The sequence below is a fragment of the Gopherus flavomarginatus genome, chromosome 12 (genome assembly GCF_025201925.1).
Source record: "Gopherus flavomarginatus isolate rGopFla2 chromosome 12, rGopFla2.mat.asm, whole genome shotgun sequence".
NCBI lineage: Eukaryota > Metazoa > Chordata > Testudines > Testudinidae > Gopherus > Gopherus flavomarginatus.
This window is the reverse complement of record NC_066628.1, coordinates 16,135,554-16,207,642: the sequence shown is the minus strand read 5'-3', so window position 1 is coordinate 16,207,642 and position 72,089 is coordinate 16,135,554. Positions and strand designations below refer to the sequence as shown.

The window sequence follows — 72,089 nt, the reverse complement described above, 5'->3', positions numbered from 1 at the left end:
AGGGAAAAAGGATTATTTCCCTTTGTTGTGAGACTCAAGGGATTTGGATCTTGGGGTCCCCAGGGAAGGTTTTTCAGGGGGACCAGAGTGCCCCAAAACACTCTAATTTTTTGGGTGGTGGCATCAAGTACCAGGTCCAAGCGGTAACTAAGCTTGGAGGTTTTCATGCTAACCCCCATATTTTGGACGCTAAGGTCCAAATCTGGGATAAGGTTTATGATAGACACACCTTTCCCAAATGGAGGCACCATGCAGAAGTAACAATTGCTGGTATGATCTCTTGGCTCTCTCCAAATCATTGGCACTGCAAAAGGCATAGATTTCCTTTTCCTGTTCAACCACTGGTGAAGATTTGTTGCACAAGTGTTGCAGCATATGTGTGGGGCTCACCTCTTCTCCTGATAGACTCATAGACTCATAGACTCATAGGTCAGAAGGGACCAATCTGATCATCTAGTCTGACCTCCTGCACAAGGCAGGCCACAGAACCCCACCCATCCAATTTTATACAACCCCTATCCCAGGACCGAGTTATTGAAATCCTCAAAAATGGTTTGAAGACCTCAAGCTGCAGAGACACCACCAGCAAGCGACCTGTGCCCCACGCTGCAGGGGAAGGCGAAAAACCTCCAGGGCACCTGCCAATCTGCCCTGGAGGAAAATTCCTTCCCGACCCCAAATATGGCGATCAGCTAAACCCTGAGCATGAGGGCAAGAGTCACCAGCCAGCACCCAAGAAGGAGTTCTCCGCAGCAACTCAGTACCCATCGCATGCAACATCTCCCCGCAGACCATTGAGCAGACCTGTCTGGTGGTAATTCAAGATCAATTGCCCAAATTAACGATCCTATCATAACATCCCCTCCATATACTTATCAAGCTTTGTCTTAAAGCCAGGAAAGTCTTTTGCCCCTACTACTTCCCTCGGAAGGCTATTCCAGAACTTCACTCCCCTAAAGGTCAGAAACCTTCGTCTAATTTCAAGTCTAAACTTCCTAGTATCCAGTTTATACCCATTCGTCCTTGTGGCTACATTAGTACTAAACTTAAATAATTCCTCTCCCTCCCTAACGTTAACCCCCTTGATATATTTATATAGGGCGAGCATATCCCCCCTCAGCCTTCTTTTGGCCAGGCTAAACAAGCCAAGCTCTTTGAGTCTCCTTTCATAAGGCAGTTTTTCCATTCCTCGGATCATCCTCGTAGCCTGTCTCTGAACCTGTTCCAGTTTGAATTCATCCTTCTTGAACATGGGACACCAGAACTGCACACAGTATTCCAGATGGGGTCTCACCAAAGCCGTATACAACGGTACTAACACCTCCTTATCCTTGCAGGAAATACCCCGCCTGATGCATCCCAAAATCGCATTTGCTTTTTTAACAGCCGTATCACATTGGCGACTCATAGTCATCCTGCTATCAACCAGTACCCCAAGGTCCTTCTCTTCCTCCGTCGCTTCCAACTGATGCGCCCCCAACGTATATCCAAAATTCTTATTATTAATTCCTAAATGCATGACCTTGCACTTTTCACTATTGTATTTCATCCTATTCCTATTACTCCAGTTTACAAGGTGGTTCAGATCTTCTTGAATAGTATCCCTGTCCTTCTCCGTGTTAGCAATACCCCCCAGCTTCGTGTCATCCGCGAACTTTATTAGTACATTCCCGCTCTTTGTGCCAAGGTCAGTAATAAAAAGGTTGAATAAGATCGGTCCCAAAACCGATCCTTGAGGGACTCCACTGGTGACCTCCTTCCAGTCCGACAGTTCACCTTTCAATACGACCCTCTGGAGTCTCCCCTTTAACCAGTTCCTTATCCACCTTACAACTTTCATATTCACTCCCAGCTTTTCCAATTTAACTAACAGCTCCCCGTGCGGAACCGTGTCGAACGCCTTACTGAAATCTAGGTAAATTATATCTACCGCATTTCCTTTATCTAAGTAATCCGTCACCTTCTCAAAGAAGGAGATCAGATTGGTTTGGCACGATCTACCTTTAGTAAATCCGTGTTGCAATTCGTCCCAATTACCATTGACCTCTATGTCCTTAACTACTTTCTCCCTTAAAATTTTTTCCAAGACCTTACATACTACAGAGGTCAAGCTAACAGGCCTATAATTACCCGGATCACTCTTTTTCCCTTTCTTAAAAATAGGAACTACATTAGCAATCCTCCAGTCATACGGCACAACACCCGAGATTATCGATTGCTTAAAAATTCTCGCTAACGGGCTCGCAATTTCACGCGCCAGTTCCTTTAATATCCTCGGGTGGAGATTGTCCGGGCCCTCCGACTTCGACCCATCGAGCTGTTCAAGTACGGCCTCTACCTCAGTTGCAGTAATATCCACTTCCATATCCACATTCCCGTTTATCATCCCTCCATCATCGCAAGGTTCCTCACTAGTCTTATTAAAAACCGAGGCAAAGTACTTGTTTAGATGTTGGGCCATGCCTAGGTTATCCTTAACCTCCATTCCATCCTCAGTGTATAGCGGCCCCACTTCTTCTTTCTTTGTTTTCTTCTTATTTATATGGCTGTAGAACCTTTTACTATTGGTTTTGATTCCCTTTGCAAGTTCCAGTTCAATGCGGCTTTTAGCCTTCCTCACTTTATCCCTACATGTTCTGACCTCAGCAAGGTAGCTTTCTTTACTGATCCTGCCTTCCTTCCACTCCCTGTAAGCTTTCTGCTTTTGTCTAATCCCCTCTCTGAGTTGCTTGCTCATCCAGTTTGGCCTGCAACTCCTGCCCATGGTTCTTTTCCCCTTTCTCGGGATGCAGGCTTCCGACAGTCTCCGCAGCTGCAACTTAAAGTAATTCCAGGCCTCCTCCACATTTAAATCCACTAATTCCTCCGTCCAATCCACTTCCCTAACTAATTTCCTTAACTCTTTAAAATTAGCCCTCGAGAAGTCAAAAACCCTAATCGCAGATCTACATTTGTTTATCCTTCCATCTAGTTTGAACTGAATCAGCTCATGATCACTCGAACCAAGGTTGTCCCCTACCACCATTTCTTCTACGAGGTCCTCACTGCTCACCAACACCAAGTCTAAAATGGCATCCCCTCTCGTAGGTGCTTCAACTACTTGATGAAGAAATCCATCCGCTATCACATCCAGAAAAATCTGACCCCTATTATTCGTGCAAGTACTCGTCCTCCAGTCTATATCCGGGAAGTTGAAGTCCCCCATAATCACACATTTCCCCTTTGTGTTTACTTCATTAAAGACATTAAAGAGGTCTCTATCCATATCCCAATCCGATCCCGGCGGTCTGTAGCACACCCCAAGCACTATCTCAGGGGAAGCTCTAGTTGCTTTTTTACCCAGCGTGATTTTTGCCCAGACGGACTCCGTCTTATCCATTCCATCGCATCTTATTTCGCTACATTTAATTTCATCATTGATGTACAAGGCTACTCCCCCACCTTTGCCTTTCTTCCTGTCTTTTCTGAACAGCACATAGCCTTCAATACCCGTGCTCCAGTCATGAGTACTATTCCACCAGGTTTCGGTAATCCCTATAATATCCGGCTTCACTTCCTGCACGAGTAACTCCAGTTCCTCCATCTTGTTACCTAGGCTCCTCGCATTAGTGTACAAACCTTTTAATTTTCGGCGTTTGGCGTCAGTGACATTCTTTCCCCCGTCGTGCACAAACTGTCTGCCACCAGCATCACCCGTTACTCTGGTTTCTACTCCACTATTCCCCCTTGGATCAAATCTTGGGGCCGCAAGGGTATCCCCGCTCACTTTGTTTACTTCCCTCTCCAGGTTATGTTCTGGCGTGGAGATCTCCTGAACGTTTCCCAACCATCTCCCCCAACTTTCTAGTTTAAAGCCCTCTTGATGAGGTCGGCGAGCCTCCATCCTAGAATCCTATTTCCCTCCTTGCTGAGATGAAGTCCATCCTGAGCAAACAGTTGTCTATCCGTAAATGCGTCCCAGTGACCGTACATCCAAAAGCCCTCCTTATAACACCACTCCCGGAGCCATCTGTTGATCGCCATAATCTTGTCCCTCCTTCGTCGCCCCGCTCTAGGAACCGGCAGAATCCCACTGAAGATCACCTGAGCCTCGATGTCTTTAAGCCTCTTCCCCAGTCTGAAATAGTCCTCCTTGATACAGTCCAGTGAGTAACTAGCTGTATCGTTCGTTCCCACATGAAGGATAATCAACGGATTTTTTCCCGCTCCCGCTAAGATCGTATTCAGGCTCAAGTTCACATCCTGTATCTTAGCCCCCGGCAGACAGCACACTCTTCTGTTCTCCCGATCTGGTCTAGTTACAGGCCTGTCTACTCTTCTCAGTAGAGAGTCTCCAATCACGTAGACTTGCCTTTTCCTGGTGACAATGCGATTCTCCGGTCTATGCCCCACAGCAGCTGGCCGTGATTCCTCCTGATCTGTATTCGCCCTCACAATCCTCCTGATCTCCAATTTTGCAGCCAAAAGAAAGGTGATAGGCTTTCTTAGTCATAGTGGTTATACTGCGCTTTTGTGATGCAAAAGTCACTTCACCACAAACATAGCAGAAGTTATCTGCACTGTTCACACAAGTACGAGGCATCTCTGCTCACTTTGGCTAAACAGAAATGTGTCCCTTTGCAAAATCAAACACTGACAAATAAGAGAGCATGACACTGTATGATTTATAGAGCTGATATAGGGCAATTTCTTCAGCAGAGTGATGTAAGCTTCGTTATGATTGCATCATCCATGACTTCTAGGAATAACATGATGCAATTCATATCATGTATAATGCAATACCAGCTTCAGATTGCATCATTCATTCTTTTGCCTTAAAAACAAGTACTGTCCAAACCCAGTCATAGATTTATTCATAGATCCAGTCAAAGATGTATTTTAGTCATTTCTGGTTTAAATTGAGATCCCTTCCCTTTATAACTCACTTATCCTCCGCCATTCCCAAGTCAAAGGTCATATATACTGACTCAACAGCATATCTTGAAAACTAGAGCCAATCAACAATTTTAAGCATCATTTCCGTTCTCAGTGACCCAGAATTAGTAAAGTTGGACTACATTTATTTCAGAAGCATTTTGGCTGTAGAGCAGTGTTATCATAGTTGGCACTTTAGTGCTAATGATGCACTTTGCTTTGATACTCATATCGGCATCTTCTCCACCATCTTGATGATGCCTTTAAAACTAAGGGCTGAGTGAAAGCCTACAGGTGCGGATAAGCCTGGTATTAAATGAGGATATTGATGTAATAAGAGAGAAACTGGACGGAATGATGAGAATCAATAAGACACTGTAATACCAGGGTACAAAATATATATGAATGACAGAATAGGTTGTGCTGGTGAGGGGGAGTGGCACTATATGTGAAAGAATGCATAGAGTCAAATTGGAGACTGAAAAGTGTTTGGTTTTCAATAAGCTTCTCTAGTAATAATGCCACTTTATGGTAAATATTTTATAGTTTGGGGAAAAGATTTCTGATATTGAAAACTTTTCCCCATAAACCTGAAAAAAAAACATGTTATCCATCTTCATGTTTTCATTAAACTGAAACCAAAAACATGAACAACTCACCCCTGCAAAAGAAAAAAAATGGAAAGTTGAGTCCAAAATGAATTTTTTCCACACTAAAATCATTTTCAATGGCAAGCAATTTTTCTTTAAAAAGCTCTTTTGACAGGAAGATATTTTGAGCATCTCCACTCATTATGAATTATTCTCCAAGTAGTAACGATTAACTCCATTGGACGGATGACAAACTGAGGAATGGAGATGTGAAGTGACTGAAAAAAGCCAGAGGAATAGTTGGGATCAACTCTCAAAGCTTGAACTTTAGCTTTGTAATAATGACTAATTAATTAATTATCTGATAACTGAACTTGATATGAGAGGCCCATTATATTAGGTAAGAAACAGTCTCCACCCCAAGGAGCTTACAGTAGAAAAGACAGGCAAAGGGTGGGAGGGAAAAGGGAATGACTTTGCCCTATGTAACACAGCAGGTCAGAAGCAGGGCTAGGAATTGATACCAGACATCTGGAGTACAGTCCTGTATACTCCTTGTGTTTGCCTCACTACCTTCCTCTAGACCCTGCTGCCTCGTTGTAAATCTGATTATTTTAGTTTCTGGAAACTTTTCAGGGAATTAGAGGGCAAGAGAAATGAACTGTTCCCATTGGGCTGTTGAGGGCACCAGGGAGTGAGTCCCACAAGCCGCTTGAAAACAGAGATGGATAAATCACCTTCCTGCATCACCCACATTTTTGACACACAGCTCATCCGCAGACAGCACAGGTCTCAGAGTATTTCCAGCAGCTCATCCACATAGGGGGAACAACCTTTCATAGTACAGCGATAGGGGCATTAGACAGAGAGATTGTTTGATACAGGTGTGTGTAGGGGCTAGAGAGAGAGGGATAACCAATTGCAGTCTGTAGCTGGAGGAGAAAAGACATATTGATCTGGGAGGATTCCACAAAGACAGGTGCCACACGTTTGCTGTTGCAATGAAATATATTTGGGAGTTACAAAGTTTCACTTTCAGGATGAAATCGTAAGTGACAGATATTTGTTCAGAGTTTCACTCTTAGCTCAATTTGGGCTTGGGAAACTGAGACAGACCAAAGCAGTTACTTTAGGAAAGAGAGGTCAGAATATCTGTGCCACAGTTTCCTCCTGTGGAGAATGGGGGGATTAATCAAATTGAAGCACATTTATTTTTTTTAGAATGGATTGAGGAGTTTACATTAACATTGTCCAAAAATTGTGACAAAAACTATTAGCTCGTTGTTACTTTTCTCTCTGTATACATTAGCTTGTTGTTATTGCTCTCTATCTATTTGTACTTCTCTCTCGCTGCTAGTTTGTTTTTCTCTATTTACCTCTTAGCTTGTCTGAGTTCTGTGTCTCTCTCTCACTCTCAGTATCTATGTTTTTCTTTCTTGTGTCTTACCGTTGTTTGTTACATCTCCTCCCCTCACCCAGTTTGTATCTAGTTCTCACGCTCTTTCTCTATCTCTGTGTTTATGGTTACTTCTGTCTATTAGATTGTTGCAAGGGCAATTGAGTCTAGTGGGTTAGAGTGGTGTGGACTAGGAGCCAGGACTCCTGGGTTTTATCTCCAGCTCTGGGAAAGGAGTGGGGTTTAGTGGGTAAGAGTAGCAGGGACTGAGAGCCAGGCCTCCTGAGTTTTATGTGTGGCTCTGAGAGGAAATTCAGTCCAGGGTGGAGAGGAGAGGAGCCAGAACTGGGGGTTCAATTTCTGTCTCTAATAAAGAGTGTGGGACAGACACCCTTCAAAACTTGAAGCTGAGTGGTGAGGGCACTTGGCTGGCCTGTGACAGATTCGGGTTCAATTCCTCTCTCTGGCTGATGATGAGAAGGGGTTTGAATTCCCACTTTACAGGAGAGTGCCTGAGCTGTTTGGCTATGAGTTGCTCTGAAATGAGACTGTATCTGTCTCTCCTGTTGGAGCTGTTACGTTTTGTATCAATAATTAAATAGTCATTGGATCAGGGACTTGGATTTGTCTCTTCCAGACACCAGGTGAGTGCCCCAACTACCACACAGGAGAATCACTCTAATGGACATTTGCTGGCCCAATGACTCTCCATTGTCACTTGTAGCAGTCATTCCTGATGGCAGTGGAGAGTCACTGGGACAGAAGCTGAGATGCAGTCTGATGTAATAGTTAGAGGAGGGGACAGGGAGTCGAGACACCTCACTTGTGTTCCCAGCTCTGGGAGGGAGTTGAGTCCAATGAGTAGAGCCAGCACTCCTAGCTTGTATGTAGTGGGTTAGAGCAGTTTGCAAATTGGGAGTCAGGACTCCTGGGTTCTCTTTCAAGCTCTGGAAGGGAGTTTAGTTGAGTGAATAGAGAAACAGGAGGAGAACAGGAACGTCTGCCTCTTGAAATGAAAATGAAACCCCAGCTAGAACAGGGCATGGCGTGTCAGGCGTGTCTGTATTCCTGAAATGATTTCACTATGTAATTGTGGCAGGGTTCGGTCACCTCCATGCAAGATGCTGCTTCCATTTAGAGCACTATAAAGTGGTAGTAATTCCATGGCATGCAGAGAAATTACTCAACATTTGCAACAGTGCCACTGACAGCAGAATCTGGCCAACCAGACCCTCAATTCCCCTCTGTAAACTGAGGATGGTAACATTTGTACACCATTATCCAGAGTTTGCCCACCTCTGGCTGACAGAGGTATACAAATACCTCAAAAGCAATTGTTCCTATTTCTCCTCTCCATCATCCTGGTGTAAATCAGGAGTAACTTCACTGGAGTCCATTGAGATGATTCTACTTTCTCTCACCCCAGTATAAATCAGGAGTAACTCAATTGGAGTCAGTGGGGCTGTTTTCCCCATCCTCATTCCCATATTACACCAATCTTCACAAACTAAATTCTGGCTCAAGAAAATTAAGGTGGATTTCAGAAAAGGAGAGTTACTTTACTGATCTAATCCTGGCCCTTGCTCTTGTACCTCCCTCCGCAGACATCCTGAAACATGTCCTGAGAAAGAAAATGTCCAACCGAACCACCGTGACCGAGTTCCTTCTCCTGGGATTCTCTGAAGTTTGGGAGCTGCAGATTTTGCACTTTGTGGTGTTTCTAGTGATTTACCTAGCAACCCTGATGGAGAATCTTCTTATCTTCATGGCTATAGCCTTCGACCACCACCTTCATATCCCCATGTACTTCTTCCTGATGAATCTGTCCATCCTAGACCTTGGCTCCATCTCTGTCATTGTCCCCAAATCCATGGCCAACTCCCTCATAGACACCAGGTCCATTTCCTATGCTGGATGTGTTGCCCAAGTCTTTTTCTTTGTCTTCTTGGTGGGAGTGAATTTTTCCCTACTCACCGTTATGGCATACTACCGATATGTCGCCATCTGCCAGCCACTGCACTATGAGAGAATGATGAATATCAGAGCTTGTGTCAAAATGGCAGCTGGTGCCTGGATCAGTGGGATTCTCTACTCTGTGCTACACACCGGGAACACGTTTGCATTGATCATCTGTGGAGGCAACATGGTGGATCAGTTCTTCTGTGAGATCCCCCAGCTACTCAAGCTCACCTGCTCCAACACATATCTTAGTGAAGTTGGGGTTCTTGTCTTCAGTGCATATTTACACTTAGGCTGCTTTGTTTTTATCATTGTGTCATATGTTCAGATCTTCAAATCAGTGCTCAGAATCCCCTCTGAACAGGGCCGGCATAAAGCCCTATTCACCTGCCTTCCTCACCTCATTGTGGTCTCTTTGTTTGTTTGCGCTGGCATCTTTGTTTACCTGAAGCCCACCTCCAGCTCCCCATGTGCTCTGGATCTTGTTGCGGCTGTTCTCTATTCTGTATTGCCACCAATCTTGAATCCAATTATCTACAGCATGAGGAACAAGGAGATCAAAGTTGCCCTGAGGAGATTGACTGGGTTTAGGTAATTCACAAATAATTAATTTTCTGTCTTTCTCTAATTAAAGTTTGCTTCCGTAATATTCGTTCATTAATGTCAGTGATTTCCATGACCACACAGCTAGCACACAAACAGGTCTGATTCTTATCTCAGTTGCACCAATGCAAATCCAGATTAACTCTGCTGATGTCGCTGCCACTGGTGTGATTTGCACCAGTAGAAAATCTGGTTCAGTTGAGGAGTTAAATGTGTGTAAATCGTGTGCAAAAGAGGAATCAGACTTTTACTCTGTGTTAAAACAATACCCGTTACACTGCTTGGCCACTTGCACCCATTCCATGGCCAATGAAAACAGTGATGGGAGTTGTCTTGTGTCATAACATTTTTCCCAGATCTGGACCTTAGCATCCAAAATATGGGTGTTAGCATGAAAGCCTCCAAGCTTAGTTACCAGCTTGGACCTGGTAAAGCTGACACCAGCCAGGAATCTATACAATGCCTGGCGCACTGTGGTCTCCCCAAAACCTTCCTTGGGGGACCCCCAGACTCAGATTCCTTGAGTCTCACAACAAAGGGGAATAAACCATTTCCCTTCCACATCCTCCCCTCCAGGTGTTCCCTCCCTGGGTTCCTGGAGAGATATACAGAAGCAAGCTCCGTGAATCTAAACAGAGGGACTCCACCCTCCCTGTTTCCAGTCCTGGAAAACAGAAGTACTGAGAGCTAATCTCTCTTCCTCCCTCACCCAGGGGGTATGCAAAGTCAGGCTTAGTAAATCTAACACAAAGAGATTTTCCCCCTGACTTCTTCCTCCCACCAATTCCCTGGTGAGCTGCAGGCTCAATTCCCTGGAGTCCTCACTAAAGAAAAAATTCCAACAAGTCTTAAAAAGAAGGCTTTATATAAAAAAGAAAGAAAAGGACATAAAAATGGTCTCTCTGTATTAAGGTGACAAATACAGGGTCATTAGCTTAAAAGAAAAAAATGAATAAACAGCCTTATCCAAAAAAAGAATACAATTTAAACATTCCAGCAACTACACACATGTAAATACAAAAGAAAACAATATAAACCTTATTGTCTTACTGTCTTGTACTTACAACTTGGAAACAGAGATTAGAAAGCCAGGAGACAGAAAAATCACTCTCATAGCCAAGAGGGCACAGACACAAGACAAAGAAAAAAAACTCACACACAAACTTCCCTCCACCCAGATTTGAAAAAGTCTTGTTTCCTGACTGGTCCTCTGGTCAGGTGTTTCAGGTTACTCCTTTCCAGGTGAAAGAGACATTAATCCTTAGCTATCTGTTCATGACATCTTGTTTGTGTGTATAAATCAGGAGTGGCTTCGTTGGAACCAGAGGAGTCAAACTGGTGTGAGACTGAAGTAGGTGAGAGAAGACATTTCGGGTAGATCTTCAGCACATCAGTGTAGTTTCATTGACTCTGGTGGCACTAAAGCAATTTGCAGCATCTGTTGATCTGACCTACTGCCTCCAATGGAGCTGTATATCCATTGCCACCAGCTGGGGACTGGGCCCATTGCCTTATAAACCACCATTTGTGACCTATCCACTAGAGGGGGACAAAGAGCCAGACTTTATCAGCCTGGCTTACATTCACATTTGGGTGTGTGAGATATGGAGAGACTGGCTAGAAATTACAGAGAGGTTTCTAACCACCAATGGGGCAAGCTCTACAGTAGCCTCTCAATAGGAGTTATGGGGGGTCCAATGGCAGAATTAGTTTTAAGAGATAGCTGGACACATGTCTGGGTGGGATTGTATGACGGGGCTGCTTGTGATGGTGGGGGGCAGGGCCGAGCTGCCCTGGGGCTCACTTGCTGCAGATGTTTTATGTTCCTAAATGCTTATGCTTCACAGTTTCATCTGGCCACTGGCAGGGGTCAGGAAGGGATTATTCCCCATGACCCAGTATATTCTGGTAGGTGTTTTTTTTTTTTTTAAATCTCTGAAGCATCGGGCAGCCCTGGCTGGAGTTGGGACATTGGGTGGATGTGCCAGGGCTATGAGATGGCACTGAGCCATTCTCTCTCTCTCTCTCTCTCTCTCGGATGCTTGGTTCTTGCCCACATGTTAAGGATCTAATGATCACCATGTGGTGGTCAGGAAGGAATTCCTCCCCCCCAGTCAGATTGGCAGGGAACTTGCGGTGTGTATGGGGTGGTTGCTTTCCCCTGCAGCATGTAGTGTGGTTCACTTGCAAGGATTTTCTGGGTGTATTTCAATCATTTCCCTGCCATTTCAGGGGCCTCAGGCACTAGTGTCCTTCCAACTCTCCTGTTCTCTGCCGGTGGCACAGAACTGTCTACTCTCCTGAGGGCTGTGACACTTCAGTCTAATTTCAGTGGTTGGGTTTGGTCTGTGGGTGCCGGGTGGTGTTGGCAAAGAGCAGGTCAGACTGGATGATCTGGTCGTCCCTTCTGACCTTCAACTCTGTGACTCTGTTACTTTATGGATGTTCATAGATGGGGAAGAGAAGAAGAGGCCACACAGAGAATAAACTCCAGTAGAGTTCATGGCATTGCATTAGTATGTCTGTCTGTGACTCCCTCTCCTCCTGGCTGAGGGAAGTGACTCCAGCTCAGATGGAGCCCTTGACCCGTGTAGCTGTGCATTGTCGCTGTATAAACCCCAGCCATGGGCAGTGTGTGTTATGAGGCCCCTCTGTGCCCCACCTACAGGATAGGAGGCTGTTCCAGTGGCTGTCAGGCAGCCTGACAGTTCAGCCAAGCTGTAGAAGCTCGTACTTTGGGCCCTAGATGTCTCTGGTTGACTCCCTCGGGTGCCTTCCTAGCTTAGATGGTGACTCTCGCATATGCAGAAGTGGCCTGAGAACTTCAGGAGCCCTTATTCCTGCACTAGTCAGAGGCTGATATTGTCTACCAAACTACTGCAGAACAGCAGTGGGAGTGAGACCTAAGGGAGAAGAATTCTTTAGTGAGAGGAGGAGCAGTTTTATTCCTGGATCATCTCAGCAATGCCCATTCCTAGTCTCTCTCCACTATGGAGACCAAAGATTAATGGCATGGGCAGGGGGAGTGGGTGTTGCTCTCACCTCAGGTTGGTAGAGCTGGTCAAAGTAACTCATCAATGCAAAATGGTTTCTTCACCCTATTCATGACAGATGCTTCTATGTTTTTAGCTGAGTTAAACAATCTGCCAAAGGTTTAGAAAAATGTTTCCCAGCTCTTCCCTCAGCTAGGTTGGCCACTGATGCATTTCCAGAATGCCAGATCTGACGGGTTGGATCACCAAAATCCCCCTGGGAACTGCCACCCATTGCACCTGGACTACTTCTGAACCTGTCTTCCCTGCCAGCTTGGGACTTCAGTGCCTTGCCTGGTTTGAGCCAGACATGCTTGACTGCTACAAACACAAACCCAGATCTGAACCACATCCACCAAAAGCTGCAGGTTTAACTGAAAACAGCTCAAGAAGTGCTCCTGTCTCCAACACTCAGATACTCTGCTCCAAATGGGGTCCAAACCCCAAATAAATCCATTTTACCCTGTATAAAGTTTATAAAGAATAAATTCATAAATTGTTCACCCTTTATAACACTGATAGAGACATATGCACATCTGTTTGCCCCTTCCCTCAGATATTAATACATACTCTGGGTTAATTAATAAGTCAAAAGTGATTTTATTAAAAACAAAAAGTAGGATTTAAGTGATTCCAAGTAATAACAGACAGAACAAATTGAATTACCAAGCAAAATAAAACAACACATGCAAGTCTAAGCCCTAATACAGTAAGAAAGTGATTCCAGATGAAATCTCACCCTCAGAGATGTTCCAGTAAGCTTCTTTTACAGACTAGCCTCCTTCTAGTCTGGGTCCAGCAATTACTCACACTGCTATGGCTAGTATTCATTGTTCAAATTTCTTTCAGGTATCCTTTGGGGATGGAGAGGATATCTCTTGAGCCAGCTGAAGACAGAATGGAGGGTTTCCAGGGGTTTAAATGACATTTCTCTTGTGGGTGGAAACCCCTTCTCCTCCCCTATGCAGGGTCCAGCAGCACGATGAAGTTTTGGATTCACATGGGTAAGTCACATGTCCATGCATGACTCAGAACTTTACCGGACAATGCCACATTCCCAGGAAAGCTCAGACGTGGATTGGCATCTCTCAGAGTTCATTGTGAGCTTAAGTGTTTCTTGATTGAGCACTTACTGAGAATAGTCTTTTCTCAAGAAGCTGACAAACTGCTTTACTGACGCTACTTAAAATCAAACAAGTACATTGTCAATATTCATAACTTCAAAAACAAAAATGATACATGCATGTAAATAGAATGAATATATCCAGTAGATCATAACCTTTGCAGTGATGTGTTAGATGGCACATCTAACATAAAATATATTCCAGTCATGTCATATTCACATTCATAGGCATATTTCTATGAATCATTATGAGGTTTATAATTTATATAAAGCAACGTCACACCTGACATTCTGGTACTTGTGAGAAAGCTGTGGCCTCACCTCTTGCTCATCGCCTTGCCTGTCAGTGTGACCTTGCATGTGTCCCTCACCCGTGATACTGGACAAAACTATGTCTGGCTTTGTCTCAGTACCAGACAGAGGACAAGTCTCACAAAAAGCAGATTATCCAGTTTAAAACCAAATGAGTGGCCAGGTACCTGGATTCACCATGCTCAGCCCTCCCAAACAGCTTCTGCACAGCTTCCTAGAAATCTCCTCTACCAGGAATATGTTCCAACAAACTAGATTTCCTGCATTTTGTCCCAGAGGCACTGGTGGCGGGTATATTGTCCAAAAGTGAACAGTGTAGCTCCCTTCTGGAGTAGGGCCTAATGGAGTTAAAGGAGTCCTTGAGAACTTGCATTAACTCCTCAGAACTCTTAAAAAATCACTGCTCTGATCTTAGACCAATGCCCTGTCTTCTCCTTAGATAGGATGCCACCAGGTTAGGTGTCAGACACACTGCCTTGGAGAACTGCACTTGCTTTATAGGTGAAAAGAAGGATTTAGTTCTTAAGGGCTCTCAATTTAGGAGCCAACTAATAAGAGACTGAAAACAGGCTTTAGTCTAGATTTTTAAAGGTCCGAAGGGGGTTTGGACCCTACGTCCCATCAATGGACCGGATTTAAGACCAGAAGGGACCATTAGCTCACCCAGTCTGAGTCTTCCACCTTCCTGTAGATCACAGGCCATTTACCCCTCTCTTGAGCCCAGTAACTTATGTTTGATGAACACATGTTCCAGAAGGGCAGTCCGTCTTCATCTAAAGACATCAAGTGATGGAGAATCCAGCACTGGCCTTGGTAAAAGCTGCGAAGGTGAATTTTACATCCAGTCCCATTGAAGGGAATTTTCAAAGCTACTTGCGGAATTTGATAGAGTTGAAGTTCTGAGCCTTATTGTATTCGTGTCCCATCATATAGTTTAGCATATGCCACAAGGAATGTTGCTGCTCTTTGATCATTTCCTCAGTGGCAGTTGCCATACTAGGAAGAGAAAAGAAGTCTGAGTGGGGACCTGATAACAGTCTTCAACTATGTTATGGGCTGTTATAAAGAGGATGGTGATCAATTGTCCTCAATGTCCACTGAAGATAGGACAAGAAGTATTGGGCTGAATCTGCAACAAGAGAGATTTAGGTTAAAGATTAGGAAAAGTTTTCTAACTCTAAGACTCCGAGGAGAGGAGTGTGTGCTAGCTCAGAGAGAGATTTCTAAGTCCCATCAGAGAGGCCCCTGTCTCTGCTAGCGAACCACAAACCAGTGGAAGATAGGCGTGTGCTTGATCCATGGCCTGATCTGGTAGTACCCACTGCTTGATGATATGAAATGGATACTCCCATCTAATCAAACATACCTAGCCCTCCCAAACCCCCACCCACATATTCCAAAAACATGTGGAACAAAGAAACAAATCAATCAACCAACGAAATACAGTACATCCTCGTTATAACGAATCCCTGAGGATCTAAGCCATTTGTTCATTAAAGCCAGGGGTTCATTATAGCAAAAGATCCCTGCGGCTGGGGGCAGCAGCTGACACCTTGAGCCCCATGGCCATGGCAGAGGCTGATAGCTCTTCTGGCCCTGGGTCAGTAATGAGGGCAGAAAGCTCCTCCGGCCTCGGTGACATGGCAGGGGCAGAATGTTTAATCTCCATCCTGAAGAAAGGAGAAGAGCCAGAGATCTCATGTGTGACTTTGATATGGTAATTGATTTTATGTGGAAAGTGCTCTGATATCATGGTGATGGGTGGCAGTGCAAAAGCCTCAGATTGATGGATCGATCAATAAATGGAGGGGTATGTATGGGGATGGATGAATAGCTAGACATGATAAGTTCATAATGGGTAGATCCATCAATGGCTAGTAACCAGGAGGATCAGAAATGCAACCCCGTGCTCTGGGTGTCTCTAAGCATCTGATTGCCAGATGCTGGAATTGGACAGCACAGAATGGGTCACTCAATAATTGTCCTGTTCTGTTCATTCTCTCTAAAGCATCTGATATTGGCCACTGTGTGTAGACAGGATAGTGTGCTAGATGGACCTTTAGTGTGACCCATACTGGCCATTCTTATATTCTAAGATGGACAGATAGATAGATTTTTATCTTATTTATATATGTGAAAATTTGTAGTAACTCCATTGACCTAAGTGGAGTTTTTCTAGATATTTACCAGTGTAAATATGTCAGTATGAAGAAATGGATTGCACGTTATGTTCTCATGCAAACAATAATGACAACAGTTGCTTATAATTATAAAGAAGCACAAAATGAGAGCGAGAAAGGTTGCCATTTTATTTTTTGGACAGTAGCCTTGACAAAATCATTTTCCAAAGGGCAGCATTGATCTCCTCGTTCCTCATGCTATAAATGATCAGATTCTTCATGAGAGGCACCACAGAATACAAAAACAGCCACCATGAGATCCGGACCTAAGATTGAGCTGGAAGTGAGTTTAATATAGGCAAAAATAGCAGTGCAAACATACATGGAGACCACAATGAGGTCAGGGAGGCAGGTGAAGAAGGCTTTATGCCGGCCCTGCTCAGATGGGATTCTCAGCACTGTTTTGAAGATCAGAACATGTGACACAATTATATGACATTGCAAAACTGGTACAGTAGGGTAGACAGTTTTTACTGTCTTTACTCAGCCAAAACTCACAGTAGAGGAAATTCTGATCTCAGAGATTAATCCAAAATAACTCCAATGACTTTAGCTCTACTCTGGTGTTACTGAGAATCCAGTCTGGCCCAACCAAAGTCTTGCTTAATTAAACACTTATAAGCAACTCACACTTTGGCTCCTAAATAGGCTTGTTCAGCAATTTCTAAGTATAGATCAATATATCAGCTGCAGATATTTCAAACCCACTTGTCTTCTCTCATGTACCTTGGAGAAAAGCAAAAATGCTACCAAGAAATAAGGACCTGAATCCAATCCCCAGTGTGAATATTTCTGTCATTCACAACATGCATATAGCCAGTGATTCCCAATTTTGTAGTTGTATATTTGATTTTTCCTTGGCAAGAGAAGAACTTTGCACTTGTCTTTATTGAATTTCCTCTTGTTGATTTTATACCAATTCTCCAATTGGTCAAGGTCATTTTGAATTCTTATCGTGTCCTCCAAAGTCTTTGCTACCCCATCCAGCTGGGTGTCATCTGCAAGATTTATGAGCAGATTCTCTCCTCTGTTATCCAAGTTGTTAATAAAAATATTAAATAATGGCCTTAAAAATGCCACCAGAAAAGAGTTGCAGGTTTTGCTTGTAAAACTATGGGAGGAGATTTTCACCTAGGGGACTGGTATGAGTGAGCCATTGCACACAGTCAGGCAGCAGAATTCAGCTTGCAGGCAGTCTAGGGGCATGCAGGGTTCTGCTTCTTTTACATTCATTTCAATGTTTTCAAACTGCTGGGCCCTCTTTCCCACAGCAAGCATTGCCTGGTGGGTTTGCCATAACGAAGGGCCTGTGGGCTCTCTGGGATGATCACTTCACATAACACCCAACCCCGCTCCCTCCTGCACCCACTGCGTGGCTCTGATGAGGCTCTGAGCAGGTATGAGCCCTTTAAACTACAGGTGAACAGCCCAGAGTGGCTTTAATCAGGCTCTCACTCACCAGAACTACCTTCTCCAGGGTCATATGCTGGAAGCCCGCATTGGGAGTCGGGGGAGGCTATTGGCTCCAGCGTTAAGCATAGTTCCTGTTTGGGGGGAAAACAGATTCCTCACTTGTCGCCTGTACACTGTTCTCCTCTTCCTCCTCCTCCTCCTCTTCCTCCTCCAATGACTATTTATCTTTGCTCCATGCAACTCCCCCCTTGCAGGTGTCCATGGACAGTGGTGGGATAGTGTTGGTGTCACCCCCCGTACTTGCATGGAGCTCACTGTAGAAGCGGAATGTATGGGGCTGTGAGGCCCGTTTGCCTCCCTGGCTTTTTGGCATGCTTGCCTGAACTCCTTGAATTTTGTGCGATACTCCCTGGAGTAGCCTCTTTCCATCATGGCCCTGGAGACTTTAGCATATGTATATGCATTCCTTTTTTTGGAGCATAATGCTGCCGTAAGAGACTCGTCTCCCCACCATGTGATGAGATCCAGTACCTCCTGTTTGGACCATGTTGGAGCTTGTCTGCGAAGCCGGGACTGTGTGATCTCTTGTGATGGTGGACGCTGCATGGTTGTCTGTGATGGTGGACTTTGTTGACAGTCACCTGTGCTGGTGGTGACCAAACAGGAAATGAAATTCAAAAGTTCCCAGGGCTTTTCCTGCCCACCTGGCTAGTGCGTCAAAGTTGAGAGTGTTGTCCAAAGCGGTAAGAAAGGAGCATTCTGGGATACCTCCTGGAGGCCGATAACGTTAAATTACGTCCACAATACCTTTAACCTGGGATTGAGATCTCGATTTTAGTGCTACTCCACTTGACGAGGTGGAGTACAGAAATTGATTTAAAGAGTCCTTTAAATCGAAAAAGCTGGTTTGGTCATGTGGACACAAACTTTATTTTTTTTCGAATTAACTCGGCTAATTCCGAAATAACAGACTAGTGTAGACCCGGCCTTAGACTTTCCTCTGAATCAGGTGGTATGGACCACTATCAGTCTACCATCCACAGAATGATGAGTTGGTAGAAAGGTTTAACCGAACCCTCAAGACTATGATACGGACGGTGATAAGTCAGGACGGGAAGGATTGGGACACCCTACTACCCTATCTTATGTTCTCTATCCGGGAGGTACCTCAGGCCTCAACTGGGTTTTCCCCCTTCGAGTTATTATACGGGCATCACCCCCATGGCATACTAGATATCGCCAAAGAGATCTGGGAAGAGGAACCTAATGAGGGGAGAAATATAATAGAACATGTAATACAGATGCGAGATCGGATAGCCCAGGTCACCCCTATTTTACAGGAACATTTGGAAAAGGCATAGAAGGCCCAGAGAACCCATTACAATCACCAGGCAAAAGTCCGACAGTTCCAACCAGGGGATCGGGTGATGGTGTTGGTACCCATAGCAGAAAGCAAGCTTCTGGCCCAATGGCAAGGGCCCTAGGAGGTGGTTGAACCCTTGGAAGAAGTAACCTACAAGGTGCTCAGCCAGGATGCTGAAAACAAAAATAGATTTATCACATCAACCTTCTGAAACCCTGGCATGCACAAGAGGTGTGCATAACTGTCCAAATAAACCTAACCCAGGAAAACAAGCCTTCCAAACAGGTGAGAGTGTCTCCCGATTTAACACCAGACCAGAAGAATGAAGTGTCTGAGATGATCTTCTGGAACCAAGATGTGTTCTCAACAAAACCGGGTAGAACAACTGAGACATATCACCACATCGTCACGAACCCTGGGGCCAGAATAACAATGAGGCCCTATCAAGTGCCAGAGGCCAAAAGGAGGAAATAAAAGCAGAAATAAAAAAAATGCTGGAGTTGGGGATCATTGAAGAATCCCACAGTCAGTGGTCCAGCCCAATCGTGTTGGTGTCCAAACCTGATGGCACCACAAGGTTTTGCAACGACTTCCAGTGACTAAACGAAGTATTCCAGTTTGACGCATACCCCATAACTCGCATAGATGAGCTAGTGGACCATCTGGATAATGCCCAGTATTTGACTACTCTAGACTTGACAAAGGAGTACTGGCTGATTCCCCTTGCGGAAGACGCAAAGGAAACTACTGTATTCTCTATATCAGAGGGTCTTTTTCAATATACTGTCCTCCCTTTTGGACTACATGGGGCCCCAGCTACTTTCCAGCACCTCATGGACAAGCTATTACGCCCACATAACAGTTATGCTGCTACCTACTTGGACGATGTGGTCATTCATACCCCAGACTGGAAAACCCACCTAGAAAAGGTGGAGGCAGTCCTTGATACCTTCAGGTGAGCTGGCCTTACAGCAAACCCTGCCAAGTGCACTGAAGGGTTTACGGAGGCCAAATATCTTGGCTACATTGTGGGAAAAGGTCTGGCAAAACACCAAGTGCAAAGTTGGTGGAAATCCAAAATTGGCCCCAACCATGTTGCAAGAAACAAGTTCAGGCATTCCTAGGTGTAGTGAGGTATTACCGACGATCTATCCCCCACTTTTCCACAAGGGCAAGTCCCCTGACAGATCTAGTAAAAGACAGTGGACCTGATCTGGTGAGATGGTCTGATGCAGCAGAGGAAGCATTCACAGAACTACGGACTGCCCTCTGCAGTAACCCTGTACTGATAGCCCCTGATTTCACCAAGGAATTTATCCTGCAGACAGATGCATCAGAAGTAGGCTTTGGGGCCTTTCTATCATAGATGATCGAGGAGGAGGAACACCCAATTCTCTACCTCAGTATGAATCTCCTTCTGAGGGAACAAAAATATGCAGTGGTTGAGAGAGATTGTCTCGCCATAAAATGGGCCATGGAAGCATTGCGCTACTACTTGCTTGGGTGCAGATTTGTCCTCGTGACCAACCATGCCCCTCTTCAATGGATGTGGCAGAACAAGGAGAACACAAGGGTGACCAGGTGGTTCTTATCCATCCAACCTTTCCAGTTCCATGTACAACACAGAGCAGGGAGTCGTCATGGCAATGCAGATGGCTTGTCACGTGTGTACTGTCTGGCTTCCCAAGCTGCCCAACCCCTTGGTGTTGAGCAGGGGGCAGGGATATGTGACAGACCCAGACCAGTAGGGTACAGGAGTCTGGTAGAGGGCAAATATACTGGTCACTGGATGAGTAGTTTTCTGTTCCCTGAGTGACCAGAGCAGGGGCTGCACTAGAGTAATCAGGAACCTGCTAGAACCAATAGAGGCAGACAGACTGATTAGATCACCTGCAGCCAATAAAGGCAGGCTAATCAAGGCACCTGGGTTTAAAAAGAAGCTCACTCCAGTCAGGTGGGGAGGAGCTAGAGGAGAGGAAGCGAGTGTGAGGAGCTGGGAGCAAGAGGCACAAGGAGCTGAGAGTGAGAGGGTGTGCTGCTGAAGTACTACGGAGTACAAGCGTTATCAGACACCAGGAGGAAGGTCATGTGGTGAGGATAAAGAAGGTGTTTGGAGGAGACCATGAGGAAGTAGCCCAGGGAGTTGTAGCTGTCACACAGCTGTTAGAAGAGGCACTATAGACAGTTGCAATCCACAGGGCCCTGGGCTGGAACCCTGAGTAGAGGGACGGCCTGGCTTCCGCTCAAACCTCCCAACTCCTGATCAGACACAGAAGGAGTTGATCCAGATTGTGGGGAAGATCACTGAGGTGAGCAAATCTGCCAATAAGTACAGGACACACCAAGGTAGAGGAGGAGCTTTGTCACAGGTGCCACAGGACACTTTGCTGCTTTTACAGATCCAGACTAACATGGCTACCATTCTGATACTATAATACATGTGTATGACCTCACTTTGAAGAGTAAGGGAGGGACAATGATGAGTGTGCTGCTAGCTAGGATTGTGACTACGTCTGGGGACATATTGAAGCAGGCCAGCTTTAGCACCAGAGGGAAGGCACAGAAGAAATGGTCAATTTCATTAGGCCCACAGAAATGCAAGATGAATATCCAAGCCATGTTTCTCAGTGAGATGAGGATGCCACGTAGTCAGGAGATCAGTGTCAGCCATACACATGCCGCCGTGGTCCTTCTGCATGTGCAGTGCAGCGGGTGGCATATTGGCAGGTAATGATTGTAGTACATGGAAGCAAACACTTGACTGTATCCAAGAAGAGGAGGAAATACATCTGTGTGGCACAGCCAGCGAAGGAGATAGATTTATCCTCTGAGAGTTGGCACTGCACAGCAATGTGCCATAGACCCTTTGGATGAGATAGTCAAAAGCACCTAAGGGTACATCTACACTGCAATAAAAAATCTGCAACACTGAGTCTCAATTGACTTGGGCTCATGGGACTTGGACTGTAGGGTTACAAATAGCAGCATAGATGTTCCTGCATGGTGTGAAGCCAGACTTTGAGATCCTCCCCATTTATCAGGTTTCAGAGTCCAGGCTCCAGCCCAAGTGGGAGCATCTGCACTGCAGTTTTATAGCCCCATGAGCCCAAGTCAGCTGACCCAGGCCAGCCAGGCCATGCATGAGATTTTTTTGCAGTGTAGATGAAACGTATGTCATCTAGGAGCAAGAGTCCCATTCATGCTCTGGTACTTGTGACAATCCCACCCTCTTATATGGTGAACAGCAAAGGGCTGAACTCTGTGAGCTCAAGTGGCCAGAGATGGCACTTTTGCAGCAAGATGGTCTGGGTTTTACATGTGAGTCTATGGTGCTCTCCAGCCATAGCAGTCATGACCAAGCTATGGGCAGTCTGGCCCAGGACTTAGGTCTTGTGGTCAGAGCAGGAGAAGGGCCTAGTGGATGGAGCAGGGGTCAGAGCCAGAGCCAGAAACCAGGAGTCAATCCTAAATTCAGAGTCAGCATCAGGAGTCTAGTCAGGGATCAAGATCCAAGTCAAGGGCCAGAGCCAGGAGTCAAGCCAGGAATCAGAGCTGCAGAACACAGCCAGAGTCCGAAGCAGGGAACAAGAGCAGGTGCTGTTGTAGGAACAGGCCAGGTCTTGCCAGGTTACACCTACAGCTTCATAGAATGCCTTCCATGCCTAAATAGTGCCTGTCTGAGGCTGTAAATATTTGGGTTTTGGTTGCTAAAATAGTTTTACCAAAAAGTCTCTGTTTTCTGAACAGCTCTACCTGAGATGTCTCATATCTCCAGCTGTCACAATCCCATGTGACCTAATGGGAGTGATGAATGGGGCAGGGGACATTTTCAGATGAACCTAAATGATTTAGCCCCCCAACTCCTACCAAACAGTTAACACTAATGTAGTGATATTTTTAAAAGGACCTAAAAGAATTAGGCATCTAACTCCCACTAGATTTCAGTGAACATGGGATTCCTAACTCACTTAAACCCATCTGAAAACTCCCAGTTTATGCTGCTGCATGATATGGTAGTTCCTAGAATATTCCCTTGATGATAAACACCTTCAATGTTTGCAAGGGAATGAGGTGCCACCATCATAGATATGCGTGGCGTTACCCTTCTTGGACCAAAGAATTTGGGTGGACTCTGCAGTCCAGTTCTAGCAGTCGTATGCTCAGGACAGTGACCAGGCCACTCTGAGGACCTGAAGCATGATGGAGCCAACACGCACATATGGGGGCAGCAGGATGCAGGCCATTTTTTCACTGACCCTATAAAGGTACCTCCTCCAGAGTTTGGAATTGCCAGGAGCCAATCACTTCAGATTCAGGGATTGTCCCGTTACTTAGACTCGGTGCTCAATGATGAGTGGCCATTACAGACTGCAGTCTGCTCCAGAGACAGGGAGCTGGATGATGACAGGCAGTACCCACTGACGCAAGATGGGCATAGGGGAGGGGGTTCCCCTGAGAAGCAAATCCTAGAGTGTATGGGCACTGCTTTGGGCAGCACCTCAAGAAAAAGAGGCACTTGGGTCTGGGAAGGATACAGAGGCCTGCAGCAGATGAGACATCGGCCAGCAGGAGGTGCTCTGAGGCTGGAAAAGAGCTAATTCCTGGACTGACCAGCAGGAGGTGCCGTGGTGGTGAGTCAGAGATCTAGTACAACTTTTATTATAATAATGTTATTGAGCTATAACTTGTATCAATTTATCCCTTCAAAATTAAGCTCCGCTAAGTAGCGCACAATGAAAGGATGTTACTATTAATGGGTCCCACTGGGCATTATTAAAAAGTCTTTGCCATGATCATGAAAAGGAGTTTCAACTTCAAACAGGTTGCAGAGAAGATTGTTAAAATTCAGTGGGCCCATTTGGTGTAGCACCACTGGAATTGACAGCATTACATTCAGGATAAATGTGGCCCATTTCTTTTAATGCCTAGAGATGGGAGATGCTTCAAGACTTCTCAGTGGTGCTTAAGGCTAATATGAAATTAATGTTAAATTATAGCAACTAAAGGAGACCTTGCAGGATAGACCAAACAGGAGGAACAAAACTTGCTGGGCCATATCCTCAGCTGGTGTAAATTGGCATTGCTTCATGCAAATCAATAGAACTATGTTTTTTTTTTCACCAGCTGGGGATCTGGTCTCATTATGTGTAGCAGAATTGATGCATGACTTCATTCTCACAAGAGGAATATCATCCAACAGCCATCCCCCTTGGGTCCCAGAGTAGCAAGTGATGGAAATGTCTTTGGGGCCAAGGCAATTCTTCCTTGGTAGAAACAAAACAGCTATTAACTCCAAAGGTCAACAGGGGGAATCCAGCTAGTTCTTTGTAAACATCAGGGGGACAGATTTGTTCCCGGACTAAGTCCGCTCTAGGCAGTGGAATTACACCATGGGTAAGTATGGTCTGCATACTATTAGCAGAACCATCAGAACAATTCTGTGCTGCACAGCTCTGGGACGCAGGTTGTTTTTTCAATCTATGACACACTGGTTAAAACCTGCCATCTTGGGTGCTAGTGACCAGTTCTGGGTGCTAACTGAGGATCCTCTTATGAACCCCTTGGTCACATTAGTGAATAGTCGCACACATGAATAGTTCCACTGAAGTCAATGAAGCTATTAGTGACAGTAGTTGTTTACCAGTACGAGTGAAGGATTCACAATGTTGCCTATACTTAGCACTCCAACCTCTGAGAATTTAATGGCCCAATTCTTCCTTCCTCACTCACATGGAGTAATACCTTACTCTGTGACTAGTCCCACTGATTTCAATAGGTCTACTCAATTTTTTTTGACCAGTTCTCTTTATGATTTGAAGAGGCACAATTAGGGCTGTCAATTAACCACAGTTAACTCAAGCACTCTACACTTTGTATTCTGCATTGTAATTGAAATTTGTATATTTGAAAATGTTGAAAAACATCCAAAAATATTTGTAATAAATTTGAATTGGTATTCCATTATTGTTTAATAGTGCAGTTGAAATGGAGGTTGAGATTTTCCAAGCTCTGTAAGGGATTTGGTCTCCCAGTTCCTATTAGCTCAGCCACAGTATCTTCACTTTATTTTATTTTCACAGGATCTGAATGGTGCTCAGTGGAATTCCCCCTGCAGGTCAGAGAGAATCCACAGAACCTTGTGCTGGAGGAGCTCCTTTAAAGTCAGCGGAGTGACTCTGGATTTACCTTGATGGAACTGAGGTCAGGATCTGTGTTGTGAGGTAGATACAGCCTGTCACTCTTTGGGGTGGAGTGGGGTTATAGCATCCCGCAGTCAACGTCCAGGGGTCAGCCCTTAGGTTTCTACAGTGTTGTCTAAAGTTGAGAGCGGCTATCTTTGTCCTGAGATTCAGACAGTAAGGCCCAACAGCCAGAGTCAACAGAACTGCCCAAGGGTTCAGGGGCAGCAGGGCAGCTGTAGGCTCTGGGGTTCCTCCTATAAGCTTACGGGGGTCTTTCATGCGGGTCTCCACATCTGTGCCCCAGAGTTCAGAGTCGAGGGGGGGGACTCTGACAAGCATAGTTTCCAGTTCTTGACAGACAGTGGCTCACATCTTCTTGGGGAGGGGCCTGTGGTCGTCTCACACTATCTGTCCCCGGGCATAGTGATGTGGTGGCTCATGAGAGTGGTCCGCCCCGCGTCTATCAATAAGACGTCAGAGAAATCTTGCAAGAGTCGTTGCAACCATTCTTGCTGGGAGACTTTGAGCCTCTCTCACTGATACCCTGACCTTGTAGTTGACTGGTCCCATGCATGGGGCCACTTCAAAGGGGCCCTGGCACTAAGCCAAATGTTTGGGCTCAGTGAAGGGTAACAAGAGGAGAACGTTGTCACTGAGCTTGAAGCTGCGTGCCTTAGCCCCTTAGTTCTTGTGTCTTTTGGTCTTCTAATACGTTGTCCTACGCGGAGGTCCCAAGGGCCTGTAGCTGCTCTTGAAGCTGGCAAGTATACTGGGCAGTTCCCTGAACTCGTCTCTCCTGTTTCTCCTAATCCTCCCTCAGGAGGTCGAGGATGCCCCATGGCTGCCTTCCATAGAGGAATTTGAAGGGTGAGAAGCCCATCGAGGCTTGGGGTACAAACTGTAGGGCTGTCAACAGGGAGTCCCAGTGTCCTGGGTCATCTTCTATAAACTTATGCAACATTGACTTCAGTGTATTATTAAAATGTTCAACCAGTCTGTCAGTCTGTGGGTGATATACTGAAGTCCGGAGGGTTCTGATGCATAGGAGGTGACGCAGTTCAGCCATCAAACACAAGGTCACGTTAGTGCCCTGGACCATCAGGATCTCCTTCAGTATCCTGACCCAGGATAACATCTTCATCAGCTCTGCCACGATGTTGGTGACAGTCGCTGTGCATAATGGAATGGCTTCAGGATACGACATTGCATAATCAATAATGACTAAAATAAACTGGCTGCCCATTTTACCCTTCTCTAGAGGCCCCACAAGATCGATACTGATGCACTCGAAGGGTTTGTCTACCACAGGCAGGAGAAGGAGGGGGGCCCGAGGAACTCTCTTTGTCCCAGCCTGCTGATATTCCAAACAGAAGGTGCAATAATTCCTTACCTCCTGGTGTATACCTGGCCAGAATAAGTGATGTGTAACACGCTGGAGCGTCTTTTCCCTGACCAGATGACCCACCCAGTGCTGGCTCTAGCAATTTCACCCCCCCCAAGCATGGCGGCACGCTGTGGGGGCCGCTTTGCCACTCGCCGGTCCTGCGGCTCTGGTGGACCTCCCGCAGGCATGCCTGTGGATGCTCCACCGGAGCCTCAGGACCAGCGGACCCTCCGCAGACACGCCTGAGGGAGGTCCACTGGAGCCGCCTGCAGCCCTCCCGACAACCGGCAGAGCCACCCCTGTGGCGTGCCGCCCCAAGCACGCTCTTAACATGCTGTGGCCTGGAGCCAGCCCTGGACCCACCCAGGGTACTACATAGGGCAGGTACAGGAGGCTTTGGCACAACCTCTGGGGGACTAAAAGCTGTCAGATGACTTCTTGCATCTGAGGGTTGTGTACCATCCGATATAAGTGACCCCTCTTGATCCTGAACCGGGGTCCCTGTGGTGTTTGGGGGGATCCCCCACAACTTGTTTGGAATCTGTTGCCTGCCCCCAAGCCCTACTCAAGGTTGGGTCTTTCCTTTGTTCCTGGACGAAATCCTCATCGCGCTCCAACTCTGTCAGGGCATCTCTCACAGGATGTTCTGTCTCTGAATGTGGAGCCACAGGTGTATCTGTAGAGTGAGATGGTCCTTCTCTGAGATCAGACTCTGAGGGATGGCCGAGTAGTTCTTTTTCGATGCGACACTCCCCTACTTTCCCAGAATTTCAGACGTCATATTCCCTCAGGATCTTCCAAAAAGGCTGGCCAATCGCATCCCAATACCACAGGGTAGGTCAGTTTGGGGACAACACCAACCTCAAGGACCTCTTCTCGGTGCTGAATCTCTAACCTTACTGTGGCGGTCAGATAGGGTTGGATGTCCCCATGGATACATTGGAGGTGTATCTTTGCTTTGAAGGGTGGGAGGTCAGAGACCAGGCCTCCCCGCACGAGCATCTGGCTGCAGCCTGAGTTGACTAGAGCCATTGTGGGTTTCCCCTCCACTCAGACAATGGTCAGGAGCTTAGCTGGGCTCTGTTTCTTGGCCCATGAGCCAGCTACACAGGCCTGTCCATTGGCACAGTCCATATATGAGTAGTCTCACCGAAAGTGCCCCCTTTGGCCACACTTCCAGCATACATAACAAGCTTATCTGGTCCCTGGATCGGGTTTTGGTAGGCTAGGTTCCCACAATGGGTCTCCTTCGCTCCAGGCCTGCGCCGGACCAATCGGTAGCCTACATTCAGGATTCGGCGGGCTGACTGGTCATGCAGGAAGGCAGAGTAGGCCCACTGGTATCATCAGGCAATGGATATCCCCGGCCGCTACATCCTTCCCTCTTGGACTCACTGACCTTTGGGGACATGGTTCAGACCGTCGGTGGCCAAGTAGTCCTCCATTAGGTCTATGGTTTCAGCCACTGTGGTTGGTCGGTGCTGCTGTGACCACTCCTTGCCCCCAGCCAGGACTCATAGACTCATAGACTCTAGGATTGGAAGGGACCTCGAGAGGTCATCGAGTCCAGTCCCCTGCCCTCATGGCAGGACCAAATACTGTCTAGACCATCCCTAATAGACATTTATCTAACCTACTCTTAAATATCTCCAGAGATGGAGATTCTACAACTTCCCTAGGCAATCTATTCCAGTGTTTAACTACCTTGACAGTTAGGAACTTTCTCCTAATGTCTAACCTAAATCTCCCTTGCTGCAGTTTAAGCTCATTGCTTCTTGTTCTATCATTGGAGGCTAAGGTGAACAAGTTTTCTCCCTCCTCCTGATGACACCCTTTTAGATACCTGAAAACTGCTATCATGTCCCCTCTTAGTATTCTCTTTTCCAAACTAAACAAACCCAATTCCTTCAGCCTTCCTTCATAGGACATGTTCTCAAGACCTTTAATCATTCTCGTTGCTCTTCTCTGGACCCTCTCCAGTTTCTCCACATCTTTCTTGAAATGCGATGCCCAGAACTGGACACAATACTCCAGTTGAGGCCTAACCAGCACAGAGTAAAGCGGAAGAATTACTTCTCGTGTCTTGTTTACAACACACTTGTTAATGCATCCCAGAATCACGTTTGTTTTTTTTGCAACAGTATCACACTGTTGACTCATATTAAGCTTGTGGTCCACTATGACCCCTAGATCTCTTTCTGCCATACTCCTTCCTAGACAGTCTCCTCCCATTCTGTATGTGTGAAACTGATTGTTCCTTCCTAAGTGGAGCACTTTGCATTTATCTTTATTGAACTTCATCCTGTTTACCTCAGACCATTTCTCCAATTTGTCCAGATCATTTTGAATTTTCACCCTGTCCTCCAAAGCAGTTGCAATCCCTCCCAGTTTGGTATCGTCCGCAAACTTAATAAGCATACTTTCTATGCCAACATCTAAATCGTTGATGAAGATATTGAACAGAGCCGGTCCCAAAACAGACCCCTGCGGAACCCCACTTGTTATACCTTTCCAGCAGGATTGGGAGCCATTAATAACTACTCTCTGAGTACGGTATCCAGCCAGTTATGCACCCACCTTATAGTAGCCCCATCTAAATTGTACTTTCCTAGTTTATCTATAAGAATATCATGTGAGACCGTATCAAATGCCTTACTAAAGTCTAGGTATATCACATCCACCGCTTCTCCCTTATCCACAAGGCTCGTCATCCTATCAAAGAATGCTATCAGATTAGTTTGACACGATTTGTTCTTTACAAATCCATGCTGGCTATTCCCAATCACCTTACCACCTTCCAAGTGTTTGCAGATGATTTCTTTAATTACTTGCTCCATCATCTTCCCTGGCACAGAAGTTAAACTAACTGGTCTGTAGTTTCCTGGGTTGTTTTTATTTCCCTTTTTATAGATGGGCACTATATTTGCCCTTTTCCAGTCTTCTGGAATCTCCCCCGTCTCCCATGATTTCCCAAAGATAATAGCTAGAGGCTCAGATACCTCCTCTATTAACTCCTTGAGTATTCTAGGATGCTTTTCATCAGGCCCTGGTGACTTGCAGGCATCTAACTTTTCTAAGTGATTTTTTACTTGCTCTTTTCTTATTTTATCTTCTAAACCTACCCTCTTCCCGTAAGCATTCATTATATTAGACATTCCTTCAGGCTTCTCAGTGAAGACCGAAACAAAGAAGTCATTAAGCATCTCTGCCATTTCCAAGTCTCCCGTTACTGTTTCCCCCTCTTCACTGAGCAGTGGGCCTATCCTGTCCTTGATCTTCCTCTTGCTTCTAATGTATTGATAAAAAGTCTTCTTGATTCCCTTTATTCTCATAGCTAGTTTGAGCTCATTTTGTGCCTTTGCCTTTTTAATCTTGCCTTTGCATTCCTGTGTTATTTGCTTATATTCATCCTTTGTAATCTGACCTAGTTTCCATTTTTTATATGACGCCTTTTTATTTTGTAGGTCACGCAAGATCTTGTGGTTAAGCCAAGGTGGTCTTTTGCCACATTTTCTATCTTTCCTAACCATCGGAATAGCTTGCTTTTGGGCCCTTAATAGCGTCCCTTTGAAAAACTGCCAACTCTCCTCAGTTGTTTTTCCCCTCAGTCTTGATTCCCATGGGACCTTACCTATCAGCTATCTGAGCTTACCAAAATCCGCCTTCCTGAAATCCATTGTCTCTATTTTGCTGTACTCCCTTCTACCCTTCCTTAGAATTGCAAACTCTATTATTTCATGATCACTTTCACCCAAGCTTCCTTCTGCTTTCAAATTCTCAATGAGTTCTTCCCTATTTGTTAAAATCAAGTCTAGAACAGTTTCCCCCCTAGTAGCTTTTTAAACTTTCTGAAATAAAAAGTTGTCTGCAATGCAGTCCAGGAACTTATTGGATAGTCTGTGCCTCGCGGTGTTATTTTCCCAACATATATCTGGATAGTTGAAGTCCCCCATCACCACCAAATCTTGGGCTTTGGATTATTTTGTTAGTTGTTTGAAAAAAGCCTCATCCACCTCTTCCACCTGATTAGGTGGCCTGTAGTAGACTCCCAGCACAATATCACCTGTGTTTTTTACCCCTTTTAGCCTAGCCCAGAGACTCTCAACACTCCCATCTCCTATGTCCATCTCTACCTCAGTCCAAGTGTGTACATTTTTAATATATAAGGCAACACCTCCTCCCTTTTTCCCGTCTATCCTTCCTGAGCAAACTATACCCACACCAACATTCCAGTCATGTGTATTATCCCAATAAGTTTCAGTAATGCCAACAATGTCATAGTTGTATTTATTTATTAGCACTTCCAGTTCTTCCTGCTTATTACCCATACTTCTTGCATTTGTATATAGGCATCTAAGATACTGGTTTGATCTTGCCTCCCAGCTTTACCCTGACCCTCCTTTCTCTCTGCTATTATAGCCCGTGCTCCCTCCTGTTTCCAACCCATCTCCCAGGTCTTGTTCCCCACTTACCTGTGGGCTTTGCTCACCTGTCCCCGTCGAACCTAATTTAAAGCCTTCCTTACTAGGTTAGCCAGTCTGTGCGCAAATAAGGCCTTTCCCCTCCTCGAAAGGTGAACACCATCTGTACCTAGCAGTCCTTCCTCGAATAGCATCCCATGGTCGAGGAAACCAAAGCCCTCCTGGCGACACCATCTTCGCAGCCAGGCATTCACCTCCACGATGCATCTGTCTCTGCCAGGGCCCCTACCTTTGACAGGAAGAATTGAAGAGTACCACCTGTGCTCCAAACTCCTTAACCCGTACTCCCAGAGCCCTGTAGTCACTCTTGATCTGCTCAGTGTCACACCTCACAGTATCATTTGTGCCCACATGGATGAGTAGCATGGGGTAGTAGTCAGAAGGCCGGATAATCTTCGACAATGCCTCCGTAACATCTCGGATACGGGCCCCTGGCAGGCAGCATACCTCTCGGGATGAACGGTCAGGGCGACAGATGGGTGTCTCCATCCCCCTCAGCAGAGAGTCTCCAACCACCACTACCCTACGTTTCTTATTATCAGTGGTGGCAGTAGACCTCCCAGCCTTAGGGGTACGAGGCTTCGCCTCCTTAACTGTTGGGGGTGATTCCTTCTCTCCTGTATCAAGAAGAGCATAACGGTTATCTATTACCACAGCAGGAGGGCTCGCAGCAGGGGTGGAGCACTGCCTGCTGCCAGAAGTAACCAGCTGGCTGTGTCCACCCTGAGCCATCTCCTCCTCCACTGGTGTATCAGATACACCCTGAGACATCTCCTCCTCCACTGGTGTGTCAGTAGTCCTGTGATCTGGGACAGCTACGTCAGTTGTCTCCACATGGATACTGTCCAGGAATTGCTCGTGAATATGGATGTTCCTCAGCCTAGCCACCTCTAGTGAACTCTTCTAGCACCACAGTTTCCACCACTTGGACTACTGACTTACGGTCTGGCTCCAGCCCCAACCAGGCACTGTCACACAAGCGTTGCGCTGCCACCCGGAATCTAGCCACTGCTGGGTACCTTTTCTGACAGAATCACCAGTGGTTAGTGGCTGGTTAATACCCATTTGGTCCAGGATAGTAGCCTTCACTTTCCTGTAGTCCAAAGCATCATGGGAGGTCTAAGCCCCAGTATGCTGCCACAGCTGGCCCCGTCAGATAAGGGACCAACAAGGTAGCCCAGTGTTCTGGGGACCACCTAATGGCTGTGGCCACCCATTCAACGGTTACTAAGAATATCTCAGGATCATCTCCAGGTCCCATTTTTGACAGGCATACGCAAAGTTCAGCAAGGAGGGACCCTGCATCTTGTCCAGAGTTGGTTACCCCTGCCAATCCCATGTGAAAACCAGGGTATGGATTCAGGAAGCTAGTCCATCCTGCCAACCATGCAGCTGCCACTACATTGTTATTTTTTGTGCGTTAGCTTGAGCAAAGTCAGAGCTGGTACATTTCTCCAAGTTCAAAATTTCAATAATCCCTGGTTATTGGAAGGGTCTCTTGACACCATCATCACGTTACTGCAATTTAGGGAAACCCAGAGGGTTCTCTAAGTGGAAAGAAGCTGAATAGGCCTTCAAATTGGCCTAGAGAACAGAGAGCCATAAAAGCATCTGGCAGCATCTTGCCGTGATCTTTCCTTCCTCCCAGCAAGTTACTGGTGGTATTCACGGGACACTGTGGACAAAACAGATAAACTAGGCCACTAATTTCAGCAGATTTAGCCTAATTAAACACTAGTGTAACTGAAAAAAACAATAAGAATCATTGTCTTTGATTGAGTTTTTGAGCTGATTCACTTTGGGATGAATGTGCATATCAGCAAGCCTTTTGATGTTAACTAAGCTTTTCCTGATTCTCACCCAACTGAGTGTGAGAAGAATCAGGTCCACTGATTCCATTGTAGTTACTCCTGATTCACATTGGGATGAGGAGAGAAAAATTAGCTCCATTGATCCCAGCTGAGTTACCTTGGATTACAGTGCAGATTTTGCTGGGGCCAGATCCTCAGTTCCACTCTGAGGAACACATGAAGAACACTTGCATCACTTGTTGTGGCTTGAAAGGTTTCTTAGATCAATAGGAAGCCAGAACAATCAGCTTCTTTCAGTGGAAAGAATTTTCTTTTTGCTAGGAAGCAGATGGTTACCTTTTCCTTCTTTGACCATGTGGTCCTCCTGATGTGTAAAAATTGGTTCTAGAGAATAGATAGGGAAAGGGAATTATGGATGATACTCTTTCTGAGACTCTTCTGTTGCTTGTACTTTGTTTGGGTAGAAGGTAAAAACATATAAACCTGGATTGGATGAAATTTTCTTTAATAAATCATGTATAACCTTAACTCTTCCTCCTTGTGTGATAGAATGTGATCTTTCATGTGATAAGGAATATATAACCTTAACTCTGACTTCTTAGGGAAGGCACTATGTGTTACTTTAATTCTGCACTCATGTTGCTACAGTGATACATAGAAGAAAGACAGGGATCAGGGTAATGGATATAAAACTGAATATTAAGTGTTTCTGCTGGACATGGATCCTGTGGTTCTCAAAGTCTCTCTAGGTCCCAGACCAACTCTCAAAACCTGTGCAGCCAAATTTCACCCCACAGGATCTCCTTGAATCTTGGGATGGAGTAAATATTAATGGGAAAGAGTGACCTCTGGTGGTGTGCACAAAGCTGCAACTCCAGAATTAATGCATTCCCTCTTTTTGTCTCTCTAACTTAATCTTTAATGTGGTTGCATCACTATCCAGTTTTCAGATCAACAGCTGTGGTGTCACACCAGATTAACTCTGCTTTCACTAGTCGACTTCAATGACCTTACTTCAGAATTATGCAAGTCTACATGAGCTCAGAAGATGGTCCAGAAAGGAAATGTGGTGCAAGGCTTATCATGTTAGCCTGGGACTCGGAAGACATGCATTCAACTCCCTGTTCTGCCACAGCTTTCCTGTGTGACAAATAACATAGACACAGGTTTTGAAAAGTATTCAGATATTGAAATCAATGGGTTTTAGGTACTCAGAGGCTTTTGAAAATCCCGCTAGGAACTGAAATACCTTTAAGAATGTTGACCCTTGAGAAAATTTTAAAAGGACACCAGGATCTGATTTTTAAAAGTATTTATGTGTTGCATACTCAGAATTGCAACAGCTAACTGATTTAGGAGTCTAAGTCTCATTTTCAAAAGAGATTTAGGCACTTAGGAGACAAAATCTCATTTACAGTCACAGGGATTTAGGCTCCTAAGTGCCTTACTCCATTTTGAAAATGAGACTTAGACTCCTAAATCAGCTAGGATGATCACAGCATCATCTATACCTTTAACAATCTTAGGGACAGATTTTCAAAGGTATTTAGCTATTTACCTAAGGATGCAGATGGATGCCTTCTGGGATTCACAAATGTAGCTAGGTCAATGGGAGTTAGGTGCCTAACTGCTTAAGCATTTCTGAAAGTCCCATTAGGCACCTATCTGTGTACTGAGGCACCTAAACACCTTTTGAAATTTGGCCATTGTACATCATTGCTCTTGTGATGTTGCAACCCATATTGCTTTATGGGAATATGCTTATGAATGTATATATGACATAACTGAGATATGTTTTAAGCTACATATGCCATGTAATATATCTCTGCAAAGGTTATGATCTACTGAATATGTCCATCCTATTTGTATGCATGTATCATTTTTTTATTCAAAGTTATGAATATTGGCTGTGTACTTGGTTGATTTTAAGTAGCCTTAGTAAGGCATTTGGTCAGCTTCTTTAGAAAGGAATTTGCAAGTTAAGTTTCCAGTCAAGAAACATTTAATGGACAATAGATCTTGGAAGGCTCCAATCCACATCAGAAGTCTTCCTGAGGACGTTCAAGGTAGCATGTGAACAATGGCTGCTACCTGTAAGTTCTGAGTCATGCATGGACATGTGACTTGCCGATGTGTCTCTAAAACTCTATCTTGGAACTGAATTCTGGATAGGAGAGAGGAGGGGGACCACGCATGGGAGAAAGTCTATTTAAGCCCCTGGAAATGCCTCCATTTTGTCTGCAACTGACTCCACCCCCAAATGATACCTGAAAGAAACTGGAACAAAGGACAGTAACCTCGAGGGGTGTGAGTGATTTCTGGTCCCAGACTTGAAGGAGGCTAGTCTGTAAACAAAGCTTACAGGAACATCTCTGAGGGTGAGATTTCATCTGTAATCATTTTCTTATGCTATTAGGCATAGACTTGTGTGTTTTCTTTTATTTTGCTTTGCAATTCACTTTGTTCTGTCTGTTATTACTTGGAACCAAGTAAATCCTACTATTTGTATTTAATAAATCTTTTTTTTTACTTGTTAACTAACCCAGAGTATGTATTAATATTTGGGGGGGTCACAAACTGCTATGCATATCTCTCTATTGGTGTTACAGAGGGCGAACAATTTATGAGTTTACCCTGTATAAGCTTTATACAGTGTGAAAAGGATTTATGTGGGGTTTGGGTATCAGAATGGTGGAGAGAGGAACACTTATAATATCAGGGACCTCAGAAGGCTGAATGATCCAACCTCCTGCTTAAATCAGGACTAATCCCTGGACACATCTTTACCCCAGTTCACTAAACAGCCCCCTCAAGGATTGAGCTTACAACCCTGGGTTTATTAGGTCAATGCTCAAACCACTGAGCTATCCCTCCCCCAATACTTTTTGAGATGTTTTCAGTTAAGCCTGCTTTTTGGGGCTATTGTTCAGACCTGGGTCTCTTTTTGCAGCAGGCAAGTGTGTCTGGTTCAAATCAGACAGGGCACTGAAGTCCTTAGCTGCCAGGGGAAACAGGCTCAGGGGTAGTCTCAGCACATAAAATGGCAGCCCCCAAGGAGGATTCTGTGATTCAACCTGTCTCAGCTCTATCTTTAAAACTTAAATTATTGCATTTTCCTACTGCACAGAGGCAGTATGAGGTTAAATCCATTAAAGATTATGAGGTGCTCAGTTACCATGGGAATGGGGCAAGATAAGGTCCTAACATAGATATAAAGTCTTTAAAAGAACTGAGCTGGAGACATTTGCAGTCAATCAAATTCCTTTATTCAATGGAACCTTCTTCTCTGCACCATTCTCCAGAATGCTCCCTTCACCTCCTTGTTCCTCAGGCTGTAGATGATGGGGTTTAGCATGGGCGTGATAATTGTGTAGGACAGAGAGAGAAACTTGTCTGTGTTTGGTGAGTAGGAGGAATTGGGCTTCAGATACATAATGCAAGCGGAGCCATAGAACAATGTCACCACAATGAGGTGTGAGGAGCAGGTGGAGAAGGACTTCCTCCTGCCCTCCCTGGATGGCATCCTCAGGATGGTGGAGATGATGCAGACGTAGGACATGAGGATCAGCATGAAGGGAAAGGTGTCAAAGGACATAGCCACCATGAAGACAGCCATTTCATTACGGGAGGTGTCTCCACACGCCTGCTTCAGCAGTGGAGGGATGTCACAGAAGAAATGATTAATCTCGTGGGATCTGCAGAAGGGTAGGATGAATACCATGCTGGTGAGACCAAAGGACATGAGGAGACCACTGAGCCAGGATCCAGCAGCCAGTCCAGTGGACACCTTCCTGTTCATAACCACAGGGTAATGCAGAGACTTGCATATTGCAACATAGCGATCGTAGGCCATGGACGCCAAGAGAAAACACTCTGACCCACCAAGGAAAAAGGTGAAATAGGTTTGCATAGCACAGCCAATGAAAGAGATGGCTTTATCCCCAGAGAACAGATTTCCAAGCATCTTGGGGACATTGACTGATGTGTAGCACATCTCCAGGAAGGACAGGTTCCTGAGGAAGAAGTACATGGGGGTATGAAGGGCTGGGTCAGCCAATGTGAGGACAATGATTAGAAGGTTTCCAGCCAAGGTGACTATGTAGGTGACCAGAAACACCAAAAAAAATAAATGCTGCAGGCTAGGAATGTCAGAAAAACCGAGGAGAATGAATCCAGTGACTGTTGTGCTGTTTCTTCCCACTGTTTCTTGTCTAGTTTTCATCCTGAAGAAGAAAAGGAAACAATAAATTGTCACAGAATACTTTCCCCCACTCTGCCATCCTCCAGTGTCATAAATTTCTCCAGACAATCTGAGTCTTCCTGTGAATTTTAGGAAGCTAAGAATGTTGTCTCTTTTACAAATTGCTGCAACCTGTGTCTCTAATGCACTAATTCTCAGAGCTGTCGTGTGCAACTTTTCTTGGAATCTGAGTGAATATCTAATAAAATTTGAATTTCTGAGTACTCTGTACTGGATCTTAGAGCAGTTCAGTGATGGATGTTTTACGTGACTTTTACCCACAGATCCTCCCTGCCCCCTCCCAGTTTTGTGACTAAAATGTGTTATGAGATCCCGCAAATTTTCAAACAAGGTTAATTTGGGAGTGAGCGGGATTGTATCTCATGAATCCCTTAACCACATTACTCCAGTTTTAGAACACTATTTCTAACCTAGTCCATCCAATTTTCAGGTGGGTCTGCCTATGCGTATGGACTTTGGGCACTTTGAAAACTCACCTTTCAAACAGACAGCTCTGTGTAATGTTAACTTTGACGCAGTCTTATCAGGCCAAAACTGTAAAAGTGACCAGTGATTTTGTGTGATTCTTCACTCTCTCACGAGTTCAATGCAAATGGAATTGCTTTGGGTCTGATTCACCACTGAGTTTCTATAGCATTATGCCCATGTAGGTCCAATGGGCCAGAATCATCTGGTGTAAATTAGTTATGTGGATTTACACCGCTCTTGAATTTCAAAGGAGCTACACTGGTCCTAAAACTGGTGTAGTGGAGTACAAGTAATCAAGACCTATAAGATGTCTGAAAATCAAGCTAAGTTATCACAAGTTGGTCATCCAAAAGTGGAGGCACTCAGTATCTGTGGTAATTTGGGTCAGGGCTCATAAAGCATGGATTGCAGAATGCATAGTACCTGATATATAGTAAAGGGAAATTACCACTGACCTGAACAGAAAAGGATGTGAATCAAACCCTGCATTGCAAAAAGCTCAAGATATGATGTGTTTGAAATGATTCCTAATTCATTCTGTCCCAATCTATACCCAAGATCCTACCACCTCCATAGCTGAGGTGTCAGAAATTCAAATCCAACTTAAGATCAAAATTTTGCAACTGCCCTTTATCTTCAAATGACTAAAAAAGCAGCAATTTTGTTATGGAAAAAATGACCTGCTAATATGGACATACGTTTTATTTACATATGTATTTGTTAAGAACCGAAAATATGCTTGGTGCTGTGCATAACTAAATTACCAGTATAAGAATCACTGGAAGAACAACTCAAAAACAGGAACAAGCCAGATGCCTACAGATCCCTGCATGGAATAATGACATTTGCAGACTCCTCACCACAGTGACATGTGCAAAGCTAAGGCAGACTTCTCACCAAATATAGAATTGGGGATCACAAACTGGGAGGCACAAAAAAGTTTAAACACAGAGAGTAGTGATGAAATTTTTTGGGGGTGGAGGGAGGGAAATTGGATTGACCCAAAACAAAACAAAAAAATCCATATATTTCAGTGGAATGAAAAAGTCAAAAACATTAATTTTGGCTGAAATAAAACATTTAGTTTCACCCAAAATGAAATATTTCATTTAATTCTTGAGGAGTCTTCTTTACTGTTTTTAAAACACAAAATGGAAGTAAAATTTGAAATTAAAAGTCGTTCCAAATTGAAAAATCAAAACATTTCAATGTTTCAGGATTTTTTGGGGGAGGTACAACATTTTTCTGAATTCAGTTTGAATTCATGAACTGTTTTGCTTGACCTGAATACACAGTTTTTAGTTGGAAGAAGTTCCATCTGAAAAAAAAATCAACCAATTCTGGCAATGATTATGCAGCCAGTGTGACAGAGGAAAGATTGTGATGGAGAGAAACCTTCATCTCCAGTGTACCAAATATGATTAAGAGCAAGAGATTCTGCAAACTATTAAGAACTATAAAAGACATCCTATCAAAAGCAAGGTGGAAAAAGTGTTCTTAAACTCTGGGAGAAAGTCAGAGACAATATCATGCCACCTACCCAATGAGCTGTTGGTCCGGAGCAGATTATGGGAAAGGTACACAGTGGATCATACTCCAAATCAAAGCTAATATGAAGATTTTCTTTCCCCTTGTGGAAAAATTAGATAAAAAACAAAGACACTTTTATTCCAGAATAAGAACATCCACACCAGGAGTTAATCAGGAAAAACTATTCCAGAATAATCATCTCCATACACAACTGTGTAAATATGGGAGTGGGTGAATGAATAATCCCACTGAAGTAAGGGATCGCAGGGCTTGATGCTTAAATGCTCCTAGAAGGAAGTGGCATTAAATAGTTGGAAGAAGAGCATGAACTTAAAATTGGAAAGTTTTGCACTTACTGAAATTCAGGAGTGTTTCTGTATAGTCCTCACCAACTAGCTGCACCAAGAACCACTTCCTCATGCACATCTGGAACAGAGGGTGATGATCTCTTCACTCACTCCAAAGGATGCATTACTTCATCAGACAGGATGGCAGTTTTTATTATTTATCTGCACTGTCCCCTTTGGGAGCTGATCTCCCGACAATTTTGTAGTCTGAATTACTCCATGACGATGATAATGATTTGTAATGCAGTAGCACCTAAGAGCTCCAATCATGGACCAAGCCCCCAGTGTACTAGGCACTGTATAAACACATAATAAAAAGACAGTCACTTTCCCAAAGACCTTACAACCTAAGTAATATTTTAGTATAAGACTGTTCTGCTTTGATACAGTATGCAGGGGAACTCTTACAACAGAGCATGCGTATCACTTAAAAAAATTAGATGCCTGCAAGTCACCAGGGCCTGATGAAATGCATCCTAGAATACTCAAGGAGTTAATAGAGGAGGTATCTGAGCCTCTAGCTATTATCTTTGGGAAATCATGGGAGACGGGGGAGATTCCAGAAGACTGGAAAAGGGCAAATATAGTGCCCATCTATAAAAAGGGAAATAAAAACAACCCAGGAAACTACAGACCAGTTAGTTTAACTTCTGTGCCAGGGAAGATAATGGAGCAAGTAATTAAAGAATCATCTGCAAACACTTGGAAGGTGGTAAGGTGATAGGGAATAGCCAGCATGGATTTGTAAAGAACAAATCGTGTCAAACTAATCTGATAGCATTCTTTGATAGGATGACGAGCCTTGTGGATAAGGGAGAAGCGGTGGATGTGATATACCTAGACTTTAGTAAGGCATTTGATACGGTCTCACGTGATATTCTTATAGATAAACTAGGAAAGTACAATTTAGATGGGGCTACTATAAGGTGGGTGCATAACTGGCTGGATAACCGTACTCAGAGAGTAGTTATTAATGGCTCCCAATCCTGCTGGAAAGATATAACAAGTGGGATTCCGCAGGGGTCTGTTTTGGGACCGGTTCTGTTCAATATCTTCATCAACGATTTAGATGTTGGCATAGAAAGTATGCTTGTTAAGTTTGCGGACGATACCAAACTGGGAGGGATTGCAACTGCTTTGGAGGACAGGGTGAAAATTCAAAATGATCTGGACAAATTGGAGAAATGGTCTGAGGTAAACAGGATGAAGTTCAATAAAGATAAATGCAAAGTGCTCCACTTAGGAAGGAACAATCAGTTTCACACATACAGAATGGGAGGAGACTGTCTAGGAAGCAGTATGGCAGAAAGAGATCTAGGGGTCATAGTGGACCACAAGCTTAATATGAGTCAACAGTGTGATACTGTTGCAAAAAAAGCAAACGTGATTCTGGGATGCATTAACAGGTGTGTTGTAAACAAGACACGAGAAGTAATTCTTCCGCTTTATTCTGCACTGGTTAGGCCTCAACTGGAGTATTGTGTCCAGTTTTGGGCACTGGATTTCAAGAAGGATGTGGAGAAATTGGAGAAGGTCCAGAGAAGAGCAACAAGAATGATTAAAGGTCTTGAGAACATGACCTATGAAGGAAGGCTGAAGGAATTGGGTTTGTTTAGTTTGGAAAAGAGAAGACTGAGAGGGGACATGATAGCAGTTTTCAGGTATCTAAAGGGTGTCATCAGGAGGAGGGAGAAAACTTGTTCACCTTAGCCTCCAATGATAGAACAAGAAGCAATGGGCTTAAACTGCAGCAAGGGAGATTTAGGTTGGACACTAGGAGAAAGTTCCTAACTGTCAAGGTAGTTAAACACTGGAATAGATTGCCTAGGGAAGATGTGGAATCTCCATCTCTGGAGATATTTAAGAGTAGGTTAGATAAATTTCTTTTAGAGATGGTCTAGACAGTATTTGGTCCTGCTATGAGGGCAGGGGACTGGACTCGATGACCTCTCGAGGTCCCTTCCAGTCCTAGAGTCTATGAGTCTATGAGTATAGTACTGTATAGTATTAATTCAAATTGTTCTTTTAATCATTAACTATTACTGATTGCCACAAAACAACTGAGATCAGAACTCAGTTAGTTTTATGGGAAGTGATAGCAATGAAGTAACAACAGAACCCAAACCCCACTGCTGGTCAATTTGGAGATTTAAAGATAAGTTTGTTTAACTTTTCATGGGCCTTATTTAACATGCTATAGAACAGTAAATTGACTCGTTTCCTCATGATTTACATGAGCATGAATATTGAAGGACTCCAAGATTATTGTCCCATTCTTCTAAGCACTTTGCAGACACATTGGAAGAGAAACTTGCAGTCCTCAAAGGCTGAAAATCTAAACATGCAAGACAAAGGTTGGGCGGAGGGAAGGGAGGTGGAGAAACAGAGGCCCAGAAAGGAGAAATAACTTGTCCCAAGGTCAGCAAGCAGGTGAGTGGTTGAGCCAAGAATAGAACCATATGTTTTACCTATGAGACACACTGCATCTACCTAGCTAGTGATCAGGAAAACATAGATAGGCAACATGGTCTATGGGTAGGACACTGGAGTCAAGAAATGTGGGGCCTTGGGTCTGTTCAAAGCTCTACCACTGTATCCCTGCTATGCAGCTACATGAGATGGTTTACCTGTACTTCCTCTTATATCTACACCCAGATCTGCCTGTGAGAGGTATGTAATGTTGGCAGCAAGGCCAATAGTCTCCCCTTGCTCGCAATCAGAGTGTAAATGCAGCTGAATTCTAGCCATAGGAGCATTGGGGTCAGGACAAGGCCCCCACAAGAAGCTGGGCTCTTTTTTTTTAACTCAGTCTTTTATGAAAGATGATGTCATCTGATGATGTAACTGTAAATTCCACAACAAAAGTACACTACCCAAATGTGGGAAATTGCAGGGTTAGGCCCTTCACGTTCAGGAAATGATGAAGTTACACACTCCACTGCTCTCCTGAGCAATGTAGCATAGTGAGCCTATTGGGGAAAAAATCTCCTAATACATTTATTAAAGTTTACCATGACTCAGTTTCCATACAAATATTTCTTTATTGAGCCAGAGGTCACTCGGTGTTGATTACATCCCAAATACAAATACAAGCATATGCCCACCTATACTGTACCTCCTAGCAATAATTCAGTTATAAGCATTGGGCAAATACCCCAAAAAAGATCAGGCTCGGGAATACTTTCCCATCATGATATGACTCCACAGGGGTAAGAAAAATCTCTGACAAAGAAACCGCTAGATACCTTGTCTTTTATACACTAGAATAAACAAGTGATGTCATTGCTGGATCTTGATACTTAGCTAAAGCCAGAAGAGGCAGTTAGAGCTGAACCCTGCCTTCTGACCCAGTCAAGACAAGATTAATGATGGGGTGTCTCCAAGATTTTCTTCTTATCTTATTTTGCCATATTTCATTCCACCAACTGGACTAAGCATTTCTTTTTCAACAAACCACATAGCATTAATTATTGACTGCACCAGGTACCCAATTAACTGTATATTCTTAATTTTGATGACCTCAACCCAACCGTTAAATAAGATACTGCTGTATTTCAAGGATTGCTACTATTTTAACACAAATAACCCTTTTCTTTTCTCATGATCTCAGATCTTTTGGGTCACATGCTCTTCGGCCTATCTCTTATGCTAACATCCAAGCTCAGTTTAAAACCACAGTTGACTCAGGCTTAATGTAGGCCTGTATTCCTACACAGCCTTAACTCTGCACACTTGAGGGATGCAGTATTTGCATGTAATTTTGGGGTAGCAACTGGTTTGTATCCAGTTGTGCTCGCTGTGAATGCATCTGTTAATGTGTGTCAAAGTTAGAATCAGGGCTCACAATTTGTCAGACCACTCTGTTTATTAGCGCAGCGCTCCGCCAATAACATTCAGAATATGTGAGTGGCCATGGAAGGCCCAAACAGTCTTATTTATACAGATAAAAGAGCGGGAATTAGACAAAGGGACAAAGAAAGCAAAACAGGAAAATTCACCTGGGACACAGCATACATATCCTACTTCCTTACTAACTCTTATCGATCTAAGGCTAATGCTTCACCAATTGCCCTTAAACGGTGCAATTGTTCTATGTTAATGTTTGTATTTCTGACACCTGGTTGCAACGTTCCAACAACTTTGCTTAAAGGTACAGATAACATTTCTTTAATCCTTTCTATTCTTACTATATAATTCATTCTACTTTCACAATCCCTCCTTTTGGTCAGGCGTACGCCATGACCAACCCTTACTGAGTTCCACAAATTAACCGTTCCTTATCTCTTAGTTCATCAGCGATATTCAAAATCATCATATTAGCACTCTGTTTTGGGGCAGCCATCTGGGTGACACAATTCTGGATACAACAGGAGATTAACTGAAAGCCTACAAAAATCACTAAGATTCCAAACAGGATAGTTAGGGCTCCCTGAAACAACCAGTTTCCTATGCCAGAGAAATTGAACAGGTTACTTAGCCACTTCCATAAAGAACTCAGCTCTTCATGAGGAAGATATGCGATTTGTTCTAAGTGGCTAGCGTGATCTATTACCTCATTGGTATTGTCAGGTATAAACACACAACATTCTTTTCCAATGAGAGCACAGGTCCCTCCTTTGGCCACCAGCACTATGTCTAATGCTTGATGGTTTTGGAAGGCAACCTGTCTGATCAACCCTGTTTCTTTGGCCAGGGTTTCTAAACTTTCTCCGGTTTCATTTGCCATTATTTCAACCACTGCTTGTAACCTTAGGAGTCTTTTTGCGTGGTGTATTACTCCCCCAAGTGGGATAAAGGAAGTGCCAATGGCCTCTTCCCAAGTTAAGGGGCTTATGTTATGTATATACCATTGGGCATCTAGTAAGTCCCTTCTTTTTCACCTGAAATTACGGAGGCGTTCTCATGGGAGGGACTCTAGTACCCAGAATTGTGGGAAGAGTTGGGCGGGATAACAGATACCTGACCAGTTAGCTGATAATACAGTATAAGCTTTGGTTCCACAAACCAATGATGGCCTATTAAGGCTGGGAAGGGTCAATTGCACCCATTTGTTACATAGGTATCTGCAAATGAGGAGTAATATCCTCCAAAGGGCACAGGGTAATCCTCCTTACGAGGAGTGGTAGAATTTGTATGGCATTGGAAGATTGTATTATTTTTACAAAGATTACTGTAGGGGGAACATGAGATTGACTTTTCTGTTTGATCCCAGGTTGAGAAAAAATTCATATCCCCATACCCAGTCCGCCACTCCTTAGTTTTATTTGAATAATCCCATACACCATTTGCTACAATATGCTGAAGGCAACGGCTTGTTCCCAGATCCAGCCCTGTCCCATTACACACCCAACACCAAAAACCTTTCCCCTCCACCACACTTATCCATTTAGATACATTTATTCCCACTGCTTCCCAAGTGTCATTGCTGTTCCATGTTTTGTTAAATGGACGAGGTCCTCCAGTAAGGTCTGGGGAATTCAGTGGGATAGCCAGGACAGGAACACCAGCTTGAGAGTGGGCTGGGATGTGGCTGCAGACCCAGCATTTAGAAATATTAAGGGTCTGAGCTATCCACACTTGCTGCTGGATAAAAGAATTGTCATTGTGGGCACCCCAGACCTTAAGATACCAGCAGCCAAGGAACTGGCGCCACCAGAGGTGCATGTTGGAGGCAAGGATCTTCTGGTTCTGACAACCTCAACTGAGGGAACTGCACTCACAGTTTTATGTCCACCAGGCAGCAGGCGCTAGGCTCACTACTGCTGCTTCTTGGGCCTTGCTTTAGGTTGTCGTCTGCTTCTGGCAACCCTTACGAGAGCGTAGATTGTAAGGTATTGCAGGCTGTTCCTCTACGTCTTCTTCTGGAGTCAAAACTGACTCTGCGCAATCCTGAGGTGTTGACTGGTTCGCCGAGGAGGGTGTCTTCTTACACTGTGAAGCATGTATCCATGCTGCAATGCCAGATATCTTAACAGCTGTCTGGGTAGTAAGTAGTACCTGATGAGGACCCTTCCACCGAGGTTCCAAGGCGTGTTTTCGATGGTGATGCCGTACGTAGACCCAGTCACCTGGTTCAAGGTTGTGGCAGGCGTCAGAGGTGGGTTCCGTCGGCCAGGCGGCTCGAACCTGTGAATAGAAGTGACTTACAGCTTGCATTAATCCCTTGCAATATTGAAGGAGTGTACTGTGAGTCAAATTCAAGTCTGGGACTGGAGTAATGGTAGCCACAGTTTGCATAGGGCGTCCCATAACGATTTCAAAAGGACTCAGTTTATGCCTTTGGGATGGAGTGGATCGCATTTCCATAAGGGCTAGTGGTAAAGCTGCTGGCCAGCTTAACCCCATGGAGTCACAAATTTTAGCAAGTTTATTCTTAAGTACACCATTTCACCTTTCCACAGCACCTGCACTTTGTGGGTGGTAGGGACAGTGCAGCAGGTGTGTAACATGTATCATATGATCCAGATGTTGAACAATTTGTCCAGTAAAGTGTGTACCCCGGTCACTGGACAGAGTGACAGGAATTCCCTTGGCAGGCATAATATGGTTTAACAAACATTTAGCAACGGACAGTGAGTCAGCCTTGCGACAAGGAAAGGCTTCAATCCAACCAGAAAATAAACATACCATAACCAAAATAAATTCAATTCGTTGACACTTAGGCATTTGTACAAAATCAAGTTGCCAATGCAAGAAGGGTGCTTGAGGCAAGCCCCAGAATCCCTGAGCCACTTTTACAGGTTTACCAATATTGTGGCTTTGGCAAGTGGTGCAGGCGGCACAGTGGCAGGCTGCAAATCAGCTGAAATGGGGAGCCCATCATCTCGCCTTAGTTAGAGCAGACACCATTCCCTCCTTTCCAACATGTGAAACACCGTGTAGCAGGGCGGCCAGCGATGGGTAGAATGAAAAGAGGGCTACAAAGGTACCAGTGGGCGAATGCCAAAGGGAATCAGGATGTAGAGAGCAACCGTGGGCAACCCAGGAATCTTTTTCAGTTTCTGGGGCAGGGTCCTGGAGCAGGGTGAGGTCAGTGAGGGACGGTGGTGGTATAGAAACAGAGAGGGAACCTAGAAAAACATGTAGGGAAGGTTCTATAGCAGCAGCATGTTTAGCAGAGGCATCAGCAAACGCATTACCCTTAGCAACATCAGTGTCTGCCATCGAGTGGCCAGGGCACTTAACAATAGCCAGGGCAGAGGGAAGTAAAACTGCATACAGGAGAGCAGCAATATAGGGGCCATTCTTAATAGGGGTACCGGCAGATGTAAGGAAACCCCGAGCTTGCCAGAGGGTACCAAAGTCATGTACAATCCCAAAAGCATAGCGGGAGTCAGTGTAAATGGTGACGGAGCGTCCCTCCACCAAAAAGCAGGCACGGGTGAGGGCAACTAATTCAGCAACTTGTGCTGAGCTTACAGAAGGTAAAGGTGCAGCTTCTAGGGTTTCAGAGAGTGACACTACAGCGTATCCTGCAAGGAGACGACCTTGGTTGTCTCGAAAACAGGAACCATCAGTAAACAAAACAGGGTCAGAGTTAGGGAGAGGGACATCAGAAAGGTCAGAGCGCGGGAGGGTGATAGCAGAGACAGTTGCAAGGTAGTCATGAGGATCATCGTCAGTAGACAAAGGAAGGAGAGTGGCAGGATTTAACTGAGAACAGCGCTTTATAGTGATATATGAGGCTGACAGCAGTAGAAGTTCATACCTGGTAAGGCGAGCGGAGGAGAGGTGGCTTGTATTGCGTTGTAACAGCAGAGTTTCTACAGAGTGAGGGACCATGAGAGTAAGGGGGGAGTGAAGGACAAGGGTTTCAGACATTTCGACTAGGCGTGCTGCAGCAGCCACAGCACGCAGGCAGGGGGGCAGGCCTTGGGCCACAGGATCCAAAGTGGCAGAGAAATAAGCTACTGGACGATTCCTGCCTCCGTGCACCTGAGTGAGAACTCCAAGTGCACATCCAGATTGTTCATGGCAGAAAAGGGTAAAAGGCTTAGAATAGTCTGGCAGCCCTAAAGCGGGGGCCGAAGCCAAACCTTGTTTGAGGGAAACAAAGGCAGAGTCTGCTTCAGGTGGCCATGGCATGGGATTAGGCACAGAGAGTCGAGTGAGTTCCTGTAGAGGTTTTGCAAGGGAGGCGTATTGGGGAATCCATTGCCTGCAAAATCCAGTCATGCCTAAAAATTTTCGGACCTGGCGTGGAGTGCAGGGTCAGGGAAAGCTAAGGATAGCCTGGATGCGGGTGGGAGAAAGCGTACGGGAACCCTGGGAGAGGAGAAAACCAAGGTATGTGACAGAGGTTTGACAGAGCTGTAGTTTAGAGCGCGAAGCCTTGTGACCTTTGTTTGCTAGGGCAGTAAGGAGCACTAAAGAATCAGTTTCTGAGGCAGATAACGAGGGGGAACAGAGGAGCAGATCATCTACATATTGGACTAGAGTGGACCCAGATGGGAAAACAAGGTCAGCTAGGTCTCGGGCTAATGCCTGGGAGAAATAAGATGGACTTTCTGTATACCCCTGAGGGAGCGTGGTCCATGTATATTGCTGTCCCCTGTAGGAAAAGGCAAAGAGGTACTGGGAATCAGGGTGAACCGGAACAGAAAAGAAAGCAGAACACAAATCAACAACAGTAAAATGAGTTGCAGCTGGTGGAATGGAAGCCAGGATCGTTGCTGGGTTTGGGACAACAGGAAAAACGGGTATGACAATACGATTAATGGCTCGAAGGTCCTGAACAAATCGCCATGATTTGCCATCAGCTTTTCGAACGGGGAGGATAGGAGTGTTACAGGGACTGGAACAGGGAACAATATTGCCTTGCTCCTACAGGGCAGTTATGACTGGAGCAATGCCAGCCTCTGCCTCAGGGTTTAAAGGGTACTGAGATAGGCGTGGCAGGGGTTTGGAAGAGTCAACAGTAAGGCAAACAGGATCAGTATTTAAGCGGCCCACCTCAGAGGGATGGGTTGGCCACAGAGAGGATGGGACCTGCGAAATTAGGTGCTCAAGGGACGGGACCAGTGGGCAACAAGGGACCAGAGTAGAAAGGGACGTTTCAGACAGCAGGGCGGCTACAGAATCACTCAGGGAAGACTGGGGAATTTGTAAATAGACCCCATCCGGGGAATAGTATATGGTGCAGCCAAGCTTACATAACAGATCGCGACCCAAAAGGTTTACTGGAGTGGAATCAGAGAGAAGGAAGGCATGATCCGCAGAAAGGGCACCAACCTGGACCGGTAGAGGTTTTGAAAGGGGATAAGTGGTTGGGACTCCTGTAATGCCCACAGTGGACACGGTTTTTCTGGAGCGGGGAACCTTAGGCAGGTTGGTAGTACGAACTGCAGAGAGCGAAGCTCCCGTGTCAACAAGGAAAGGGAAAGAAAGATCATTGATAGTTAACACACACTCACCCGTGGGAGTGAGATGTAGTAAAGGGGCTAAAATTTCCTGAGGTTCCCCGGTGTCCCGTCATTGTTGTGGGGCAAAGTAAGGCTGGGGGCTGACTGGCTGTGCTGGCAGGGGGCTTAGCTAGTTGTTCACAGAGTTACCAGGCCGGCTTGGACATTCATTCTTCCAATGTCCCGGCTGTTTACAGTAATTACAAACATCCCCATAACCCGAAAATCCAGTTCCCTGTTCCCTCCCACGACCACGTCCCCGTCCTCATCCCTGGTATTTTCCCCATCCCCGGTACTGTTTGCCCTGCCCTGAATAATGCTGTATTTGCAAGGCTATTAACTGCTGAGCTGATTGCTCTTCCTTTCCTTTTAAAGTACGTTGGCAGTGCTCTGCCACTGTTTGCAATTTGTCCATGGTTTCGGTCTCCCATCCAACACTTATTCATTTTAGCAGATTGCCAATAGCAGGCAGGAGGCCATTAACAAATGCACTAGCCAGGGCGCCCTGTCCATTTGTATCTGGTTGCTGTATACCAGAATGTTGCAGAAAAATGTCAGTTAGCCAGGTGCGATAGTCGCCCGGGTTTTCTCCCTGTCGTTGCTTACAGCTTTTTATGGCCGTCCAGTTGGTTTTAGGAGTCCATACCCGAGGGATGGCTTCAAATAGATTTTTAGCTCGTTCCTTACACTTTTTTCGGTATTCAGCAGTAGGACCAGTGTCTGGCAAAGTAGAGTGGCGGTCAGCAGCCAGCCAATCTGCTGCTGTGAGCCATTTATCATGCTCACTAGGGGCTGTTACAAGTAGCTTGCACAGCTGCAGGATGTCTGCCTCAGAGGGTTCATAGATATCACACACTAAGAAAAATTCCTCTGCAAATTTGGTAGGATTTTCTCGGGGCTTTGGAAAGCCTTTTATAATTGAAAGGAGCTCAGTTCGAGTCCAGGGTTTATAGCTCCAAGTGGGACCCCCGTCCTGGCCCCCAGTATGCAGGATTCAGAGGGGAGCCTGGATATTTTTAAGGCCCAAGCATGAGCTTTTATGAAGCAGAGTTAGTCCAGAAGAATGGGCCTCGGCAGTACCAGATGGTCCAGACTGGTCCGAACTGGAGATCTCTGGGAATTGTTCCTATCTGGGGGATCTGGTAACAGTTGTTCCTGAGCTGGGGGCGTGGGTGGCCGTCTATTGATTCGACGCAAGGCTGCCAGACTAATTAATGCGTCTTCTTCATCCTCGTCCCAGGAATCTAGTAAGGGGTTTCTTTGTCTTTTCCCACCTGGAGACAGGAGTATGAAGGGGGGTCTGCTTGGAGAACAAGGTAAAGGGGAGCGCTCGGTCTAGTGGTGGGATAGGAGGTTTCCAATAAAGATTTTAACTTATCATTTGAATCTTTGAGAGAGGCGAGTTTTCATTCTGTCCATCTACGATTTGCCTCTTCCCACCATTGCATGAAACAATCGACCTCTCCTTTTGCCAATTTAGTTTTAGATTGGCCGAGTTTCTCTTTTAAGACGTCTACTTGATCCTTATCCCAGGATCCTAACAGTGGCCGCTGAGTTTTGAGATCTCCCTGAGTAAGCCTAGACCATTTTTCCAGAAACTTACAGGAGTCCAGACCTTTCCTAAACTACATAAAATGAGCTGGAGTTCCTTTAGGGAACTGCCCCTGCTTAGACGTCTGGTTACCCATACAGGAGGACTTCACACACCAATCACACAAGAAGGAAATTAGGGTTCGTCAGAGTGATGCCCAGTGCAACACAGAAAAGGAGGCCACAGGCTACTGCCTCAATCGTCCTTGCTTTCACACTAAGGATTTTACCCAAGGTGTGGTGCGGCTGCGATTGTGCAGATTTCACTCACTCAGACCACAGGGACAGGAACCCCTTGGTCGGCCGATCCCCAGAAAGAGATGGCACCCAGACTCAAACACTCCACGGGGAGGACGGATAGACACAGAGACAGGACAGTCCTCAGTCTGGACAAAACACAGAAATAATTACCTGACCAGAATCCTGATGTCAGATCCCGGGATCCCTACCAGAACAGAGTGGGAACCAACAGGTTCAATGGCGTAGACTTCACTGTGGTCGTGCGCCTTTCCGTTCTGGTGGAGGACCGCTTGGGCCAAGTGCCCAGGTGCCGGCTGCCACGGTCGTCCTACACAAATGGTCAGGAATCACACAGCCCCAGTGAAGACGGTTGCCATCTCGGTGGAACCTCCAAATTGTCAAAGTTAGAATCAGGACTCACAATTTGTCAGACCACTCTGTTTATTAGCACAGCACTCCGCCAATAACATTCAGAATATGTGAGTGGCCATGGAAGGCCCAAACAGTCTTATTTATACAGATAAAAGAGCGGGAATTAGACAAAGGGACAAAGAAAGCAAAACAAGAAAATTCACCTGGGGCACAGCATGCATATCCTATTTCCTTACTAACTGTTATCGATCTAAGGCTAATGCTTCACCAATTGCCCTTAAACGGTGCAATTGTTCTATGTTAATGTCTGTATTCCTGACACCTGGTTGCAACATTCCAACAACTTTGCTTAAAGGTATAGACAACATTTCTTTAATCCTTTCTATTTTTACTATATAATTCATTCTACTTTCACATGTGAAAGTATTATAACCCACCTGACTGCAGGGTATGGCTGGGGATGCTACAGCATTCCCTGGAGTCTCCGAGTGCTAGGTGTACCACGGACTTGAAGGCATACAGTGAAGGCAATCCAAGCACTCAGTTCTTCTGGCTCTGGCCCTTTATGGGTTGTCTGGAACATGGGCACATTTTGGTAACATGGAGGATTGCACCGATAGGGGTGCCAAAAATGGAGATGCAATTACCCTCGACACCATGGCGGTAAATTACTACACAGACTGATAAACTGAATACGCAGTCCAGCCCCTAAGGCCACTGAGTACAGAGGTGTGATGGTGGGGATACTTCAGCCTTGAGTCAGAGATGCTCTCTTCAGGCCACCCCTTTCCCAAAAGCATTGTGCACTTCCCTGCAGATTTCCTGGGCAAAGCCCATTCCTTTTATCCCCAGAAAAAACTGCATGAGGGCAGCGCATATTGGCTTAAATCCAAATCAGGAACAATAGCTGTGTCCTAAGAAGAGTCCGTCTGCTTGCCTCTGTTACTTTACAGGTTCTACTGACTCAGTCTCATTGTTTACACACACGGTGCAGAGCTGCTGTGTTCAAAGACTCAGAAATCCCAATAGCTCCTCTCCCTTCCATTGGCCTTGGAAGCAGAGCCTGGGACATTAAACTCACACTTACGGCAGGTCAAAAATATTCTACCTTTTTTTCTGACAGAGATTGGGTTTCATCTGCTTTCCTCCTAAAATTACAATTGTTTGTCAGAAACAGACAATACATCAGCAGAAAATGGATTTTTTGTTCATTTTTTTGCAAAAATTTTTGATTGCACCAAATAAAAGTATCTGTCAGCTGTTTATATAATCCACTCTCCCTGGGCACCTGGTGTTCCTGCAGATAATGGAGATCCTGGGGTGATCCCAAAAGTAGTATTAAATAGGTAAGAAGCTTCTATCCACCCATCTGCAGCATCTCTCTACTCATAGGAAGAATGACTGTTGGTGATGCCTCCTCCTGGATTTGCATTGTATACCTGTTATGATAGCTTGGTAGCTTCCAGGTACAACTCTAGCCTAAATCATTAATAGGCCTAGCAGATAAGGGTAAATGATACTTAATGCTCTACAGAAAGCATTAAAACCCAAGCTGGCATGAGGAACAGCTTTACTTACAAGTGATATAGCAAGATCCAATGACAATACAATACAATAGAAGTACTCATCACAACTACTGTGACTAGTCAATAGGTGGCATCACAACAGTTCAGCTAATGGTGGCAACATGAAAGTAAACGTAACCACTACTTCCAAGACATAGGTTTATGTAAAAACTAAGCTTAAACTTACAGAAGAAAATTCATCAGCAAAGAATTCCCCATGGCAGAAGGGTGGGGGTGGGATGAAATCCTTACTGGCATTACCCCACACACTTTCGCTCTGGGGGAGACGTAGGCCAGAGCCCGCAAGCCCTGAAGCTTAGCTGACCAAAGAGGGTTAGAGAGAAGAAGAAAAGATGAACCATAGCTGAGCTGTGCAATGGGAAGGAACAGAGTGGTAAGCTCACTAGAGAGAATACTGCCCTGCTCCTGACCCCAGTGTGACCTAAGAGGGCACTGTGCCATAGAAGGTGGTGTGGGTGACAAAACAGGTGGTGTGCTGCTCTTCCACGGTATCCAGCCATGCTGCAAGGACTAGGGTGAGGGATCCAGAAGGAGCTCACCCCCCTGACAGTCAGTGCTAATCCCAGTGCCCCAGTGCAGTGCTAGGGCATGCTGTACTGCAGGAACTGGTGCGGCGGCTCCATGGGGGATGCTCTCCCATCTGTGCTACTGTTGATACTAATGTCGTAGAATTTGGCATGTGGATGATGAACTGCAGGATGCACCATCTTTTGGCTGAAAATTGTCCGTTACAGCTATTCCCCTATTCCATTTTGTTTCCCCAGACTCCATTTTGTTTTCTGTTCTCCTGTGGCCGCCCTTCCCTGGCTGTTAAGTTGTTTACCAGGGCCACTGCCCTTCTCAAAGGGAGGGCCCCTTAAGTTGTTTAACAAGAGCCATTGCCCTTCTCAAAGGGATGGCCACTTGTGCTGCATGCTAAGTGGGACCACTGCCCTTTTCAAAGGGTTAGTCCTGTTATCACCTCGTTGAACCTGGGCTTGGTGTAGGGTAGGCAATGTCCAGAGCTGCCAGGCCAATTGTGGTTTTAAGATCCTGGGCATGAGTCATAGTCTCATGTGCTCTTGAGTCACCTATTGCACAGGACTATGTCCAGGCATGTCTCTGGGCTTACCTTCAGTTTTTCCCCTGTGCCCCCTCCCCTGTGACAGAGGGAGCCTATCAGGATTACTGGTGGGAAACTGCCCAAGTTTGCCTTTAAAACCAGACATTTTTGAAACACACCTCAGAAAGGTTCCTGCATTGCTGCCTGGTCTGATCAGCCAGGGGTTCTGGGGGGTCCTTTCTCCGCTCTCGTTTTATTTTTGAGCGTACCCCCGTTTTTGAAACCCCCCCCACGAAGAACGAATTGCTACCTGAGAGATCTCCTGATTATTGAGACTGTACCGAACCCTCCTTGCCTCTTCTGATGTTGCTGCTGCTTCTGCCTTTGCTGCTGCCTTGGGGACTGGTAAGAATCCCTCTGTAAAACTTTCTATACTTTTATTTTATTATTTTAGCTGCTGGCTCTGTTTCCCCAGCACACAGACTCAAGCTAAACCTTGGTCTGTGTCTTAAAACCTCTCTTAAACTACAGGGCTCTTTGCCACTGCTAAGCTCTGCTCCTGTGGGCTTTGCCTTGGGGCTCTCTGCTTTCAGCTGTATCCACCGCTGTAGCCACCATCCCTTGGCTTCCTTGGGAGCTGGGTCCTGGATACATACCACTCTGCCCTCTGTAACCTCCCCATAGCATAAGGTGCACCATAGGTCTTGTTTTTTTTTTTTAATTTAATAAGTCATAGTTTGTTAAGATTGTAGAGCTTGTAAATTTCTGTGATATTTGTTGTGTTGCCTAATTGTTGGTTAAGATAAGTTTAGAAAATCATTGCCTGGTTGTATTCTGTAGCTGCTTGTCATTTTATATAAGTTTGATTAAGTTAGGGGATAGATAAGGTTTTTACTATTTGAATTTGTCTTCCCACTGCCCCAATCCCCCCGCCCCGAGCTCCCCAGTCACTCATTGCAGTCTCTCTGCTGTTTAAACTTGCAGCCTGTCTGCTCTCTGTGTCTCCCTGAGTTTAAATCTCCCTCTGTAGCGCCTCTATCTTTGGTTTCTGCTCCACCACGTGCTCCTCTTTCCCCATCCCCAACCTCATTCCTCTACCACTGCCTTTCTCTCTCTCTCTCTCTCTCTCTCTTTTAATCCCTTCCCCCACGTGTTCACCCCGCTCCTACTGCTGCCAAACCTCAATTGTGCTACTGAAGTCTAGCATAAAACCCCATTGGTTACCCTTTTTCTCTCTCACACACCTCACATTTTATTTTTACACCACTGTGACACATTTTTACCTAGAGTTGTTGGTTATTTAACACATTTTACCCATAACTGTTAGTTGGTTATATGCTGCTGTGACACACCCTTTACCTAGAAATTGTTAGCTACCTGTTACATTTATACTTCAGTGTTAGTTGGTTACCAACTGTATTGTACCCCACTGTATTGTACCCCACTATTGAAACCCCCTATACTATACTAAAAGAACTCCCTCCCCAATTGCCTACCTTAACAAACCCCATACCCCTCACTATTAAATTTTCCCTGTTTTTGCATTTTCTTAATAAAGTTTATTTTGCACCCCACCTGTGTGGTAATTGCTCCCCAAGATCCCATATACCTGCAGGCAGGGACAAAAATAACAACACCAACGTCCTTCAGCTTGTAGTTTCTATGGCTTGGATTTTGAAAGGAGCCTAAGTGAGTTGGACACCTAAATCCCTCTGAAATAGGATGGTTGTTGGACGCCTAGAGCCCTTAGGTTTTCTTGAAAATACCATTGTCAATGTTCCCTGGAGTCAAGGTTTCAAGTCTGGCCAAATCCCAGGTCTGTCTACTTCTTCCCCCTTTCCCCGTCTCTCTATATTTTCATTTGGATTCAACCATAGAGCCATAATATTTAAAGCCACAAGGGACCACTAGATTATCTAGTCTGACCTCTCATGTAGCACAGGCCACCAGCACCACCCAGCACCCTCACAATAACCCCAACAACCAAAATGAAACCAAAGTATCACAGCCCACAGGAGACTAGACTATGATGTGCCACAGACAGGGGACAGGATGCACCCAGGTGCACCAGTGCCTGAGGACCCCACAAAGACAGGGAAATGATTAAGTGAGCCACAGGATTCTCCTTCCCCTCCAGTCTCAGAACAGCTGAATTTTGGCAGATGGGTGAAGCCAGCCCTGTGCACATGGCCCTTTGAGGAACCGCAAGTTGAATTAGAGATGGAGATAGCTTACTCTGGGGAGCTCCCTCTGAACTTTGGGAAAGTGAGAAACATTTTGACAAGTTTGAGAGTGGAGAAAAGAAAAGAATAAATGTGTGTGTCTGTGCTCCAGGTCACAAAGAGGGGCACAAGAGAATTCCAAATTTCAAAATACCCAAAAGTTTCAAAAAACAAACTACAACAACACCAGGAAAGGTGGAACTCATTTGCACAGAAAGATGTTGAGGCCAAGCATTTGACCAAGACTAATCTCCAGACTATTTGCAGGGGGTCATCGTTCAAGTTCCTGCACTTCCAGAGTGAGAGGAAGAACTTCAAAGGAGGTCTCCCACATCCCAGGTGATAGCTCTAACCACCAGGCTACTGGCTATTCTGGGATAGCGCTGCCTCTTTCTTACCAGAAATTCCATCCTGGACCTGAAAAACCTTCCCAAACTTCCCAATGAAATTGTCGTTGAAACTGATATGCTTCTGTAAAACATTTTGGTTTAGTGAAAAGCAATTTTTTTTAAATGGAAAATGTTTTTTCTTGAATATGTTTTGATCAGCTCGATTGAGAATGGGCCTCAAACACAGGAGACCTAGTTCTTCCTCCTCCTTTCCCACTCTCTCCAACCAAGTGATTCTTAAGAGAACAATTTTCTCTGTAAGGTTCTTCACAGAGCCCCTTTTACCTCCTTGCTCCTCAAGCTGGAGATGATTGGGTTTAGCATGGTCATTACCACTGTGTAGAACAGGAAAAGGAAACTGTCCCTGTCCAAGGAGCTGCTGGATATGAGTTGTAAGTACATAAATCTAGCAAAACACTAGAATAGTGCCATCATGATGAGGTGAGAGGAACCGGTGGAGAAGGCTTAGACCTGCCCTCCACCAATGGCATCTTCAGGATGGTGCCTATGATACATGTGTAAGACCCCACTGTGAAGAGCAAGGGCAGGAAAGTGATGAGCGTGCTGCTAGCTAGGGTTGCGACCGCGTCTGGGGACGTGTTGAAGCTGGCCAGCTTTAGCTCCAGAGGGAAGACCCAGAAGAAATGGTCAATCTCATTAGACCCACAGAATGGCAAGATGAATATCCAAGCCATGTTTTCCAGTGGGATGAGGATGCCACGCAGCCAGGATATCAGTGTCAGCCATATGCATGCCCCTTTGGTCATTCTGGACTTGTAGTGCAGTGGGTGGCATATTGCCAGGTAATGATTGTAATATGGAAGCAAACACTTGACTGTTTCCAAGAAGAGGAGGAAATACATCTGTGTGGCACAGCCAGCGAAGGAGATAGATTTATCCTCTGAGAGTTGGCACTGCACAGCAATGTGCCATAGACCCTTTGGGTGAGATATTCAAAAGCACCTAAGGGTACGTCTACACTGCAATGAAAAATCTGCAGCACTGAGTCTCAATGGACTTAGGCTCATGGGACTTGGGCTGCAGGGTTACGAATAGCAGCACAGATGTTCCTGTATGGTGTGGAGCCCAGACTCCGAGACTCTTCCCACTTACCAGGTCTCAGAGTCCAGACTCCAGCCCTAGTGGGAGCATCTGCACTGCAGTTTAATAGTCCCATGAGCCCAAGTCAGCTTACCCAGGACAGCCATGGCCATGCATGAGTTTTATTGCAATGTAGATGAACTCTAAGTCATCTAGGAGCAAGCGTCCCATTCATGCTCTGGTACTTGTGACAATCCCACCCTTACATGGTGAACAGCAAAGGGCTGAACTCTGTGAGCTCAAGTGGCCAGAGATGGCACTTTTGCAGCAAGGTGGTCTGGGTTTTTACATGTGAGTCTATGGTGCTCTCCAGCCATACCAGTCATGACCAGGCTGTGGGCAGTCTGCCCCAGGACTTAGGTCTTGTGGTCAGAACAGAAGGGCCTAGTGGCTGGAGCAGAGGTCAGAACCAGAGTCAGAAACCAGGACTCAGTTTTAAATTCAGAGTCAACATCAAGAGTCTAGTCAGAGATCAAGATCCAAGCCAAAGGTCAGAGCCAGAGCCAGGAGTCAAGCCAGGAATCAGAGCTGCACAACACAACCAGAGTCCGAAGCAGGGAACAAAAGCAGGCACTGTTGTAGGAACAGGCCAGGTCCTGCCAGGTTGCAGCTTCCTGGAATGCCTTCCATGATTAAATAGCGCCTGTTTGGGGCTGTAAATATTTGGGTTTTGGTTGCTAAACTAGTTTAACCAAGAAGTCCCTGTTTTCTAACCAGCTCTACCTGAGATGTTCCATATGTCCACCTATCATAATCCCATGTGACCCAATGGGAAAGAGAGTGAGGAATGGGGCAGGGGACATTTTCAGATAGGCTTAAGTGAGTTAGACCCCCAACTCTGACCGAACACATGACACCAATGTAAAGACATTTTCAAAGGGGCCTAAATAAATTAGGCACCTAACTCCTACTAGATTTCAGTGCACATGGGGTTCCTAACTCACCTAAACCCATTCCAGCCTATGCTGCTGCATGATATGGTGGTCCCCAGCATATTCCTCTGATGACAAACACCCCCTATATTTGCAAGGGAGCGAAGCTGCCACCATCATAGATATATGCATGGTGTTACCCTTCTTGGACCAAAGAATTTGGGTGGACTCTGCAGTCCAGTTCTAGCAGTCGTATGCTCAGGACAGTGACCAGGCCACTCTGAGGACCTGAAGCATGATGGAGCCAACACGCACATATGGGGGCAGCAGGATGCAGGCCATTTTTTCACTGACCCTGTAAAAGTACCTCCTCCAGAGTTTGGGATTGCCAGGAACCAATCATGTCAGATTCAGGGATTGTCACATTACTCAGACTTGGTTCTCTGGGGTCACTGAGAGGCTCAGTATGTCAGGGTAGTCTGGAAGAGTCACAGATAGTTAGTACAAATATACTGTGATGGGCTGAATCACAGAAATCCCCTTTGGGACTGCCACCAGGATTATCTAGCTATTTGGACTCTGTCTTCAGACCCTACACTCCCAGCAATCCCAGCTATCTTTGGACACCACCGACTTCCTGAGGAAACTACAATGCACTGCTGATCTTCCTGAAAACACCATCCTGGCCACCATGAATATAGAAGTGCTTTACATCAATATTCCATATGAGTTGGGAATAGTATCCCTGATGAGGCCACAGCACGCTTGTGGCTGAGCTTTGTTACTTTGTCCTCACCCACAACAATTTCAGATTTGGGGACAACTTATACCTTCAAGTCAGCAGCAGTGCTATAGCTACCCACATGGCTACTCACATGGCTGACTTAGATCAACGCTTTCTCAGCTCTTGCCCCTAATGCCCCTCCTCTATTTGCGCTACATTGATGACATCTTCATCGTATGGATCCACAGAAAGGAGGCCCTTGAAGAATTCCACCTGGATTTCAACAATTTCCACCCCACCATCAACCTCAGCCTGGACTAGTCCACACAAGAGACCCACCTCCTGGACACTACAGTGTAAATAAGTGATGGTCACATAAACATTACCCTATATCAGAAACCTACTGATCGCTATGCTTACCTACATGGCTCCAGCTTTCACCCAGGACACATCACACGATCCATTGTCTACAGCCAAGCCCTAAGATACAACTGAATTTGCTGCAATCCCTCAGACAGAGACAAACACCTACAAGATCTTTATCAAGCATTCTCAAAACTACAGTACCCACCTGGAGAAGTGAGGAAACAGATTGACAGAGCTAGACAGGTACCCAGAAATCACCTACTACAGGACAGGCCCAACAAGGAAAATAACAGAACACCACTGGCCATCATGTACAGCCCCCAGTTAAAACCTCTCCAGCGCATTATCAATGATCTACAACCAGGGCTGGCTTCAGTGTTTTTGCCGCCTCAAGTTGCGAAAAAACAAACAAACAAACAAACAAAATCTGTGATGGGCGGCACTTCAGTGGCAGCTCTACCACCGCCACTTTATTCTTCAGTGGCAATTCAGCGGCAGGTCCTTCCCTCTAAGAGGGACTGAGGGACCTGCCACTGAATTGCCACCAAAGAGCCAGACATGTCACCATTCTCCGTTGGCCACCCTAAGCACCTGCTTGCTGCGCTGGTGCCTGAAGCCGGTCCTGTCTACAACCTAGCCTGGAAAATGATCCCTCACTCTCACAGAGCTTGGGAGACAGGCCATTCCTCGCTTACAGACAACCCCCCAACCTGAAGCAAATACTCACCAGCAACTACACACCACAACACAGAAACACCAACCCAGGAACCAATCCCTATAGCAAACCTCTTTGCCTACTCTGTCCCCATATCTACTGTAGCAACAGCATCAGAGGATCCAAACCAACATGTGTAAGGTGAGAGGTGGCACCTTGCAATGTAGAGGGATTGCACCTCAATACATCAGGAGTGATGTGTAACTTGTTTGTACCTGTGTATAAGAATGAATCCCTGGAGTGGTGTCTTTGTGCTTAGAGGGCAGTGGAGTGTCCTGCCACTGACTGAGCTGTGTCCATTATCAGGGAGCACATATATACTAGCAGAACTGTAGACATCTGATCTTGGGAGCTAGATACTGTGTTTCATTTGCCAATAAACCTGGCTGGGTGCCTTCATATCTTATTGGAGTCTGTGGTCATTGGGGGTTCTCTTGGGGTCTGCTGTGTCAGCTACCTGTGCAGAGCCAGGGCAGCAAACAGAGGAAACACAATCACACAGCCAACTGTTATCAACATTGGAAAAAGCAGAGCACCACATTGTTGGCATCTGACAACACAAATAACTGTGCAGTGCAGTCAATTATGGGAAAAATTACCTCCAGGGTAAAATTTCTCCTAACCTCCAAGTATATACCAAAAGTAACTTCCAGACAAACTGGGTCATTTAACCACTGAGATTATTATCAACAATGATATGATCCTGCACCATTCAAGTCAACAGGAGCTTTCCCATTGACTTAAGTAGGAGCAGAATCAACATCTCTGTGCCAGCCCTATCTAGCTGGATGTCTGAAGCCCTCATTTTCAAAAGTGACTAGTGATTTTTCAGGCTTTGGTTTATGGATTTATTTATTTATTGTGCCCAACTTGAGACACATTGAAGGGGTTGGATGTTTAAAAAGGGTGGAGCACCCATCTTCTTCAAATTATGTCCCTTTAAGGTGAAAATGTGGGTCATGAAAGATGAGCATTAGGACTAATTTTCTGCAAGGTCCAGTTGCAAAGTTGAGACTGAACCTGGATAAACAGTGCTCTTCTCTTGTGCTGATTGCTTCAGAAGCTGGTGACATAAGGCACTTCAGGAAAAGTTAGTGGACTGTCTTCCCCAAAACTTTCAGCAACTAATTAGTTCCAAGACTTCCCAAATTCACGTTTTCTTTGTGTAGATCCCTCAAGGGGACACAGCTTGTCTCTTTGTTATTAAAACCTTTGTTTCTTGGTAATGAAAACTTCTGGGAATAAAGTTAAGGAAAGTTCATTTAGTTTGGCACTGGTTGTGAAATTGGGAATTTACCTCTGGTAACTTGCCTCTATGACAGAAGATTAGAAGCTGCTTAAATTTATTTTCTTTTCTTTTCCAGTGTGCCAACATTGAGATGAGTGGGCTTTTAAGCCAAGATTTTCTAAAATGGCTAATAACTTTGGATACTGGGGTGCCCAACTTGAGACACCTTATTTTTAAGGACAGACTTCTAGCACTTTCTTAAAAGCAGTCTCCTTTTAAGGCATCTCAAGATGGGCTGCCAGAAATTGGGTCATCGAGAATCTCTAGTCAGTTTGGAAAATCTTTGCCCCTATTTTTTTTGGTGACCTCTATTCTTGTCCAGCTAAAGAAGACTATTCCATAAATCCAGCTCTCCTGTTCCATGTCCCATATACCGAACACCTTCCAAGACCAATTCAAAGACAGAGTCTAGAACTGGCAGAAGCTGTAGAAATACAGTAAGATTCTGACAGGTCAGCAATGGTCCAGATCTTCAACTGGTGCCAGATCTTCAGCTGATGTAGCTCAATCAAGGCCCAATGATTTCCATTGATCTCTGCTGATTAACAGCAGCTGTGGATTGGATCCACTGACTTTAATGTCAAGTTACACTAGCTGAGGACCTGTCCTATATACTTCAGTGAGGGGACAACTGATTTTCACTAGTTGGGGATCTGGCCCATTGACTTTGCTGGAGCTATGCCAAGTTATCCCATCTGAAGATCTGACTCATTAACCATCTGTTGTCCAATATATCCAGCGCACTTTGTGTCTTTGGTGCATTATGAAATCTGTGCCAGAAGCACCTGGGTAACATGTACCTATTGATTTACCTGCCTTAAGTTGGGACATTTTACATCACTTCCTGATTGAGAATAGGGGCAACATTTAGATGGGGCACTAACAATGAATACGATAACTGTAGGAAATAGCATGTGTGATGGTGACTCAGCCACTACTTACCCAAATGCCCTGCTGCAGCACTGGGCGGAGGGGGTTGTGTTTCCAGAGCTGTGCGCATGACACAGTACATGCTTTCCCCCTGAGTCATGGTGAACCCAGTACCCCAACATGGTGCTGGGGAGTGCCTTGTTGCAAGGAACTCTGTGGGATTCAATAGATGATGCTCTCCCCTTACAGTCAGTGCTGACCCCAATGCCCCAGAGTGGTGCTAGGGGGAATTGTTCTACAGGGAGCAGAATGGGATGCTCTCACCGACAAAGCCAGTGCTGAGTAAAATTCAAGGAAGGGCTGTGTTTTCAGAGTGTTGTTGTCCCAAAGACATTAGCCTAACTGAATTGAATTTAGATGTTGCAGGTATATGGTTCCCTAGGTACCGGCAGTTTGAATTTATATAACCACCTTCACTCACTGTTTGTGATATTTTGCGAATGGAGATGAACACTTTGGATGCAACAAAGGTAAGGCAAAAGAAATCAAGAGGAAAATATAAATAACAAAGGGGCACTTTTCCCCCCACGTATGTATACAGAATCTTGGGAAATAGAAAGACGGGAGACAAACTTGGGATAAACAGACTCAGAGATATATTTCCCTGGATGTCAGAAGCCAAGGACTCAACCACATTACACCTATGGCATAAGGTAAAACATTCCAAAATTTGTTTCTATGCATGATTTTTTGAAGAGCATTGAAGAGTGAAAGGGATTGAAATGCATGATTCTATCTGTCTCTACCTCCCTCCCTCAGTCCCTCTATTTATCTATCCCCATGCAGAGTCATCTATGTATGTGTGTTTCTTTCTGATTATTCATGTGTGTATAGATACTTTTGGATATCTATGTACCAATCTATCTTCCAAAACTGAGACTGCATGAAACATGTCTGGCACTGATAGAAACGTAACTTGGCTTTTAGATCTTTCTTTCATTGTGCTAACCTGGGAAGCATTTATGTGGCCACCATAGGACACCTTGAGAGTTTGATTGCAATGTTGGTTTTCTGATCTCATCCGGAGAGAGCATAGTAAAAAGGTTTAGAATGAAGGTTTATGTTCAGTTGAACCTTGTAAATACTAATATTTTTTTCTCCAGTTGTGGTTAATAGAATGGAAAAACTTCAATGGGAATTTAAAAATAGATATTTTAGCCCAGATAATGTATATTTTTGAAAATGTCAAGATTTTAGCAAATTTTTAAAGTGTCATAAATTTTTATGACCTCTGTAACTGGTCAGAAAATCCCTAGAAACAGTTATTTAGTTTGTTTGTATTCTCATTATTATTTTATTTTATTGAAATAAATTTGTCAAAAACTTGACATTCGGGTTTTTTCAACTTCCTCTATTCTGCAGGCGAAAGCTGAAATAAGAACGAACAATCAGAGCAATGTGGTGATGGAGTTTGTGCTTCTGGGCTTCTCTCTGTCACAGCACATGGAGCTCCTGGTTTTCATGCTGTTACTGGCCATCTTTGCCTTGACTCTAATGGGGAACATGGCCATCATCACCATTGTGTATGTGGATCTCCACCTCCACACCCCCATGTACTATTTCCTCTGCAACCTCTCCCTCTTGGAGATACTCTTTGTCCTCTCCATCACTCCAAAGATGCTAGAGAACCTGCTCTCCCAGGGCAAAGCCATCTTCTTCTGGGGCTGCATCAACCAGTGTTACTTCTACTTCATCCTGTGCACTGCGGATTTCATCCTCCTCGCTGTTATGTCCTTCGACCGCTATGTGGCCATTTGCCACCCGCTCCACTACCCTGTCATCATGAGCGGGCGTGTTTGTGTCTTCCTTGTCATGAGTTGTTGGTTGGTTGGGTTTCTCTTCACCCTTTGTCCACTTATTTTGCTGTGCCAGCTTCCTTTCTGTGGCCCCAATGTGATAAACCATTTCTTCTGTGACTATGCCCCACTAGTGAGGCTATCCTGCGTCGACACACACTTCCTCCTCATGATTGAGTATGTCCTTTCCTCGGTGGTTCTGCTCACATCCTTGTCTTTTACTGCAGTGTCCTACCTTTACATCATCACCACAGTCTTTCACATCCCCTCAGCCACAGGCAGGCGAAAAGCCTTTTCCACATGCACCTCCCACATCACGGTAGCCTCTATCTGCTATGGCAGTGTCATATTCATGTATGCTAGTCCCTCCATCCAGGGCCGCTCCCTGGACCTCCAGATGGTGGTGGCTGTGTGCAACGTCATAGTGAGTCCTTTATTGAATCCTTTCATTTACACCTTAAGGAAAGAGAAGGTCAAAGAGACCCTCAAGGAATACTTGACTAGAAAGAGTTCTGTTCTGCAACCAGAGCCTTGATACATATTCATCTTCATCTCAATAATGAATTGCTACTTTTATCCTTTGAGTGTCATTGTTATTTAGTGGGGTGGAAGCTTGACTTAGGCTCAGGATTCCTGGGTTCTATTCCTGGACCTGCTGTGTGACCTTAGCAGAGTCTGTTTCCCCTCCCACTCCTTTTTTTCATTTAGGTTAGGATTTTCCAAACATCTAAGTAATTTAAAAGCTCAAGTCCCAACTCCTCAATCAATCCATTGCTTTTGACATCCTCACTCTTGACTATAAGCTCTCCAGGGCAAGAATTGTCTCCTGTCACCATCTGTTTATACAGTGCCTAGCACAATGGGGTCCCAATCTCTATTTACAGGCATTCATGTAGCATAAATAAAAAGAGTTCCTGGGAATTTCAAAGGGGTCTAAGGGACTAAGATGCCCACCTTCTATTAAATTTCAATGAGATTTTATGGTCAGGGGCCATTGATTTTAATAGGAATGTAGATGCTTTTGAAAATCCCAGTACCTAAATAACTTTGAAAATATGGCCCTTGGTGCCTAACTCTCAATGATTTCAATTGAAGTTAGGTAACTAAACACTTTTCATAATCCACTAAGTGTCCATCTGCATGTATAGGTGCTTAAATACTATCAGAAATCTGGCCCAACTCTTCTAGGCTCCACTGCAAATCCATACTCCGTGTTTCGGAATTAATAGTCAGAATGAGCTCTTCATCATAGATTCATAGATTCTAAAAGGACCATTGTAATAATCTTCTCTGACCTCCTGTATAACACAGGTCATAGCACTTCCCCACAATAATTCCTAAACCAGATCTTTTAGAAAAACATTCAATCTTGATTAAAAATGGTTAGTGATGGAGAATCCACCATGATTCTCCACCACTCAGTAAATTGTTCCAATAGTTAATTATTGGATGTATATCTTATTTATCTTAAGAATGTATATCTTATTTCCTGTCTGAGTTTGTCTAGCTTCAACTTCCAGCCATTCGATCATGTTACTCCTTCCTCCCCTGTCCATCCTAACAATCTCCCATCGTTTCCCACAATAGAGTTCTCCCCTGGACATCTTTTTTTCAAGCCTTTGGTTTCAGGTCAGCCTCTGAGTGTTCTAGTTCATTCATTCTGATATCAAGGTGAGTCTACATCAATATTTCCACAAAGGGATGTTATCTGGAGGAAATGCAACAGTCTTGGCACTCTAGGCATTATGGTAACGGAATTCTGATTTGCATGTTCACACTTCTTTGGTTTAGGTTTTAAGATTATGCCTTCAGTCTAACTTGATGCAGTTTAAGCAGTAGTCTTCCAGATAGATGCCGGATTTCCGCCTAAGCATAACTCCCTCTTTCTCATCCTCTAGCTTTTATCTACAGTTGACAGGCTTCATTCATTTTCCTTCTTTGTAATACTCTGAAACATGTGGATGGCAGTCTGCCTACTTAAAATATTAGCCTATTTAATTTTTGACAGTACTGAATTTGAATTCATTTTCTTCCCAGCCTACTTGAAACAGCAGATCTGACATGTTGATGGGCAACCACAGTACCAAGGTCAATGAGTTCATCCTATTGTCTTTTTCTGTGATCTGGGAGCTTGAGATCATCTTCGTGGTGCTGCTGTAGATTACTAACTCTACATAGTGACAGTCACTGGGAATGTGGTCTTCATCACACACAACTGGGCTGATCACCACCTCCATAGTCCCATGTACTATTTCCTCTCCAACTTCTCCTTCCTTGACATCAGGGTTGCAACATCCATTGCCCCGAAGATGATGAGGGACTTCTTTTCACAGCAAAAGACCATCTCTGTGTCTGGCTGCATTGCCCAGTGCTACTTCTACTTCTTTTTCGTCACTACTGAATTTATCCTCTTGGCCAGGCCATCATGTCAGTGGACTGCTACGTGGCCATCTGAATCCCACTGCGCTACTCCACCATCACGAGCCCACGGATGTCTGTTCAGCTAGTGGTGGTGTCTTGGGTTGGAGGCTTCTTTTCTGTCCTCTCTCCCATCATCATCATCATCTCCCAGATGCCCTTCTGTGGCCCTCACATCATTGATCACTTCTTCTGTGACACTGAGCCATTGATCAAGCTCTCCTGTGCCGACACCAGCCTGCTAGAGCTTATAGAGTTTTCCCTCTCCTCCGTGGTACTGCTGAGCTTGCTGATGCTCACTATGGTGTCTTATCTATACATCATTGCCACTATCCTCAACATCCCCTCCACCACAGGTAGGAAAAAGACCTCCACCTCTGCCTCCCATATCACAGTGGCCTCCATCTTCTACGGCAGTGCCATCTTCATGTATGTGGTGCCCAACACGGGGTTCTCCTTTGTCCTCAAGAAGATGGTGACTCTACAGACAGCCATTGTCACCCACTTGTTGAACCCTTTCATCTACACCCTGAGGAACCAGATGGTTAAGGAGGTGCCGAGGGACACTGTGTCCTATTTTCTGAGTGATGAGAAGAGCTTCAGGATGAATTGTAATTAGAATTGTGGCAGGACATTTGCAGGAGCCAGTCTCCAACACAGTGTGAGGAAACTCGGGATTAATTGTGAATAAAATTTCAGGCATAAAATTTATGGAAGTTCAGGCCAGACTAAGGAACTGACTCTAACTCTAAAACCAAATTCTAACACATAACTCCAACTCTTACCCTAACCCTTAATTTTTCATTAATACCTTATCAGTAACCCTTATCTTGACCCCTACTCTTTACCTTTACCTTACTCTTAACTCTAACCTTAACTGCTCATTTTAGCCCTAACCCCAATCCTTTATCCTAATTAATAATCCTTATCTTGATAACTCCCCCTTACATTTTAGCCCAACTTAACCTTTTCACCTTAACTCTTAACTCCTAACTCTAACTCTAATCTCAACCCTATATTCTCATCTAAATCCTACCCCATCCCAAATGCTTAAATCAAACTATAACCTTAACACTAAGTCTGATATTAACCATAACCCTCACCCTAACTGTGACCCTAAACCCATTTCTTGAATAGCATGAAGAATCTCAGGGTGAATTGTAAATATTGTTTCAGACAGAGCATTCACTGGACTCTGACCGAGATTATGGAACTAACCTGTCCTTTAAATCTAATTCTAACCCTTAATGCTAGCCCTAACTCTGATCCTAACGTTAATCAATAACCCATGTGAAGTCAACTGGCAACAGTGAAGAAAATAACACTTTGTCTCCCTCTTGCCAGCAGATAAGGAAGAGAAAGCGAATATTGTCAAACACTTTGTGGCAAAAGAGACTTGTCATTTTCTCCATTTAACTTCCTTTCTTTCTTTCTTTCTTTCTTTCTTTCTTTCTTTCTTTCTTTCTTTTTCTTGACCCACTGCATTTCTCAATGTGTATTAATTACAAGCATAGGGCCAGGTCTCAAACTAGTGTAAATTGACCTCACTCCATTAATTTAATGGCACTCCAGTGAATTATACCTGTTAAGAATCTGGCTTCTGTGCTGATTTTAAATTAAAAAAACAACAACATGATATATAAAACATATGGTATTGCAGAACTATATTAACAGGTCATTATCACACCAGATGTTAGCCTATTTCACCCCTACTTTATCATCAGATTAACTGTAGTTTTCCTAATGAAACTTGCAGTGTTCACATTTCTGTAAATGATTCTGATTAAACCACAAATACTTTGTGATGACTGGAACAGATCAGGAAGGCAGTCTCTCAGCTCCTGTACATTGGAGCAGCTCTGTTGACTTCACTGGTGGTCTGCCAATGTCTGTCAACTGGCCTCACATTTCCAATTACTTAGTACTGCACATTATGCTATCAACACAATATCCATTTCTTTGTGATTGCTGGAAGGTTTTTTTCATCTCTTAGTTATAGCACAGATATGTTTGAATGGGGGAGAATGTATTTGATATTTTAATAATAATACTTAGGAGCAATACTGGTTCTATATGAGCACATAAACACTTCCATGAACCTAGATTGAGGTTCCCTTGATCTAGACACTTTACAAACACATAGTGAGAGATACTTCCTGCCCTATAGAACTTAAATTTAAGTAAGCAAGAGACACACCTTTGGGGAGAAGGGAGTATAATCTTTTCTATTTTGCAAATGTGCTGCTAAAACTCAGTGAGATTAAAGCTGGAAGTTTCAGAGGGACTTCAGTGCCCAAATCCTATTGAAAATCAATGGGATTTTGGCACAGAATATATCCTATGTAACCATACCCAACAGAGACAGAATAGCTGCTTGGAAGTTGGGATATCTGGGATCTATTCCTGGCTGTCATAGGAGAGTGGGGTATATTGGGTTAGATCATGGGAATAGGTAGATAGATATGGAAAGAGAGGGATGTGCTGAATATGTTGTTTTTCACAAGAGTCCTGAAGCCAATTACTGATCACCTGTGCTTGTTAGGATAACAACCCCAGTATATAAAGATAACAAGATCATCTAAATATAACTTTTTGATGAAAATATCCATTTTTAAAATAAAAAATTGCCTTTGGATGACAGTTTTCATGGAGAATTTCATGCACTTTGCAGATTTTTGTTACTGAAAATCTTATCAAACTGGTAATTTACATTCTTATTTACCAAAAAATTACAACATTTCTGGTATTTTTTTTAATCAACAACTATTTGCACAAATGAAAAATGGGCTAATTTCAAACACAGAAATAAAAACAACATTAGCATTTCTTAATTTTTTCAAACACTAGTGTTCATTTTTCATCATCTCTAATAAACATTTTAACAATGTTAACATTTTTTGGGGGAAAACTCATTTTTGAGTGAAGGCAGTGTATTTTATTAAACATAATAAAACTTACAGTATGAAATTTTAGAATCTGCAAAATGGATTTAATAAACAGTTTCCATAAGAAATTAATTAATTGATCTTAGAAGGGTTTGAAAATATCAGATTTAATTGTTTACCATTATAGCTGGAAAAAATGTATTTTTCCTTTTTTCCAAAAAAAAAATATGATTTTTTTATAGAAGCTCAAATGTTTCAAAAATCCTGAAAAAAAAGTCCAAAAGATTTTTTTTTGCCCAAAACACTTTGAAAATGATTAATGAAATTATGTTTTAACCAACTCTATTTACTCTAGTTTCACTCCACAATTCCAGAGTTTGGACCTTCATGTATTTATTTGTATCTACTATATATGCAGAATTATTTACATGCAAATGTGATGCCCAACTCCTACATCACATACTCTATCACATTTTATATAAAACAGGAGGAAAAATCCCTGAATGATCTCAGAGTTTTTAGGTGGCCTCTTCTTCCACTCTATATTGTGTAAATACATTTTCTTAATAAATATTATTGTTTAATAATTTTTTTGACTATCCCAAATGAGATCACAGCCTCCACTGTGCTGAGCACTAACAAGAAAAACAAATGTTCTGAGAAAACTTTATTATTATCATCCACGTTTTACAGATGGGAAACTGAATTGCAGAGAAGTTAACTAACTTAACCCAACGTCATACAGGGCATGTGCAGCAAAGTGTAAAATTGAACCTAGGTCTCCTTAGTTCTGGTGCAGTGCCTTAGTCTCAAGACCAAGTTTGAGTCAAACAGTCTAAGGCCAGAATGTACCCACTTGGATCATCTCATCTGACGGGCATAACACAGGCCGCTACTTTCTATCCTCCTTCAAATGCTGTTTGGCCATGTCGCAATTATCAGTGTAAGAAAATGTTTTCAGATCAATTCAACTACTTCAAATTTCATTTCCCCACTTGGTTCAAAAGGAAAATCACATGTTTCAACATTCACATGTGACATATGAATAGCATGAAGCCTTCGGCCTTTGTGACAGTCACTTTTTTGATGTCAGCGATCTTGGATTAGTTCCTTGTCAGCAGAGGGAGGTGAAAAGGGTTTTACAGCATAGATATTTTTAAGATGGTTTGGATTTCAAATGGAGACTAAGGGAGATACATGCCCAAATCCCACTGACTTTTATGGGACTTGAGCACACATCTCACTTAAGTGCTTTTGAAAATTCCCCTCAAGGGGCTAGATTTTTATGTGTACTTAGGTGCCTACAGAATGATAGAGGCACCTAATAAGATTTTTCAAAATTGTGTAGTCACCTAACTCTCAAAAATGTCAGTGAGAGTTAGGCAACTGTGTGCTTTCACAAATCCCACAAGATATTTCACTGCCCATTTAGGTGCTTAAACACCTCTAAAATTCTGTCCCTTAGCAACTCATTTGACTTTCAACACCCCTGTATTTTAAAATTGCTTAGACACTTCTGAAAATTCCACCGGCAGATATGTTTGAAAAATTATTCTATGTCTGTAGTGCTGGAATCACAATTGGTTAACTATGTAATCAGGACATGTGCAAAGCTTTTAAAGGATAATGATGATTCACTCTTCTACAGCATTTTCCATGTATAGATTTCAGAGGAAAGTATCGCTATTCCATAATTTTAAATATTTATATGCTAATTAATATTTATGGTTGAGATTTCCAAAGGCACATAGGGGAGTTAGGCACCCAGGGCTAGATGCACAAAGAAACAACTTATTTTCTTCACCATACCTAACTTTTAGGCTCAGAGAAAAATCACTGTGAATCACAAAGCCTGAGTTAGGCATCTAGGTCCACATGCAATGAAAGGGGAGAGATGGGAATATCAGAAGGGGATCCACAAATGCCAACACCCTAGGCAGCTCATGGACTAAGCAGATGATAACCTGAGGGTGTGTCCCTCTTGCAAAGATTGATGTCTAAGTCCAGGAGGTTCTTCCCTGTTTTTGAGGGTCTCAGTTGCAAACCTTCTCTCAGCACTAGTCATCTATATTGTTTTTGCAAGAAGCCAGGGGCATGGGGGAAAGAGGCCTTTCCTCATAACTTTTAGACCAGTGATTAAAGTTCTCACCTGAGATATGGAGTGCCCCTGGTTCAATTCCCATCTCTGCCCAAGCAGGGGCAGGGATTTGCTACCTCTCAGGTGAGTGCCCTATCTCCTAGACTAGAGAATCATAGAAATGTAGGGCTGGAAGGGACATCAAGAGATCATCAAGTCCAGCTCCTTGCACCGAGGCAGGACCACGTACATTTAGATCATCACTGACAGGTATTTGTCCAACCTGTTCCTAAAAACCTCCAGTGCTGGGAATTCCACAATTCCAGAACTTAACTACCCTTTGAGTCAGAAATATTTTTCAAAATATCTAATCTAACTGAATCCTTGCTGCAGATTAAGCCCACTGCTTCTTGTCCGACCTTCAGTGGAGTGTGGGATATTCAGACAGATGGCTCCCTTGGTCTCTCCCATTGAAGCTGTTCCACTAACTTAGATTATGAAATAATCATTGGGCCAAAGAAAGAGAAAAAGCAAATGTGAAATCACTCTGTATCCCAGTGATTAGAACACTCACCTGACAAATGGGAGACTTAGGCTTCCCCATACCAATGACTTTTTATAGTTTTTAATCCAAAGTGCAACAGCTTCAGGAGAGAAGGAAGGAGCCCTGCATCAGACTATCCCATCGCCCAGTGGTTAGGGCATTCAGCTGAGATATAGAAGAGC

The 72,089-nt window shown here is 44.5% G+C and overlaps 2 protein-coding genes and 2 pseudogenes across 2 annotated transcripts; 3 read left to right on the top strand and 1 right to left on the bottom strand.

Annotated features, from left to right (window-relative positions):
* Positions 1–8,530: 8,530 nt before the first annotated feature.
* On the top strand, positions 8,531–9,454 carry LOC127032855 (olfactory receptor 14C36-like). The gene has a single exon (XM_050920453.1). It carries the CDS (start codon positions 8,534–8,536, stop codon positions 9,452–9,454), a length of 921 nt encoding a protein of 306 aa, XP_050776410.1. The 5' UTR covers positions 8,531–8,533.
* Positions 9,455–35,939: 26,485 nt separating this feature from the next.
* Positions 35,940–37,012, bottom strand: LOC127032830 (olfactory receptor 10A7-like). The gene has a single exon (XM_050920437.1). It carries the CDS (start codon positions 36,963–36,965, stop codon positions 36,012–36,014), a length of 954 nt encoding a protein of 317 aa, XP_050776394.1. The 5' UTR covers positions 36,966–37,012; the 3' UTR covers positions 35,940–36,011.
* Positions 37,013–63,312: 26,300 nt separating this feature from the next.
* On the top strand, positions 63,313–64,518 carry LOC127032808 (olfactory receptor 6M1-like; annotated as a pseudogene).
* Positions 64,519–66,050: 1,532 nt separating this feature from the next.
* LOC127033196 (olfactory receptor 6M1-like) lies at positions 66,051–67,020 on the top strand (annotated as a pseudogene).
* Positions 67,021–72,089: the final 5,069 nt, after the last annotated feature.

Bases quoted from the DNA above. Each gene is read 5' to 3' on its own strand.
- LOC127032855 (XM_050920453.1), top strand. From the start codon at position 8,534: ATGTCCAACCGAACCACCGTGACCGAGTTCCTTCTCCTGGGATTCTCT.
- LOC127032830 (XM_050920437.1), bottom strand. From the start codon at position 36,965: ATGAAAACTAGACAAGAAACAGTGGGAAGAAACAGCACAACAGTCACT.